This window comes from Lathyrus oleraceus, chromosome 2 (assembly GCF_024323335.1).
Source record: "Lathyrus oleraceus cultivar Zhongwan6 chromosome 2, CAAS_Psat_ZW6_1.0, whole genome shotgun sequence".
Classification (NCBI taxonomy): domain Eukaryota; kingdom Viridiplantae; phylum Streptophyta; class Magnoliopsida; order Fabales; family Fabaceae; genus Lathyrus; species Lathyrus oleraceus.
Genome location: NC_066580.1, coordinates 410109686 through 410181774, shown reverse-complemented (window position 1 = coordinate 410181774; position 72089 = coordinate 410109686). Strand labels below are relative to the sequence as shown.

The 72089-nt window shown below is 37.4% G+C and overlaps 2 protein-coding genes across 3 annotated transcripts; both read right to left on the bottom strand.

The window, feature by feature from the left end:
* Nucleotides 1-23900: 23900 nt before the first annotated feature.
* LOC127123460 (uncharacterized) lies at nucleotides 23901-24678 on the bottom strand. Its single transcript, XM_051053678.1, has 2 exons — nucleotides 24564-24678; nucleotides 23901-24481 (listed from the first exon to the last, which is right to left on the bottom strand). Exons 1-2 carry the CDS (start codon nucleotides 24676-24678, stop codon nucleotides 23901-23903), a joined length of 696 nt encoding a protein of 231 aa, XP_050909635.1.
* A 15919-nt stretch (nucleotides 24679-40597) lies between these two features.
* On the bottom strand, nucleotides 40598-47976 carry LOC127119779 (lysine-specific demethylase JMJ13). Of its 2 annotated transcripts, none has more exons than XM_051050099.1 (11): nucleotides 47450-47976; nucleotides 46060-46405; nucleotides 44753-44909; nucleotides 44435-44654; nucleotides 44235-44288; nucleotides 44076-44155; nucleotides 43689-43966; nucleotides 43183-43578; nucleotides 41947-42365; nucleotides 41557-41829; nucleotides 40598-41428 (listed from the first exon to the last, which is right to left on the bottom strand). In XM_051050099.1, the coding sequence occupies exons 1-11, from the start codon at nucleotides 47450-47452 to the stop codon at nucleotides 41087-41089; spliced, it is 2568 nt and encodes an 855-aa protein (XP_050906056.1). In that variant the 5' UTR covers nucleotides 47453-47976; the 3' UTR covers nucleotides 40598-41086. The 2 variants fall into 2 exon arrangements, with proteins under 2 accessions (XP_050906056.1, XP_050906055.1); XM_051050098.1 differs by lacking the exon at nucleotides 47450-47976 and adding an exon at nucleotides 46732-47104.
* Nucleotides 47977-72089: the final 24113 nt, after the last annotated feature.

The following is a 72089-nucleotide window of genomic DNA, read 5'->3' as shown; positions in this document are numbered from 1 at the left end:
GTTTATGATCGAGAGATGTTTACCAACTCTTTACCTAGGTTTTCATCCAATCTTGTTTGTTAGCTAGAGATAGTAATGAATGATTTTTTTCACCATAAGGTTGAACCAAAAAGTTGTCATTTTGATAGATTGTGTTAGAGATAAACAATGGATCAAAATGGGAAAACTCACAATTTGTGTTAGAGATAAACACATTGGGAGGACTTTGTGAAATAGTTTATCATCTAAAGGAGTTTATAAGTTTTGTTGATCGAACATATACATGCAAAGTGATCGTCGAACCCTAACTTTGGCAATATTTCTCAAATATTAAAACCAAACCTTTTACCACAATTTCTTACACTTTTATGCAAGATACCGTGACTAAAACCAAAAACCCCCTTGTTACTACAAGTTAAGAATTGAAACAATTGTCGAAAGGTGGTGATATCTCACAATCCCTGTGGAGACGATAACAAAAACCCGACACTTAAAAATACAATCAACAAGGATCTCTTTGGAAAGAGTGCTGCGGAACTTTGTTTGGTTCCAAATGTCAAGATTCTGGTGAAGTTCAAAGTGTCTGACTTTGAAAAATACAAGGGGAATACTTGTCCACTCAGTCATTTGGTGATGTACGCCAGAAAGATGTCTACACAAACCGATAATGATTAGCTTTTGATCCATTACTTTCAAGACAGTCTGATCGATGTTGTTCTGAGGTGGTACATGGGATTGGATAGTGTGAGCATCTGCATGTTCAATAATTTGGGCGAAGTATTTGTGAAGTAGTACAAGTATAATGTTGATATGGCTCTAGATAGAGACTAGTTGAGATCATTGTCTCAGAAGGATAAGGAGACATTCAAGAAGTATGCGCAAATATGGAGAGAGTTTGCCGCTCAGATTACCCCCCCCCCCCCCTTGGAAGAAAAGGAGATGACCAAGATATTTCTCCAGACCCTGAGCTCATTTTATTATGAGATGATGATTGCTAGTGCCCCGGTGACTTTACCGAGATGGTAAACATGGGGATGAGGCTCTAAGAAGGTGCCTGAGAGGGACGGTTATCTAGAAAAGAGGTGTCATCCAGCAAGAGGTATGGCAACAATTTCAATAAGAAGAAGGGGAGTGAAGCTAATGCAGTTTCAGTTAGGAGGCAAAGGAGGCCTCAGGTAAGAAGAAGTCAACCACCCCATCAACACCATTATTTTCAGCAAATCAGTCAACACCAATTCAACAACGTCAACAACAACAACAACCACCGCAAGAACAAACACCTACAACAACAACAGTACCAACAATCATCAGCAACCTAATTTTGAGAGGAAGAAGGTCTCTTTTGACCCAATTTCGATGACATACGCAGAGTTATATCCATCTTTGGTTCTCAAGAAACCATTGCAACCAAGAAATCCATCTCAAGTTCCTGAACCACTTCCATGGTGGTACAAGCCCGAACTCCACTATGCTTTTCATCAAGGAGCCCCCGATCACGATATTGAGAATTGCTACCCCCTCAAGTATGAAGTTCAAAAGCTGATTAAGAGTGGAATGGTGTCCTTTGAGGACCGTGCACCGAATGTCAAAGCTAATCCATTGCCTGCCCATGAAAATTCATCTGTTAGTATGGTGGACGGTTGTCCAGGGGAGTTCAAGGTATTCTATGTACACTTCATTAGAAGGTCCTTGGTGACAATGCACAAGGATATTTGCTTGGTTAGTGATTGTGAGCATGACCATGATGGTTGTGTTATCTGGAGTGTCAATCCTAGAGGTTGTATGGTTGTGAAGAGAGACATCCAGAGGTTGATAGATGAAGGTATGATTCAGATTGTTCAATCCCGTCATATAGATGACGATGTCAATGTTATAGTCCATGTTTTCAAAACTCCTGAGAAGGTGGTAATTCAATACGACAGCAACAGCAGTAACAGTGTCAGCAACAGGTCGGTATCCCTGTTGGTTATACGGTTAGCAGGTCCAGTCCCGTATGCACCCGATAAGGTTGTTCCGTATCATTATAATGCTACTATGTTAGAGAAGGGTCAAGAGGTTCCTTTGCCTACGACCAATTCCGTTGTAAGCATTGTTAATGCTACCAAGGTAACCCGTAGTGGTTGTGTGTTTGGGTCGGTGTTCCCAAAGAATGTAGAGGATATATCTGTTAATAAAAATGTGGAAGTGCTTGCGGTAGATCCTACTAGCGCTCCAAAGCGTCAGTCTAGTGAGTCCAGCAGTTTGAAGCCTAGTGATGATGATGAGGTGCTCAGACTAATTAAGAAGAGTGAATTCAACATAGTGGGGAAGTTGCTCTAAACCCCCTCGAAGATCTCAGTACTGTCTTTGTTAATGAACTGAGAAATGCACAGAGAAGCACTGCAGAAGGTTCTTGAACAAGCGTATGTGGAGCATGATGTTACAGTGGATCAGTTTGATCATATTGTGGCTAACATCACTTCTTGCAATAATCTCAGTTTCTGTGATGAAGAACTCCTCGAGGAAGGTAGAAATCATAATTTGGCTCTGCACATCTCGATGAATTGCAAAGATGACGCTTTGTCAAATGTGCTAGTAGACACTGGGTCCTCATTAAATGTACTTCCGAAGTCGACTTTGTCCAAGTTGTCATACCAAGGAGCGCCTATGAGATATAGTGGCGTTATCGTCAAAGATTTTGACGGTTCGCACAAGACTGTGAATGGAGAGGTGGACCTTCCAGTGAAGATAGGTCTGAGTGACTTTCAAATTACTTTCCAAGTAATGGATATCCACCCGGCCTATAGCTGCTTATTGGGAAGGCCATGGATTCATGAGGCGGGAGCCGTTACTTCAACATTGCACTAGAAGCTGAAGTTTCTCAAGAATGGGAAGCTTGTTATTGTTGGCAGGGAGAAGGTGTTGTTGGTCAGCCACCTGTCATCTTTCTCTTATGTTGAAGTTGGGGATGAGGTTGGAACCCCGTTCCAAGCCTTATCTATTGTTGAGGAAAAGAGAGTTGTGGCACCTATGTCCTCATTCAAAGATGCATTGAAGATTGTTGAAGAGGGTCAGTCAGATCGGTGGGGGCAGATGGTAGAGGTCTCCAACAACAAGAGTAAAACTGGATTGGGTTTCCAACGAGGTTCGCCAGTGGTTAGATCTGAAGATGTACAACTCAGTTTCCATAGCGGAGGGTTCATTCATGGTAATGAATAACACTTAGTTGTTGTGCTAGAGGATGATAAAGAGGAAGATTGCACTAATTTTGTGATGCATGGAAAGGCTTGCAACAATTGGACCGCTATTGATATTCTTGTTATTATGCATCGATATAAGTAATTGCTTTTATTTGTTTTTGAAAATCCTTCTCCTATGCCTAAGGGAGAAGTGAACATTGTTAGGCATTTTCAATTCGATCATCAATAAAATATAATTCTATTCATCCACATCTATGATGTTTTGTTTACTTTTTGCTTTATTCTGAAAATGGTAATCACAAAAAACATAAATAAATAAATAATATAATTGTCCATCTGCATAATATTTGGTCACGTATCGCTTCTCTAAAGTCAAAAATCAAATCATTATGCAGGTTGGTTTCTAACCCCATAGAATACAATGATCCTTCTCCTTCTCCAAATTTTGAATTCCTTGTATTTGAGGCTCAGGAGGAAAGTGATGAAGAAGTAAGTGAGGAATTGTCTCGTCTTCTTGAGCATGAAGGAAAAGCCATTCAGTCGTTCGAAGAGCAGATTGAGTTAGTCAACTTGGGTTTCGAGGATGACATAAAGGAAGTCAAGATTGGGTCTCGACTATGTCCAGACGTTAAGAAGGGGTTGGTTGATCTTCTCCGAGAGTATTCAGATATGTTTGCATGGTCCTGTCAAGACATGCCTGGGTTGGATTCTGAGATTGTGGAGCATAAATTGCCGTTGAAGCCAGAATGCCCACCAATCAAGCAGAAGTTGAGGAGGACTCATCCTGATATGGCAATAAAGATCAAAGAAGAAGTGTAAAAGTAGATTGATGCCAGTTTCCTTGTTACCGCTGAATATCCACAATGGGTGGCCAATATTGTACATGTCCCGAAGAAGGATGGAAAAGTCTGTATGTGCGTTGATTATAGAGACTTGAACAAAGCTAGTCCGAAAGATGATTTCCCTTTGACACACATTGATATGTTGGTAGATAATACAACTAAGTTCAAAGTCTTTTCGTTTATGGATGGATTTTCCAGATATAATCATATCAAGATGGCACCTGAAGATATGGAGAAGACCACATTCATTACACCCTAGGGAACATTCTGTTATAGAGTGATTCCTTTCGATTTAAAGAATGCTGGTGTAACCTACCAGAGAGCAATGGCTACTCTTTTTCATGATATGATGCATAAAGAGATTGAAGTCTATGTTGATGATATGATTGCTAAATCTATTGATGAAGAGGAACATGTTGAGCATTTGTTGAAGCTATTCCAGCGTTTGAGGAAGTATAAACTCTGCTTGAATCCCAATAAGTGTACTTTTGGTGTTCGTTCTGGTAAGTTGTTGGGCTTTATTGTCAGCGAGAAAGGTATTGAGGTTGATCTTGCAAAGGTCAAAGCAATACAAGAGATGCATGCGCCCAAAACTGAGAAGCAAGTCTGAGGTTTTCTCGGTCGCTTGAATTATATCTCAAGATTTATTTCATATATGACTGCCACATGTGAGCCTATATTCAAGCTTCTTCGGAAAGATCAGTCTTGTGATTGGACCGAAGACTGCCATAAAGCTTTTGATAGTATCAAAGAGTATCTGCTCGAACCTCCGATTCAGTCTCCACCTGTGGAAGGAAGACCATTGATCATGTATTTGATTGTGCTTGAAGAGAGTATGGGTTGTGTTCTAGGTCAGCAAGATGAGACTGGAAAGAAAGAGTTTGTTATTTACTACCTCAGTAAGAAGTTCACTGATTGTGAGACTCGGTATTCTATGCTTGAAAAGACTTATTGCACATTGGCTTGGGCTGCTAAGCGTTTGCGTCAGTATATGTTGAATACATACCACTTGGTTGATATCCAAAATGGATCCAATCAAGTATATATTCAAGAAGCCTGCTTTAACTGGGAGGATTTCCCGTTGGCAGATGTTATTATCAGAGTATGATATCGAGTACCGATCTCAGAAAGAAATTAAAGGTAGTGTCTTGGCTGACCATTTGGCTCACCAACCGATTGAAGATTACCAATCAGTGCAGTATGATTTTCCTGATGAAGAGATCTTGTACTTAAAGATGAAAGATTGTGATGAACCATTGCTTGAAGAAGGGCCAGAGCCTGGTTCCCGTTAGGGCATGGTATTTGATGGAGCTTTTAATCAGTATGGTAATGGCATTGGGGCAGTGATTATTACTCCTCAAGGCACTCATTTTCCATTTACAGCTAGATTGACTTTCAAGTGTACAAATAACATGGTAGGATATGAAGCTTGCATTATGGGGCTTGAAGAAGCCATTGATCTCAGAATCAAGTATTTGGACGTCTATGGAGATTCAACTTTGGTTGTGAATCAAATCAAAGGTGAATGGGAGATGAATCAACCCGGTTTGATACCATATAGAGATTACGCAAGGAGGATTTCAACTTTCTTTACAAAGGTTGAGTTTCATCATATCCCTCGAGATGAAAACAGGATGGCAGATGCTCTTGCAACTTTAGCTTTGATGATTATGGTGAAATATTGGAATGAGGTTCCCAATTTGACTGTGATGCATCTTGATAGGCCAGCTCATGTGTTCGTTGTTGAAGAGGTCAAAGATGAAAAGTCGTGGTATTATGACATCAAGTGTTTCCTCCAAAGTCAGATTTACCCGTCTGGGGCATCTTTGAAAGATAAGAAGACTTTGAGAAGATTAGCTGGCAATTTCTACCTGAATGGTGATGTACTTTACAAGAGAAACTTAGATATGGTTCTGCTCAGATGCATGGATAGACATGAAGCAGACTTGTTGATGACTGAAGTCCATGAAGGTTCCTTTGGTACTCATTCCAATGGACATGCGATGGCAAAGAAGATGTTGCGAGCAGGTTACTATTGGCTGACAATGGAATCTGTCTGTTGTAAGTTTGTGAAGAAATGCCACAAGTGTCAAATTTATGCAGATAAGATTCATGTTCCTCCTACACTGTTGAACGTCATTTCCTCCCCATGGCCCTTCTTCATGTGGGGAATTGATATGATTGGCATGATTGAGCCTAAAGCGTCGAATGAACATCATTTCATTTTGGTGGCTATTGACTACTTCACAAAGTGGGTTGAAGCGGCATCGTATGCGAATGTAACCAAGCAAGTTATTGTAAAGTTTATCAAGAATCAAATCATACGTCGTTATGGTGTGCCAAGTAAGATCACTACCAATAGTGTATCGAACTTGAACAACAATATGGTGGAAACTCTTTGCAAAGATTACAAGATTGCACATCATAATTCTTCTCCCCACAGACCTAAGATGAAAGGGGTTATTGAAGCTGCGAATAAGAACATCAAGAAGATTATTCAGAAGATGGTTGCAATGTACAAAGATTGGCATGAGATACTCCCATTTGCTTTGCACGGGTATCGTACATCCATCCGCACTTCAACAGGGGCAACCCCTTTCTCTCTTGTATATGGCATGGAAGTTGTGCTCCCGGTAGAGGTTGAGATCCCATCATTGCATGTGCTGATGGAAGCCAAGTTGACTGAGGTTGAATGGTGTCAGACCAGGTATGATCAGTTGAATTTGATTGAAGAGAACAGATTGATTGCCATGTGTCATGGTCAGTTATATCAACAGAGGATGAAGAAATCCCTTGACAAGAAGGTTAAACCTCGCGTGTTCAGAGAAGGTGACCTTGTGCTCAAGAAAATCTTATCTTTTAAACCAGATTCTAGGGGCAAATGGACTCCTAATTATGAAGGCACATATGTTGTTAAGAGAGCCTTTTCAGGCGGTGCTTTGATTCTTACAACTATGGATGGTGAAGAGTTCACTCGTCCTGTGAACGCAGATGCAGTCAAGAAATACTTCGCCTAAAAAGAAAAGAATAACTCGCTAAGTTGAAAACCTGAAAGGGAGGCTTAGGCAAAAATGAGTGTCTCGGTGGATTGAAACCCGAAAGGGAGGTCCAAGCAAAAATTAGAGACATAAAATAGAAAAGATTTATCCCGATAAATTGAGTACCCCACCTTGGGCAATTTAAGAAAAAATTAAGGATTTTGGCAAGTAACTGCATTCTGCTGATCTTCAGATGTGAAGACATTCTTGAGCAATAGTCGGTTGTGATTTATCATCCCCAGTAGCGGCCAAGAGCACAGTGGATATCAAGAGTTGGTAAAAGGATTAGTGATCATTATATTCAATGTAACCCTTTTCCATGTAAATTACCATTTTCAACTTTGTAAAGATCTATGGAGACTTGTCATTTACAGACTACCATTCTATTAAATAAAGTTGAGCTTTTATCCAATTGTTTCTACTCTTGTTTAATTCAGCCAAATAGTTTTAAATTTTATTATGATCATTTTGAAAATTAAAATTTTAATCAAAATCATATTTTCTTAAACACATGAAAGCATTAATTTTAAGCAATCTATTTCAAAAGGGAATATCAACATTGATTCGAAAGTAGTAAGCCCTAAGTGTGAAACATTATTGGTTCTCCCTAAGCAGTAGGCGCGATTTCTCTTTCATCCCCGGTGGCAGTGTTCGGCACCCGATGTTTGTTGACTTCTCCAGGAGGTTAATCCTCCGTTGTACCCAGGTGAGTTGGTATTTACTCCCCGGTCGAGTTTATACTTGTTCTCCAACGGAATGCATCAGTTCACATGGTTCCGGCAGGACTTTGGTTTCCCCACAAGTCGCAATCAGATTCGCTCCCAGTCAGAATTCCCTCCTGGTTTCTGAGCAACTATTTGTGTTTGTTCCACTACATGGTTGTCTCCCATTTGATATGGTGTTGACCTAAAATTCCCCACAGAGTTGGTAGCAGTTTCTTCAGTGGATCTCCTCTTTTCTTCCCCAGCTAGGGTCGAGCCTTTGGGATGTTGATCTCTCTCTTCTCCAGCAGTTGTTTCCCTCTTTTATGGATTGGCCGAGAATTATATCGATGATTTAAGTCTACGACATCTTTGTATCCTTTGAGATCCTTTTGTCATCATAATCACCATATATACATATACATACACATATATGCATTCATATAACTTCATTTTTGCACTTGTTAATTCATTCTTGTAATCCTTATTCTCTGTTATGGTGGTACCTTATCCCCGTACAGATTTGGTGTGTCTGTCCTCCTTCAATTGTAGAGTATCGGCCTCCTAAGCAGAAAGACTTTAACCTTTCTCTCTTCCCCACAAAGTTATTTCCATGTGGATGATTATTATTTCAGTTTCCTCCCTAGTTGAGTATCTGGATGGAACCACTCCCCTTGAGCTACATCCTCATTAGGTTGAGTCTTGATTGACCGTTTCTTTCTAGATCATACCTAGATATATGCTTTTGGTCCCCTAAGAGTTTATTACCCAGTAACTGGTAGTATCCTTCTTAGTTGGCAATTTGTTACTTCTTGCCCAATACCCGGCAAAAGCAACTCCTTTTATCCCCAGAAAATTTGTTTTCATGTTTCCCCAAGAAGTATATCCTTGATATGTTCATCCTAACTAGTGATGGATATTTTCTTCCCTTGCTTTGAGTCTATCATTGATATGTTCATCCTAACCGGTGATGGATATTCTCATCTTTGGTATTCTACCCAGTAAAAAGGTAGTTGTAATCCCTATATTGTCTCCCAGAGAGTTAATCCTTGATATGTTCATCCTAACCGATGACGGGTTTTCTCCTCTTTGCGGTCTTCTGCCTAGTAACTGGTAGTTGTAAATCCTGCTTTTTCTCCCCTCGGAGTCTATCCTTGATATGTTCATCCTAATCGATGATGGATATTCTCTTTGATGGTATTCTATCTAGTATCCAATAGATGTAATTCCTATTCTTGTTGTTCATGTGGTTTATCCTTGATATGTTCATCCTAATCGATGACGGGTATCCTCCTCAACATCCCCAGGCAAGTCTATCCTTGATATGTTCATCTTAAACGATGACTGATTTTCTTCCCTTTGAGTTTATCCTTGATATGTTCACTTTAACCCATGACGGATATTCTCTCCCTTTGGTCTTCTGCCCAGTAACCGGTAGTTGTAAATCCTATTTTCAGCTTTTCCCCAGTAAGTCTATTCTTACCCAGTAACTGGTAATGAATTCACCTCCTAGCGATCATCAGTGAGTCATCCTTGATATGTTTACCCTAACCGATAACGGATGTCCTCTCTGACAGATTTTTATTATCCCTAGCAGGTAATGATAATATATTTTTTCTCCTCCTGTCATGAAGTTTATTCCTTCCCCAGTTGAGTTAAGCGCATATTTCCTTAGTGAAATCATTTTTCCTGCATGGTTCGAGTATTTTCGTTTCATTCTGATTTACTTGTTCCCCTGCAGGTGTTCCTTTTGTTTCCCGGCTGAACCTTTCCATTTTCATGGAATTCCTCTAGTCCCCCAGCAATTTTTAAGCCGTGGCCTAACCTACGCATAACCCTTTATCCCCCCAGAGTCTTTGACTCCTCAGTGAGTTTTTCCTTAAGGAATGCGTAACACTCCTACGGACTTTCGGTCTCTCTGATTTCTTTTACTTTGTGGCAATATTTCCCCACAGAGATTTATTTTTACATTCATATCATATGCATCATGAGGTCTCTTAGAGACCAAAATTAGTTTCTATATGTTGTTATTTAAGCCCATTCTACTGAGTCGATACGAAGATTTTAACCTTCTCCTCCTCAGTTAGAATATCCTTAAATAGGGGCAGCTGTAAGACCCCAATTTTGACCCTAAGATCCCTCGTGTTATTCACATCATATGCATTGGCATTGGGATCACACCTTGGCATCCTCCTTACCCCTTACTCGTTGGGTTTGTTTTGGGAGAGATCACCAAGCACCATGTGATTGTATCAAACTTTGTATTTTATCATTTACTAACCAAAATACCAAAATATGTCCTTGCGTTTGTCTATTTCTGTTGTAGGTAAGGCACCTGATCACCTTTGATCTATCAAGTTCATATTTAGGGTTTAATACCCTCAGTGCAAGAAGTTCAATCAAGAATTGGTTTACTATGGCTCTAGGCATCATATATGGACCTCCATGAGCTTCACATGTTATTTTTGTCAAAAATTCATCAAAAGTTTGGAATTGGTTTGCCTTGGAAACGCTAGTTCATCTGGGTATCTTGTGTAACTTCTTCACCAAGCTTCTTCAACATTTGATCAAATATTTCAAGGTATACTTCAAATTTCATCATATTATGCATATATGATCTCCCATGTGTCCCAAAAGTCAAGAGAATTGCAAGCTAGCAAGTTGGTTGATGGGGGTTGACCAGAGGAATTCATTTGATCATATATGGGATCCCCTAGACCTTATCTTCTACAATCTTTGTGATATGAAAATTATTACAAGATAAACGTTACTCTAAATGACATTCCAAACAACTTTCATGTTGAGTTCTAGAGCTAGTTTTGCTTGGAAAGTCATTTTTTATAGTGAAACATTATAGGTCCTTTTGTCTAAACCCTAATTTGGAGGTCAACTTTCCAAGGTCATAACTTTCTCAATTTTTATGAGATGAAATATTTACAAGTTGCATAATCAAATTCAAGGTGTCTACGTAAACTTTGATGTTTGGAGTAAGAGCTAAATCAACTTTTATGAGCATGTCATATGAGGATACATTATAGGTCATTTTTGACCAATACCATTGAACAAATGATTTTCCTTAACTTCAAAAATGCATAACTCATTCATCCCAAATCCAAATTAGGTAAAATTTGTGATCATTTTTAAGGTTTTTGAAATAGCTACAACTTTGATTAAGACACTTTTCTCATTTGAAGCTCACATAAAAAGTTAGCCAAGGTGGAATAATTGAACATATGGCTTAACACTTAGAAAATATTTTGACATGTTGAAATTTCCAAACTTCCACCTCAAAATTCATCATGATACAAGCTCCAAATAGAAACGTGCTCAACATAAGAGTTGTTCCACTTGATCTAACCTTTCCAAAGAATCCAAATTCATCCATTTTGGATAAGGTTTGAGGGGCCTGCACATGGCCTGAACATGGTTGTATCAGTTGGCAAGAATCATTCTTCAATAATCAATACACTTTTGCCTTGCATCACAATCCACATTAAGACTCAACCTCACTTGCATTTGGACTTAACTGAGTTGCGTCATGGGCCTGTACATGCCCATGCAAGCGTGCACACCACATTGCCAAATTTGGAAGAATTTTCAAAGGTGCAAATATCATTTGCATTTGCTATAAAAAGAGGTCCATTGCATCAGTTTTGAGGACCCTTGTGCGCCAGCTTTGCCTCTCCCATTTGAAACCCTCACAATTGAAAGGAAAACCTGAGAAATATCACTTGAAATTTGAGTTTGAATCTCACTGTTTGGAGATTCAAAAACTCCAGGATCCAAAGCCTTGTACCATTCCTAATCTACTTCTGCAAGCTCCATAAGCAAGATCAAACACGAATTGAAGCAAGAGAGATCAAATTCTGCACAACATTGAAGGTATTTTTCCATATTTTTTTCTCTTCGATTCTCTCTTAATTCTCATCAATTCTCTTGGATCCTTGGTTGTCTGAAGTCCTACCAATGTAGGAAAGGAGATTGAGTTGCTTTGAGGTCAAATCGAAGCAACTTAGTTCATGTACCTCAAATTTCAACTCCATGTATCTCTCAATATACTTGGAGTTAGGTTGAATTGAGGTCATATTCGTGATTTACGCCATTTTTTCTTTAAGATCATGTCCTTTTTTTCATTTATGTGATGGTGATGAGAGAACCAGTCCGGCCAGGATCATCGGAGAAGATGACCGGTGATTTACTCCGGCGATATGCTGGACACGTTCAAAGCCATTTGATCATTTCAAATTGTTTTAATCCTGAGTGTTGTTTGTGATTACGATTGATGTAGCGCGCTGACTCGTATGTTTGGTGGAACACGCGTTTCAGAACACTTGATCTGCCACCTTAATTAATGAGGGAGATCAAGTGGTCCACATTTTTTTTATTAATTGATTTTCATTTTATTTCTTTTATTTACATTAAATTATATTAAATTTAATATTGATCCAAAAAATATGAGAGTTTCACAAAAAAAAATCCTCTTTCATTTTCTGAATTAAAATTATTTTTTGGATCATTATTAATACTTTTCATGATTTAATTAATTTTTTTAATATTTTTAATTGTTTAAAAATACTTATAAGTTTCCAAAAATTCTTTAAAAAAATCTTCAAGGTCCTTTGACCTTGTTTGACCTATGATAAATCTCATGGCCATTTTTTTGATGTTTTGATGAGGTTTTAGGAAATTGACCAACCATAATTTAATTTAATGCATATTTTTATTATTTTTAATTGTTTAAATGCCAAATTAATTGTGTAGAGCCATTTTATTTGACTTTATGAGTTTGACTTGTGTTGTTGGGCCTTGGTCAAGGATGAATTGACTTTGCTAGGTTAAGATCATTGAATTTAGGGGATTGATGGAATGTACATTCCATCTCCCAAAATGAATGAATGATCTTAATTTGGTAAAAGTCCTCCTTTGACCAATTTGTGATTGATCCATTCCCCTCCCTCTTCATCTCATTCCCCCTTATTTATTCATTTATGTCATGGACCTATGATATCTCAAATATCCTAATGTTAGTTGATTGCAAAATCAACATGAGTATGGATGAGATTCGGTCCACCATTTTGCATATTCTTTTTGTATGTGGTATGTTTCATGAGTATAGTCCATTATACTATGTCTCTAACATGCATTAACACCAAAATTCTATTGCCCGACCTCAAATAGTTATGACTTCTATATAAGTCCAATTACGATTGCTTAACATAGCGCTAAATTTTGATACAAAAAAGGCATAGCATTCTAGTTAGTGAGATTGCAAGTCTCCCCTCTTTCATGGTATTGTGGGGAAACTTGGCTTTTTTCCTTCCTTTGGAAGATGTCTTGGTTCAAGGATCCATGCTTGTGATAAGTGGGTTGAGTGTTCTCCAAAGAATGACTTAAACAAAAGAAAAGCAAAAGCAATACTAACTCTTAATTCAATAACAACTAACATTTAATTTCAAGTCATTTACTTTTAATGCACTTTAATTTTTAAGCCTTATTCATTGGCCATTATTCATACCATTCAAGTTGCTTATTTTAATGTCATTTTCACTTTATCCATTTGGACCATATTTTGTGATATTTTGTGATTGTATATATTTGTTTGTTTGTGTGGTCTTTTTGACTTTAATGTACATAATAAGAACAAAAACCCTAAAAAAAACATCTCATGTGGACTGTTGGTTTAATCTGAGACTATTGAACTTAGAACCTAGGCAACACTCCCTATACAAAGGACTTGGCCAATGCCAACTTTTATGAGACCAAGTACTTGTGAAGTGAACTTTCATCTGATACAACATTGAAGATCCATTTGAGTTCATCTGCAACATGATCATTGTGAAGTTGTTATTTTGAACCTGTGACTTATTCCATATTTGGAATTCATAAAACACTTGGGAAATTTTGAAGAAGATCATGGAGTTGCTAAGCTTGGATGTGGCTATCTTTATTTGATGCCTTGCTCTTCAAGTTGCTATATGTGTATTATTTGTTGTTTGATTCTAAAGTCCAAGGTAAATTTGGGTTTCTATATGACATTCTTGTCTATTGGATTGCAGCCCAATGGTTAGATCTTTTCAACTCTCAAACTTTTAAATTTATGCTTAGGATTAGTCTCTTCATCTCCTCCTCACTTCTTTAATTTTAAAATCTCTCCCTCCTTTTAAAATTTTCTTTGCTTATGTTTGTTGATTTCTAAACTTTGACCATTTTGTGAACTAGAAACTTTGGCCTTATGCCATTGCCTTTTTTAAAATCTTTTCTTAATCAAACTTGTAAATAAACTTAACTATACTTGACTTAAAATTTCAAAATCCAAAATAACTAACACTCATTCAAACCATTTTAGGCCCTTGTTCCTTTTTAAACTTAAATTTTTATTAAAAGCAATGCATTCACTTTGAAATTGATACCACGAACTACGAGGTTTTGATCCCTCTTTTTAAGTTGGTACTTGGCCTAGGTCTGAAGGTCTTGTCAAACACAAAAATATAATTAATGAATTCTTTTCTCATCCCCACACTCTTTTTATTTGCAAACATCATTTGTAAAAAAACACATATGCACACAAGAAAGGGCTCCCTGGGAGTACCTAGGACACTTTGGGTGCTAACACCTTCCCTCTGTGTAACCAACCCCTTACCTGTAATCTATGGCATTTTATTAGGTTTGATTTGAAAACTTCTTATTTTGGGTTTTATTCGTACTTTTCCCTTTTCCCTTGGAAATAATAAAAGTGCGGTGGCAACTCTGATTTAATTGACGTCTAGCTTATCTATAGCTTGATGGTCATGAATTTACCGCTACACATACAGACAAGGATCTCTGTTGGGAATATAGTGCCACGAGAGAGAAAGAACTACTAGAGAAACAAGGAGACTAAAATCTGCATGGGAATAACAAATTCCAATAGGGACCTAGCTGGGGACAAACAAAGTTCCACAAGGGAAACGACTCGACACGGCAATATATATTATATTGGAAAGAAACCAATGCGTAGTTAGAAAACAAACGAAACAAAGATACAATGGGGGAAGACTTATCAAAGCAAGATTACATTGGGGAAAATATCAACCAAAAGGGGTGTCCAACTCCACTAGGGGAGAAATATTACCTATTATTAGCCAAGTGATAGCCTAACAAAGGTAATAAACTCAAAAAAGTAAAGATTACCAACTACCATCCAAGTGATAGCTTAACAAAGGTAACCATCTAAAGGTAAGAGGAGTATTACCTAACTATCAACCAAGGGATAGCTTAACAAAGGTAATAAGCTCAAAAAAGGAAAGATTATCGACTACCAGCTGTAAGACCCTAATTTTGACCCTAAGATCCCTCATGGCATCATGATATTGCACAAATGCATTGCCTCAAGGATCATAGCATGTTTGGCTCCTTAACCCTAGGGTGGGGACTTGTTTGAGTGATTTGAGATCACCAAGCATGCTTGTATTGTATGTTATTTCTTTTCTTATTTGATTAATAACCAAAAGCACAAAAATATGTCACTAACTCTTTTTGTTTTGAAGCTCAAGTGATCATGTGTTCCACAATGCTCCTAGGAGGCTCCTAAGCCCAATGCAATGGCTAGATGAAGATGAGAAAAAGCATGACAATGGTCCACAAAGTTCCTAATCATCATATATGTCTCCCAAGTATCTCAATTTGCCAATTTGATCAAGATAACCCAAAGGGCTTGAAGATTGTTTCCCAAGGAAACCCTAATTTCATTGTGCTTTGATTGTGCCTTGCCCATGAAGCAATCTCAACCTCTGATCAAATTTAATCAAGGTAAGTTCTTTCATTTATCATTTTATGCATATATGAGCCTATTTGAGGCCCCTCGATCATTTGTTCATCAAGATTGGAAGTTTGACCTTGAAAACTTGACAAGTCAAGTCATCTAACTAAGCTGAGGTTCAATGAGATATAACTTTTGATGTGTTTGTCAAATGAAGATGACCCCAAACAAATAACTGTTCCTAAGAACCATATGAACAACTTTCATGTTCATCAAAAATCCATTTGAAGCTTGGAAGTTCATCATTCATTTCAAAACATTATAGGTCATTTTGACTGAAACCCTAATTTTTGGTCAATTTGCCAAGGGCATACCTTTCTCAATTTTTATGATTTTTAGGTGTGACCAAAGTAATTGGAAAGCTTGAGATTTATACTTCAATTGTTATGTTGGACAAAATTTCATAATCCTAAAGGAAATACATGTGTCATTGCAAAACATTATAGGTCATCCTTGACCTAATTCATTGAATTTGAAAAAATACCCAACTTCAAATGCCCATAACTTTGTCATAGAAAATACAAATGATGCAAACATTGAGTCTAAATTTACTGTCTTGAAAATATCTACAACTTTGGTTTTGGAGATTTTTTCATTTGAAGCTTGTATCATGAGGACAGAGGGGTTTGATCAAGCTTACTTTTGGTTAACTTTTTCAAAGTGATTTGAACATGTTTTACACTTGAACTTTCCAAGCCAGTTTTGATCAATTTTCACATGTCAAATGGTTTTTTTTCCAACATGACTTTTATTCCTTATTTCAAGAGCTTTCCAACCATTACTCACAATAGTCTTTTGGGTCTACCATTTTTGAGTTTCGAATTTCTTTTCATTTATGTGCATTTTTTATACTTCATGTTATAACTGGAAATGCAAGCTATTTCCATTCTATGTGCACGACCACATGCCTTCCATTTGAACTCAAAAGGTCTCTTCAGCCATTCATGGGCCTCTCACACGTCCACAAAGGCCCATGCATTCAAAAGTTCAAATCCCATGCACATGAGCAAAGTGTGATTATCAGATGCATTCAGCTATAAATAGAGGCTTCTTCTCCTTCATTTAGCAACCTTTTGGAGATCCCATATGCTGCTGCACTGAAACCACACCCTCACCAAAGGAATCATTCACCATTTTTTTTCAGATTTTCGAGCTTGAAATTCAGCAACATTAGTTGAGTTTCAAAGCTAGATTCCTTAGCCAATCATCTTCCATACATCCAGGGATCAAAAAGGAGCAAAAAGCTTGAAGAATTCATGGCCAGAAACTCACCAATTTGAAGGTATAAACTCAAACTATTTGGATCTGAAACTCATAATTCAATGTAGTTTTCTTGTGTTTTTGTGATTCTCTGAAGTCCTCATACTTGAGGCAAGCCTTTGGTGCATTCAATTTGCCATTTCATGAACAATCCGTGTGGACACCATGATTTTCTCCTTCATTTTTCTCTCAATATAGGAAGAATGAGAGGAATTCAATGGTACAGTGATGATCTACATCACACGAGCTTCATTTCCATGCCTTTGTTTTTCATTTTTGATAAGTTTCATTTTCCTGCAAATCTGGCCGGAGTTTGTGTGGTTGATCGGAGATAGATGATGAAAACTAAGTGTAAATGGTGACTGATCACAACCCCAAACTTATCTCATTGCTTGTCCTCAAGTGATGTAAGAGACAACGCAGAGGTCAACCATGGATTCTATTCTCTCCACAACACAGCTGATGTTATTCGCAACTTATCTTTCTCCTTCCCGATTAAACTTCTGGTTTACCCATTCGAACTTCTCCACTGTCTTATCATTTCAGAGTGTTCTTTTACCTGCAAACTTCTTCACACTACTCACCAAATCACTCGGGGTTAAGGTGTTTAGCACTCAAGATATCAAGGTATGCAATATCAACTCTTACTTTTTGAATAGATTCTACGTCAACTACACAAACACAATTCACACACTTTAAGAGGTCTTCAGGGTTGTAACGGGGCTTAGGTACGGTGGGAGAGTAGACAACAAAAATGGATGACAAACGGTTTTATAACTCGGCGTTCATGTTGTTGTTTTTCTTTGTGCCAGAATTATTTTATGGGGTGTCGTCTAATCTTGACTCTTTTTCATTCGAATTTTTCTTTAGAGTATCACATTAATGCATGAGTCTATTTCCAAGGCAAGTTCTTATTCTTCATTTCTCTATTTTTTTCATTTCTTTTTCTCTTTTTTTTTATCGGTAGAAGCGGATGTTTCTACACAGTTTTTCTTTTTCTTGCACTTGCCCTTTTTCCACATTTCCTTTAAGGATTACCACCCCAAAATTATCTTTTTGCACAAATTTTACACTAAAACAGTCATGCCGAGCGCGGGTAGGAAGTGTTTGGCTTATGGTTAACATGACGGTTTACACAAACAATAGGGGGTACACGCTCAACGGGGTTAGCAACGGATGAATACAACATTATGGATGACTAGAAAGGCTAAAGGGTGAAAACAAACAACGTGCCTCAGTGTGCGTTTTTGTATTGTGCTGTATCAGTAGAACTTACACAAAATTAGAGAGATAAAGTCATACCTGAATGCGCTCTTTTTGTGTTTGGTTAAGCTGAAATCTCACCATGTTGGATAAGCTTGCAGGCTCCAAACCACTCTTTATGACAGACAGCTTCTTTTTCAGCTTGGGCTTACCTTCTCCTCTTTCGGTCTAGAGTTTCCAAGATGCGTCCAACCTTTTATTTCTCAGCTGTATCACCTTCCAGGTTGCCTCGGGAGCAAATCTGGGGTTGCGTCTTTCCCTCATTGTCCACTAGTCTATCATTTTTTCAGCATAATCCACTTTCATCTGTAACTTAAAAAAATAAAACAGCCACACAATGACAAACAAAGTAACACAACAGACACAACTAAAAATAAAATATAAAGCAATTAAAAAAAACCCACACTTGAACCAAACATTGTCCCCAATGTTTAATGTCAAGATAAGAGGGGTACTCACAGCGTTAACTGTGGAGGTGGTGGCGGGTACGGATAATGCAACATCATGCGTTGCATCATGGCGTTCATCTCATCAAAAACTGTCCCTTGACGGCGTTGTTCGACTCCGAACTTGGTGAGCTCCTCACCTTGCCTGGATTGCTCCGTGTGAAGGTGGCCGATCTCATCCTGAATCCAACCCCATTGGTCTTGCGGCATGGAGTAGGACCCTGAAGCTTGAGTCGGTTCCTGCGGTTGCTGGTAAAAAGGCTCCTCGGTGCTCGGTACACCTTCCATAGGTTCATCTGCAGGCAAAGAGTCAAAAAAATATTCGTCCCCCTCATCCAGGTCGGGACAGTCATAGAGCCAGTTGGCTCTGTTAGTAATACTGATGAAATCGTAAGCAGGTAAAGCAAGGACATGCACTTTTTGGCAAATAAGAGAATAATAATCTTGTTTTACCACAATCATGCCTTGTTGGATCAAGGCGGCCATGTCCAGTTTGTTTTTACCTGGCACCTGTGGAGAGTCAGCCAGTGCAACACCAAATCCAAAATGATCGGCAATCTGTGTAATCATGCTGCCAACAGAAATGTCACCTGAAGTAGCGCAACCAACTCTTCCTAAGTAGTCAGCTGCAAATGTTGCTACGTTGATTGGAGTCTGGGATGCCATATTGTACAGAAATAACAACTCCCTTTGGGTGGCTACACCGGTACTATCTCTGCGACCAAACATAGTGTATGCCAACGCCTTCTGTGTGTACCTGAAACACAGGTTATGGATACCCGATGCCTTTGCCCCTTTGGAAACATATTTAGTGTTACCTGTTATGGTGGTCCAAAATTCCGCCAGGACAAACGTATCAGGCACCGCTCCAAGGCCTACGATTGGGAGTTTTAAGATCCTCCCTAACTCATCCACAGTCAATTCCATATCAGTATTAAATAATCGAAATTGCAACGTACCATAGTATTCTTTTTCCGTTCCATTCCACCTATTTTTCAGCTTAAATTCAATGGTGCTCGGGAATTCAAGCGTAATGCGTGCGAAAGTAGGCGCTTCCAGCTGCATGAATTCTAGCATCCCTAAGGTGTGGAACATACGATGGACCTCAGCTTGCAATCTCAATTCCTGCAGAGTGCCATTACATATATACCTCGTGGGGGTTAATTTTATTTTAAGATGAACCGCATACCTCTTCTGGTGCTCTAGGTTCTCGAACACAATATCGTGCCCGTTCGGGGTTCTTCTCGCCCTTTGTCGTGGACGGGATGATTCAGCCACATTTTTGCTTTTTTCGACTCGGCGAGACATATTCGTACCTTCACACAAAAAAAAGAAACAAGAATTTGAAAAGAGAGATTAGGCGAAAATATTACCGTAGTAAAGTCGAGGATGGAGAATGGTAGAACTTTTGTGAAGACGGATGGAGAATTGATAGAGATATGAGGTGAAAGTAGAGAGCTTTAAGTGAGAAGAATGGAGGTTTTAGATATTTTTTGAGAGAAAGAAAGATGGAGGTGAAAGAATATGAAGGATATGGGGTAAATGAGGGGAGAATGAGGGATAAAGTGAATTTATAGGGTGAAATTCGGAGGTGGGACCATGCTCCAACGGTCAGATTTTCAAAAAAAAGTTCACCACTACCCTAGCTGACACGGGCGACCGTGTCAGCGCAACACTACCCAACGACACGGGCCGTGTCCGTCCAAAAAGTGTTTTTTTCAGCTTATTCCATGCAGGGGCTGACACGGGTCGTGTCACTTGACACGGGCACCCGTGTCAGGCCCCTGGAAATCCAAATTTTGACCATTCCTTGGCACATCCTGACACGGGCCGTGTCAGCTGACACGAGCGCCCGTGTCAGGCCCCTGATTTCTCATTTTCCCTGGTTTCCGTGTCACACCTGCAAGTAAATAACACACAACCAAATAAAGAGTATAATTAGATACAAAAGCGTGGGTTGCCTCCCACGTAGCGCTTCGTTTAACGTCGCTTGGCTCAACGGTTGCGCATCTTATCAGACAAGATGAACAACATCAATTTGGCCCACTTCTTGCCCCACATTGTAAGGCTTCAATCTTTGGCCATTCACTTTAAAAATGTCCCCATTGGATGGATTTTTTATTTCGACTGCTCCATGGGGATATACCTTGTATACCATAAACGGACCCGACCATTTCGATCTCAGTTTTCCAAAGAACAACTTCACCCTTGAATTAAACAATAGTACCATTTGTCCTTCCCAGAATTCCTTCCTTTGGATTCTTCTATCATGCCATTTCTTAGTTTGATCTTTGTAGATTTTTGCATTTTCATATGCCCGGTTCCTAAATTCTTCTAACTCATGGAGTTGAAGGATTCGGGATTCTCCCGCTTTCACAAGATCCAAGTTAAGGAATTTTGAAGCCCACAGAGCTTTGTGTTCAAGTTCCAAGGGTAGGTGACATGCCTTACCATATACCAATTGATACGGGGACATACCAATCGGTGTTTTGGAAGCAGTACGATATGCCCAAAGCGCATCATCAAGCTTACTCGCCCAATCTTCACGAGAAGCATTAACCGTCTTCTCTAGGATTTGTTTCAGCTGCCTATTTGACACTTCAACTTGACCACTCGTTTGCGGGTGGTACGGAGTGGCTATCCGATGTTTTACATTATACTTCAAGAGTAGCTTCTCCATTAGGTTATTTAAGAAGTGAGTTCCTTCATCACTTATTAGAGCTCTTGGCACTCCAAACCTAACAAATATGTTTTCTTTCATAAACTTGACCACCACTTTTGCATCATTTGTTGGTAGAGCAACTGCTTCTACCCACTTGGATACATAATCCACCGCCACCAAAATGTAATTCTTTCCAAATGACGGAGGAAACGGTCCCATAAAGTCAATACCCCAAACATCGATGAGTTCAACTTCCAGCATGGGGTTTTGCGGCATCTGATTTCTTTTCGAGATGTTTCCCATCCTTTGACACTTATCGTACTCTCTGATTACTTGTTGAGCATCTTTGAAAAGTGTCGACCAGTACAATCCTGACTGGAGGACTTTGGCAGCGGTTCTATCACCACTAAAGTGTCCACCATAGTCAGAATCGTGACAAGCTTTCAGAATATCCCTCTGTTCTTTTTCGGGAACACATCTTTTGACCAACCCATCTACTCCCTTCTTGTACAAGAATGGTTCATCCCACAAATAGAACCTGCAATCATGAACAAACTTTTTCTTACGGTTAGAGTCAAATTCACTCGGGATCACCCCGCCTACTAGATAGTTCGCGTAGTCTGGGAACCAAGGCATTCCAATAACAGCAAGGATGTGTTCGTCAGCAAACTCATCCTTTATTGGACGCTTTTCCTCACTCTCCTCTATGGGTGACATCCGGGAGAGGTGATCTGCCACAGTATTTTCGCATCCTCTTTTGTCCCGGATTTCCACATCAAACTCTTGGAGGAGCAGGATCCATCGCAACAGTCTTGGCTTAGAGTCCTGCTTAGCAAACAAATACTTCAAAGCAGCATGGTCAGTATAAACAATGACTCTAGAACCCAACAGATATTGCCTGAATTTATCAAAGGCATAGACTACAGCTAGCAACTCCTTTTCGGTAGTCGCGTAATTCATCTGTGCAGGGTTCAACACATGACTAGCATAATATATGACATGAAACAGTTTATCTCTACGTTGCCCAAGAACTGCTCCCACTGCAACGTCACTCGCATCACACATGATCTCAAAAGGTAGAGACCAATCAAGAGCAATGACAATAGGTGTCATCACCAATTTATTTTTTATGGTTTCAAAAGCAACGACACACTCTTTATCAAAAATGAAATCCTTGTCCTTAACCAACAGGGTAGTTAAGGGTTTAGCTATCTTGGAAAAATCTCTTATGAACCTGCGGTAGAAACCCGCATGTCCTAAGAAACTTCTTATACCTTTTTCGTTCATAGGAGGTGGTAGCTTTTCTATTACCTCAATCTTGGCTTGGTCCACTTCTATCCCTTTGTGAGAGATTTTGTGACCCAAGACTATTCCTTCTCGCACCATGAAGTGACACTTCTCCCAGTTGAGAATCAGATTGGTCTGTTGGCACCTTTCTAACATAAGGGAAAGGTTAGTTAAACAATTATCAAAAGAAAATCCAAATACCGAGAAGTCATCCATGAAGACCTCCATATGCTTTTCGAGCATGTCCGTAAAAATGGAGGTCATGCATCTTTGAAATGTGGCTGGTGCATTACATAACCCGAATGGCATTCTTCTGTAAGCAAAAATACCATAGGGGCATGTAAAAGTTGTCTTCTCTTGATCTTCTGGTGCAACCGCTATCTGATTGTATCCAGAGTATCCATCAAGGAAACAATAGTACTCATGACCTGCCAACCTTTCCAACATCTGATCAATGAATGGTAACGGAAAATGATCCTTTCTGGTCGCCCAATTCAACCTCTTGTAGTCGATGCACACACGCCACCCCGTGATCGTCCTTGTAGGGAGTAACTCATTTTTCTCATTCCTTATAACTGTAGTCCCTCCTTTCTTTGGGACCACATGAACAGGACTCACCCAAGAGCTATCGGATATGGGATAAATTAACCTAGCATCTAATAGTTTAACAACCTCTTTCCTAACCACTTCCTTCATTACGGGATTTAGTCTTCTTTGTGGTTGCACCACTGGTTTGTGACCATCCTCCATGAGAATTTTATGCATACACACCGTAGGGCTAATTCCATTAAAGTCTTCTATCGCCCAGCCCATTGCACTTTTGTGCTTCTTCAAAACCTTGACAAGCTTGTCTTCTTGAGAAACCTATAGATTAAAGCTTATAATAGTCGGGCATTTCCTTTCGGGATCTAGAAAAACATACTTGAGATTTTCAGGCAATTGTTTCAGCTCAGCCACTTTCTTGGTCTCATCTTTCTTTTCCTCAACTTGGGGTTCCCTTAAGTTTTCCCATCGGAGTGATCGTGATCCCTTAAAGGGCGGTTGTGTTGCCATCATAGTTAACACTTCCCTTTCCTTTTCATCAACTTCTTGAGTGTCTTTAGAGATGGATAGACTTAGAACTCTCTCCAAGGGCAATTTTTGTTCACCTAGAGGATTTTCTTTCAGAACCATTTGATCAATCACCTATATGTGTTGACTGGTGGCCACATCATCTTTGTATTTCATGGTGTTACCCACATCAATTTTTAACTCTTCGTCATAAACTTTTAGAGTCATGGTGCCCTCTTCTATATCTATCAAACATCTCCCGGTCTCCAAAAATGGTCTACCAAGAATGAGCGGTATCTCTTCATCTTCCGGCATTTCTAAGATCACAAAGTCTACCGAAAACACAAACTTATCAATCTTCACAAGAACATCTTCCACCACTCCATAAGGTCTCTTCACAGAGTGGTCAGCAAATTGAGTGTCATTCTGGTATCCTGCACTTTATCAATCCCCAACCTCTTGTAGATGGATAACAGTATGAGACTCACACTTGCCCCCAAGTCTATAAGGGCCTTTTTGAAAGATCTATCCCCGGTAGTGCAAGGGATAGTTACCGAGCTTCGATCTTTTTTCTTTACCGGAATCTTCATACCCTGCAAAATAGAACTACAAGTTTCGGTTAGTACAATAGAGTCAGAGTCAGTGCTCCTCCTTTTTGAAATAATATCCTTCATGAATTTAGCATAAGAGGGCATTTTCTCAAGTGCCTCCAAGAACGGAATGTTAATCTCAAGCTTTTTGAACATCTCCAAGAATTCCTCGAAGTTCTTCTCATGTTGCTCTTTCTTCTTATTTCTTGTGGGGAAAGGGAGTTGGACAACCGGCTTTGATTCACTAACTTTTTCTTTAACCACTAGTTTAGGTACTGTCACCTCTTCACTAACACCCTCATTTTCTTTTATCTCCAAATCAACTTCAAGCAATTGGTCTTCTTGATCATCATCTTTTTTCAGGGACTTCTTTTGCCTTACCACTCCTTATGGTTACCGCACTCACATTATTATGCTCTCGTGGATTTGTAACTGTAGCACTCGGTAATGCACATGGTGTTTGCGAACCTGCGAGTTGTTGAGCAATCTGACTCATTTGCACTTCCATAATTTTTATTGAAGCACCAGTGTTTCTCAGATTACTTCTAGTCTCCTCTTGAAATTGTGAACTTTGAGCTGCCATTTTTTCAATGGCAATTTCCCAATCTGCTTTTCTTGGAACCTATTGTTGAAATTGTTGTTGGGATTGGTGAAACTGCTGTTGTTGGTAAGGTTGTTGTTGTTGTGGTCGATATTGTTGTTGTGGTTGCCTTTGATACTGGGTGGGCGCTTGCTTCTGAGCATTTCCTTGCTGGTCCTTCCAGGAAAAATTTGGATGATTTTTCCATCCAGGATTATACGTATTGGAGTAAGGATTGTTCTGCTTCAGAAAATTAATCTCTTCTACTTGTTGTGCATTTGCCACACAATGCATGGCGAAGTGAGGTCCTCCACAAATTTCACAACTAACAGCTTGAATAGGTTGGACCGATTGCACTTGTGCCACCGTTTGAGTGTCAAGAGTCATTTTCTTAAGTCTTCTCTCTACTTCAGCTGTTATTTGATCTTCCATCTTCACAACTTGATTGGCTAGCTTGAGATCAATGATACCTTCAGGTTGACTTACACTACGGTCATAGAGTTCCAGATGCTCATTTGCTGCAATGGCTTCAATGATTTTCTTTATTCTCGTGGCTGTTGTAAAATTTGTTGAGCCACCGGCAGTTGTGCCTATGAGTTGCTTAGTCTTCATTCTAAGTCCATTCACAAAATTTTCCATCTGTCCAGTTGCATCCATGTTATGAGTAGGGCATGCAACCAACAATCGCTTGAACCTCTTGTAAGCGTCTTCGAGTGACTCTCCTTCCTTCTGTTTGAAATTAACAATATCATATCTCTTGCGGATATACACAGAAGCAGGGAAGTACTCATTCAAAAATGTTGTCTCCATTTGTTGCCAAGCTGTTATGCTTCCCACGGGTAAAGAGTAAAACCACTCTTCGGCATCTTCCGACAATGTAAACGGAAACATCACCAACTTTTTTGCTTCCTCTGAGTGTCCCTCAATTTTTAACGATGTCGTCATGGTCAGAAATCTTTGTAAATGCTTGTTGGCATCTTCATTGATTTTTCCGGAGAACGGTCTCCTTTCGAGATGACGAATCGTTGAAGGGTGTAGCTGAAAGTGATCAACATTTACCGGTTGGTTCACAATTGTTAACCTTCCAGTAGGAGAATTTTCACCTCCATAATCACCCAGAAGTCTTTCCGCAGGAGGTGGTGGAGCTTCAGCCATTGGTTCAGAAACGGCTTCGGAGTCTTCCGAATGAACTGAAACAGCTTCTTCTTTTTCAGACTCAAAAACAATAGGGGTTGCTTTTGAAAGTTCCAGCCTAGCTTTTCGTCGTCTTGCACGCAATAATATTTCTGGTTTTACGTCAAAAAGAAATTCAGCTGAGGCCTTACCTCGCATACACAGATTAGACAATTATTAGAATAAACAATAATACACAAAAAAAAATTAGCTGCAGAGCAACAAAATTCCAATTGAATTATTTTTTAATTTATACTTTTGGCAGTCCCCGGCAATGGCGCCAAAAACTTGATCGGTAAAATAGCAAGTGTTCTATTTGCACCAATGTAGTAATAAAAAGGGAGTTATCCCGAGTATCGATCTCGCGGACTGCGTAGTAAGTACCAATATTTATAATAATTCAATTGAACAAAAGATCATATGGGGTTTGATGATTGTTTTCAAAAATAATAAGAACGAGAAATAAAAATATTAAGCGTATAAAAACTGTTTAACCGATATGAGAAAGAATGCTAGGGCCAGATGTATGAATTGCTTTGTAATAAACTTCTTCCATATTATATAACATATATGTTGTAATAATTTAAAACCGTTTCTCAAGAATTGTTTTCTCTAATTCCTTAGCCGAAAACCATTTAACAATAATTTCAATACTAATTCCTTAGTTATTCAAATTGTTGTTATGAAATGTGTAATTGATCAAGAATTAACGGTGACCACGGTTTGATCCTCATTCCTAAGTGATTAAACATGGGTTTTGTTATACAGAAAGCGATAAGGTGGTTTGTCCGACCTAAACCTTAACCAGAGATCAGAATTTCATTTGTCCGATAAAATAAAGCATTAAGAGCGCTGTATAATAATTTGAATTAAGAAAACATCGATGATTATAAGAACATAGATAAAGTATTCATACAGTAGCAATTCAGGGACACCCCATAGCATTGGGGAGTTTAGCCTCTCGTACTATTCAAAGACAGTAAATTACAAATTAGAGACATTATAATTTGTTGTTGATGAAGGTTGATCTTCAATCTCTTCCGATCTTGAAGATCTCTTATCCTCTTAACACTTTGCAAGCTCGCTTCTTCTTTTCGTCCCTTTTCTTCTACGATCCAAAAGTCATTTTCTCTATGCCAAAATTCAGACTAAATAGCTTTCAAACAACTAAAAAACATTGTGAAATGCCCAAACTGCCCTCCGGACGTACAAAGGGGTTAAAACATGAAAAATCAGCAAATGGGGCGAAATGGCCAACACGGGCCGTGTCAGGTGACACGGCTGCCCGTGTTGGCCTCACTGTAAGTCCATACTGCATCCCTTGCTGACACGGGCCGTGTCAGCTGACACAGGCACCCGTGTCAGCCCCCTGCTTTCTGGGTTTCCACTGGTTCTTTTCTGCACATGCTGACACGGACCGTGTCAACTGACACGGGCACCCGTGTCAGCCCCCTGTTTTAGTCATTTTTTCGCTTCGCATGATGTCTTTGACCTCCATTCTTCCGGTACACACTTTTCGGACTTGTTATTTGACCTGAAAATCAAACAGTACTACACAGAAACGCATAAAATGCGACAAAAAGAGAAGAACTACTAATGCAACATAAAACAAGCGGAAATTTATAAAATGCAATAAACTTAAGAAATCACTAAAATAAAGAGTAAAATGTTACCGATTCTTGAGGATTCAATGTTGGATAGATGATGAAAACTAAGTGTAAATGGTGATCGATCAACGGTGGTTTCCACCACCACCACCACGTGTTCTGATCCCTGACCCTTGGCTCTCCCTTTCATGATCTAATCTCATGCGTCCGTTTTAATTACTTGCTTTAATCCATTATGTTGCGCTGTTGACTTGAGCCTACCGTGCATCATCAGATCCAAGCCGTGCAGTGTGCCACGTCAATTAATGAATTGGATCCGATGGCTCAGCATTTTTGGTTTTATTTCATTTTCTCTTTATTTCCTTTTAATTCATTTCATTTTCAATAATTCATTAAAAATTCATTTGAGGTCAAAAAAATATGAGACCAACTCTAAAAAAATTCTTGAAAAATCTAGTTTCATATTATGATTTTTAATTATTTTTGTGACTTCATTTGATATTTTTTATGAATTACTTGGTTTTTAATGATTTTAATTCATTTCAAAATACTTTCTAACTTTTAAAAAATACAAAAACATTTTCATAGCATATATGGATCATGATAAGTCAACGAAAAATAGTCTCAATAATTTCTTGTTTGTTTTGAGATTATTTGAGATTTTAATTCATATTATGCTATTTTTGGTTGTTTTTAATTGATTGTAATTACTTTCTTACTTTAAAAATTTGTGAGAAAATTAGTCAAAGTTTGTTTGACTATGTTGAACCTATGAGAATTTAATTGGACTCATTGTAGTTGTTTTGAATTGAATTGGAGGTTCAACCTTGTTTGTTTATTTTTTATTTGTATTTTCTTTTAATTTAAAAAATACCAAAAAAATATTATTGACTTCTTGACTTGTTATATTGATTCTTCTTCTGTTTGGTGTTGATCAAGGTTGAATTGATTTAACTTTGATCAAATTCATTGGATCTTGTGATTTGAAAATCCTTAAGGATCATCACCTAGAAAGATGAATGAATTTGATCAAGGATGAGTTATCCCTTGATCAATTGGGATTGGTTGTTGACTTCTTACCCCCTCCCTTTCATCTTCATCCTTTTCTTTCCCTCAATGGCCAATGAGTTAAAGTCTTGAGGTTGGTCTTGACAAATAGGAGTTTAATCTTCTTTGATCCAAACCAAGCTTAACTTGATCCATGATCAAGTGAGTTATTTTGTGTCAAAGATAGGTTACTTCTCGGTCAAGAAAATAACCAAAAGTCAATACAAAGCCCTTCCCCTTTTGTTTGGCATGGCAAGTTTATGGAGCTTGGCTTACTAGTCATGATCTCTAACTTGTGTTCTTTGCCCATATTCTTATTGACCGACCTCAGATAGGTGTGGCTACTATATTAGTCCACTTACAATTGCTTAACATAGCGCTACATTGTCTTATGACAAGCTAACATAACCCTACTAACTACTAAGTTTAATTTGAGCCTTTTAAATTCTTGTCATTTACTTTTAATGTCATTTATTTCTTGCTCATTATTCATTTTTGATTTTTATTTTGCTCACTTGAGAACATATTTTATATTTATGTCATTTTTCTTTTGCTCATTTGAGCCCATTATTGTATATAAATATATTGTTATTTTGTGTTGTTTGTGTTTGTTTTGATGTGAACCAAAATAAAAAAGGAGAAAGGACTTAGAATTAGGATTCACCCATGCTTAAAGGAGTTCAAGAGCAACTAGGCCTCATGCCTTTAGAATGCAAAATGTGTTGAAGAGCAACTAGGTCTCATGCCTTTAGAATGCTAAAACTCAAAGTTGACCTCAAAGGACTTCTCCTCAAACTTATTCTTTGCACATTCCCTTTATTATGTTGTGAGCCTTTTTGATGTGTGCTTTTGTGTGATAGGAACCTCATCTTAAGATTGTGAAAAGAGGACCATTGTCATGAATAGCCAAGTTAAGAGACAAGCCAAATGGATATCCTAGGAGCTTGAATTCAAATTATTGATTACTTCTTTTGTGTGCTAAATCCAAAGGAAAGGAGCATCTTGAGTCATCTCTATGACTCCAAGAAAAGGAACTCCAAGGGTTATCTCTCCCCTCTTATCCTTGTTTGCTTTGGGAATAGCCCTTCTCTCTTTTCCCCACTCTAACCAAGCCAAAAATCATTTTCAAAACTTTGACTTTGTTTCAAATTAGAAACCTAGGCCTTAAGCCTTTGACTTTTCAAAACCATTTTCATAAATACTCATTGTAAATAAACTTTGATCCAACTTTGACCTCATTTTGTAAATAAATTTAACTTGTAAATATAACACATTTCAAGTTGTTTTTGTGGTTCCAATGGCCACTTGTTAAAACCTTTTCAAAAACATTAGTCATAGGTTTGAGTTATCATAGTGGTTGATGTAAATCTCACCTCATCCTTAGTGTTGGATTATAAGCCTTCCATGCTTATTATAGGGTTAACCCCTTACTAGCATGTTGAAGCCTTCCTCACATGGTGGATTGTTGGTTTAGGTTGAGTTTTCTCCCTTTGATAACAAAAGACCTTAAGGCTTTTGATTAAAATCAATTCACCAACCTTTGAAATTTTTACCACGAACTACGAGGTTTTGATCCTCCTTTGTGATGGTACGTAGGCAATGGGTTCATCCATTCAAACAACAAAACTTGTAAGTATAATCTAATCTCTTCTCATCCCTCCAATCTTTTGCACAAATCTTTTCACAAATACCAACCTATAACATATATTTGCAAAAAGGGTTCCCTTAGAGTACTAAGGATGTTTTGGGTGCGTAAAACCTTCCCATTTCATAACCAACCCCTTTACCTAGATCTCTGACATTTTTATTAGTTTTTGACTTGAAAAACTTCTTACTTGGTTTTTGTTCGCTTTTTAGCCTTTCCTTTGGACAAATAAAAGTGCGGTGGCGACTCGAAGTGTATGTTGACTTTTGGTTTGGTCAATAAACCTAAAGGTAACGAAAACCCCGCTACACCAGCCAAATGATAGCTTAAAAAAGTTAACCAATCAAAGGTAAGAAGAATATTAGCTAACTATCGGCCAAGTGATAGCTTAACAAAGGCAATAATCTCCAGGGACCAAAGTTTAACCCAGGAATAAACTGGAGAGAAATGGTCAAAGAAGACCCAATCCAATGAGGAAATAAACTCAATTGGGGATTAATTCCATCCAGATAATGAACTGGAAAGGAAAACTGAAACAAAACCTTCCACGAGGATCAAACTCCATGGGGAATTAGAAAGGATAAGCATTTTCTACTTAAGGTCGACACTCTATTAGAGAGAGGACGCACACACTCTCTTGGGATAAAAACACCAGAGAGTGGGGAAAACACCAAGAAATGCAAGATGCACGAATAAACACCATGATGTTAAGAATATGCGTATGAATATGTGTATCAATATGCTGACAAAACAGGCACAAAGGGTTAGACTGACAACACAATACAATGGATCCTCGACTAATCTCAACAAGGCGGAGATGCTACCGGAGATCTTTCTAGGGGTTCAGTTGAAGAAAAGCCCTGCAATTAATGATTAAAAGCCATCAAAGGAGCTAAATCATGATACAATACTTAAATCCTTATGGAGAGAGAAATGAAAGGCATTAATTGGAGACCCAAAGCTAATCTTCTAAAATCATGAACTCTTTTCCTAGGGAGGGAAAGGTTTGTCGGGGATAAAAAACATCCAAACAAACTCTGCTATGAAGACTTGTTGGCAACTTGCTGGAGATCTGCCATTCCCACAATCTCGTGTTGGGGAAACCGATGAGTCTTGGAAATATTCATAGGGAAAACCCTTAAGAGAACACTGAGCTCCGCTCTTCAAGATCTTACCATCCTTGAGATTGATGTTAACATTCCTCTTTTATATTCATAAATCAAGGAAAATATTTTTGTAAATTTTAAAAACACGATTGTTTATATATCTTTTGTTTCAAAATTTATTATCACAAACAAAATGAAATTTCCTAAACTAAAACAAGATAAGAACAGCAAACAAATAGGCAAAATGCTCAAATTTTATTGATAGAATAGTAGTCCGCAAATGGCGTGACTCCATGGATCATTACAAAGTTGAAAAATGGTAAGTACATGGAAATGGCTAAACTGAAATACAATGGCCAACATTCTCCCTAACAACTTTGAATTCCGTTATGCTCAAACTTCGGTCGAGGATGACTGAATGAGAATCTTTGATATGCATCGTTGCTTCAAATGATCAAGTCTGGCCTGATGTAGTTACTTGCCATAATCCCTAAATTTTGTCTATATTGCCCTTTCGGTTGTTCAATCTACCAGGATGATTATTTTTTGTTGATGTCTCTAACTTTTTCTTGGACCGCCCTTTCGGGTACTCCTGACTTTGGAGAAAACACTTGATATCATGATACCAAGGCTTATCATATGTAACTTCTTCTGCAGCAAACACATGAGCAGGCCTATCAAGGTGCATAATACTGATACTGGGAGCGTCATTCCAACGATTTATTTTATACATAGAATAAAAATTAGCCAAACCATCCTCCATTTGATTCTCTTCACGAGGTATATGATGAAACTCAACTTTGTTAAAGAAAGTTAACAACCTTCTTGCATAGTCTTTGTAAGGAATCAAGCCAATATGACGAGTTTCCCGTTCTCCTTTAATCTAATAAACCACCAAGGTTGAATCTACATATACATCAAGAATCTTAATTCTCAAAACAATGGCTTTTTCAAGACCCATGATACAAGCTTCATATTCTGCCACGTTGTTCGTACAATCAAACATTAATCTTGCAGTGAAAGGGATATGAGAACCCTGAGGAGTAATGATGATTTCCCCAATTCCATTACCATAACCATTAAAAGCTCCATCAAACACTAAACCCCACCGGGATTCAGGCTCTGGTCCTTCTTCAGGCAATGGTTCATTATAATCTTTAGCTTTTAAGTACATAACATCTTCATTAGGGAAGTCAAACCTAATGGATTGATAATCATCAATTGGCTGGTGAGTCAAATGATCTACAAGAATACTTCCTTTAATCGCTTTTTGAGTACGATACTCAATATCATATTCAGACAATAGGATCTGCCAATAAGCAATCCTCCCAGTCAAAGCAGACTTTTCAAAGATGTACTTAATTGGGTCCATTTTGGATATCAACCAAGTGGTATGATTAATCATATATTGGCGTAGACGTTTGGCAGCCCAAGATAAAGCACAACAAGTCTTCTCAAGCATGGAGTACCGGGACTCACAATCTATAAACTTGTTACTCATATAGTATATGGCATGCTCCTTTCTACCAATTTCATCTTGTTTTCCAAGTACACAACCCATGAACTCTTCTAACACAGTTAAGCACATGATCAATGGTCTTCCTTCCACTGTAGGAGACAATATATGAGGTTCAAGAAGATACTCCTTGATGCTATCAAAAGCGTTCTGGAAGTCTTATGTCTAAACACATCCTTGATTTTTACGGAAAAGCTTGAAGATATGCCCAAATATGGCATACATGTGAGATACAAACCTGGAGATGTAATTCAGACGCCCGAGAATGCTCTGACTTGCTTTTTTGTCTCTGGTGTAGGCATCTTCTGAATAGATCTTACTTTATCAGGATCTACCTCAATACCTTTCTAGCTGACAATGAAGCCCAACAGCTTTCCTGAACGGACACCAAAAGTGCATTTATTAGGATTCAAGCAGAGTTTAAACTTTCTCAAACGCTGAAACTGCTTTAACAAATACTCAACATGATCTTCTTCAGTCTTCGACATAGCGATCATATCATCTACATAGACCTATATCTCTTTGTGCATCATGTCATAAAAAAGAGTAGTCATGGCTTTCTAGTACATTGCACCAACATTCTTTAAACCGAAAGGCATCGCTCTATAGCAGAATGTTCCCCAGGGTTTAATAAATGTTGTATTTTCCATGTCCTCGGGTGCCATCTTGATCTGATTATAATCGGAAAAACCATCCATAAATGAGAAGATGTTAAACTTAGTTGTATTATCTACAAACATGTCAATGTGTGGCAGAGGAAAATCATCTTTTGGGCTAGCTTTGTTCAAGTCTCTATAATCAACATGCATCCTAACTTTGCCATCCTTCTTTGGAATAGGTATAATATTGGCCACCCATTGAGGATACTCATAAGTAACAAGGAAACCATAATTAATCTGCTTTTGAACCTCCTCTTTGATCTTAACAGCCATATCAGAATGAGTTCTTCTCAACTTCTGTTTTAGTGGCGGACACTCTGGCTTCAATGGTAATCTATGCTCCACAATATCAGTATCAAGACCTGGCATATCTTGATAAGACCAAGAAAACACATCCACATTGTAAGACCCTAATTTTAATCCCTAAGATCCCTCATGCCATCTCATTAACTTGGCATTTGCATTTTGGCTCTCAAAAGATTTGAAATGAATGCAATATGTTTCTCTATTTATAGGGAATGAATTAGGATCCAAATACGTGTGGAAAGAAGCTCAATTCATACAAAACGAATTTGATTAGAATGTGAGAAAAGTGTGACTTGCAATCTATCAAAACTCAGCCAAAACATGCATTTTAAGAGTCAACTAACTTTTGGAGACTTGGTTAAAGATGTTTAGATCCAAAACGTGTGGTAATTTAGCTTGGAATTGAGATTAGTGAAGTTCGAATTTCGGATCATGGTGATTTCTTCAGTTTCAAGTCACCATGTTCAACTCAATTGGGCATCTTGCTCGTGAGTCTTTTTGATCCCATTCTTCTTGCAATTGGTTGACATCATATCAAAGATTACAATATGCCAAGAAAGGTTGCATTTGGATGCTTGAGCACAAAGTTGTGGCATGTTGAAGTTGGCACGAAAACCTGGTCATGTATCTTAGAAAAGTCTTAGTCCCAAGTGGCTGAAAATGACTTGTAATGTTTCAAAGAATTCCATGGCATTCCAAGCATAATTTAACTTTGATCCTTGAAGCAAACTTGTAGAGAGCATCAAAAATGATATTGTGAAAAAAGAATCAACCTCAAATGTTAAAAATTGAAGAAGTTGTAATCCTTGAAAGTTGAGAAAAAGTCACTTGAAAATAGGTCAAATTTCACTAAGTCTACAAATGACCTATAATGTCTTCAAACGTTTGATGCTCCTACAAGCATAATTGGCTCTTGTCATGTAAATAGACATTGTAGAGGATATTGAGAAGAGTCATATTCAAAAAGAAACATTCAAAAATGTTGAGAATTAAAGGAGTTGTGATCCTTTGAACTTTGACTTCAAATGGTTGACTTTTTGGTCAAACTTCTTGGAATAAACTTGTGTACTTGGAATTTTCTTGCATTTCAAGGTACATGGATGATCATATGAACTCAAAATAATATGTCCTTAAATGTCTCTTGATTAAATTGCTCAAAGTTTAAGGTAACTTGTTAAAGATGGCATGGAAATAAACACATGAACCTTTGACTTTTTTTTAGGAATAAGAAACAAAACTTTGAGATACTCTTGATCAAAATGAGATTGCAAGATGCTTGAGAACCTTAGAGATAACGTTTTGAGAGATAAGCACCTTGAGAATCAATGGTTGAACATACTTTGACTTGAGGAATCAAAGAAACCCTAGCTGAGGAACCATGTTTGATGCTCTTGATGAAAAGCCATGCCTTGCACAATAAACTTAAAGAAAACAAGACATATTTTTTCTATTTTTATTAGTGGTTAGATAAGTAATGAACATGTAAACAAAAAGGTGTTTGGTGATCCCTGCAAAGAGCAAAACCCAAAGATGAGAGGGAGAGGACCAAGATGTGATCTTGTTTGTATACACGGATGAAAATGATAAGTGGGATCTTAGGGTTAACAATTAGGTTATGACATTTATATAGAATCAAAAATTATTGAAAGTATGAGCTTTATGAGGAAGGTTATCACAAATTGTGTTAACCATGCTGAAAGCAATGCACTATAGGATCGATACAGGGCCTGGTCAAATTACTAATTCAAATTCCTCAAGAAGATTTCTTATAAGGTTGTTCTGGAAAATTTTCTCACCCAAATTCTCTGAAATAATGACGTGAATGAATCGAATCAAAGCAAATGCCACGCATGACGGCGTATGTTCAAACACGAATTCGATATGATTTCAATATAACAGAAATAGAAATAGAATAGCACAACCACGCATATAATATTCACACAATAATTACAACAATCCTTACAACTAAAACAGCCAGCAAAGGAAATCACAGAAAAGATAAACTAGCAATCGAAACCGAAATGTAAACAACATAAACAGAATGCGCAAAATGGCGAGGTGATAATCAAATCGCAATTGTTACCGGGCTGCTAAGTTATTGAAATTGTGAATCAAAATGAAATTGACAGTGTGATGTTGAGTTGCTGCGTGACTGGAAAATGGTGCTTTCCGGAGAAACGGTGGTGTTTGGAGGATTTCGGCCGCATGAACAGTAGCAGGGGCCAATTTTGTTGTAAAAGTGTATTGTTGTGGATAGAGGAAGACGGGCCAAGGGTGGTGGGATCTTTTTTTACGGTGGTTTTATGGAGGTTATGGGATGGTGGGTATGTTAGAAGAAGGGGGATATGTGAAGATGGAAGTTATGTTTTTGCAGGTTGTTGAAGGTCGTGTATCATGAGTATGAGGGATGGTTTTGTGTGGTTTGAAAATTAAAATGAGGGCTTAGGCGTGTTACAAGTTGTATGGTGGTGGTGAGCATATGTGTTATTTGAAGGAGGAAAAAGTTAACAGTTCATGGTGGTCGCTGGCCGGAGTTGGCCGTGAGTTGTGGGTTGAGGTTTGTTCACGATTTTGTTTGTGAACTCGCCATGAGTTGTGGGTTTTGGAAGGAGTTATGGTGGATTTTATGTGGGAGAGTTGAAGTTTATGTGCAAGGAAAAAAAGTGGGTGGTTTTGTGTTGGTTTTGTGAAGAAAAAGAAGAATAAGGTAGGCGTGAGGAATAGTATTTTTAGGTTACCAAAAGAGAGAGAGAGGGGGGAGAGAGAAAGAGAGAGAGAGAGAGAGAGAGAGAGAGAGAGAGAGAGAATAATGTTCTTCTCTTTGAACGGTTTTTTCTATTTATTTTCTTTATGGTTTTTCGATGCAATGAGAGAGATCCTCATAAGTTGGTGCGTCGTGTGTGATGTTTTATATGTGTGAGTTTCCTCCTTTTCTTCATCAGCTAACCATTAGTATGTATGTGATGAGTTTAGGGTTTCTAAATTTAACTATTTCCAAAAATGTCCCTTTATATTTTGTTTTAGTATAAAAAAAAGTTCTAAATTGAAAATGAAAAAAAATTCAAATAATTGTTAAAATAAAATAGAATCAAAGTAACTATTTAATAAATTCTAATTATTTTTTCTTGATATTTTGACTAAAAAATAAAAATAAAAGGAATTAAAATCAACAAAAATCAGGTGCGAAAATACGCGAAAAAATAAAATGAACGCATTAAAATGATCTACCGAAATAAAGTTCTAGAAAAAAAACAGATAAAAATAAAATTAGTAAAAAAAGGTTCGGTTGAAAAGGCTCAGGCTGATCAAAATGCGAACACAAACGGAATCGAAAAAACAAATGAGCATGCCAGGTTGAACTACACAAACCGTATATCGTTAAAACTGACAGCTACAAGCCCGATCTCAAAATTTTCTGCCCGTTAATTTTACGCGCAATTGAGAATCATTTCAATCGGTTTGTCTATGAAATGTTATTCTAGTCGACTTTCTAAGCGTTATGCTGGAAGTAATGCATGTCATGATATGCAGATGATGCAAATGTCATGATGAATGTGTATATTTATTGATTGAGTGGTAAAATTGGGGTATGACAGAGAGCTAACATACTTCTTAGGATTGCAAATCAAGCAAGTCGGAGAAGGAACTTTCATAAGTCAAACGAAATATTGTTTGGAGCTTCTAAAGAAGTTCGAGATGAAAGATTCAAAGAGTATCTCAAAACCAGTGGCTTCAAATGTTCTTTTTGACAAAGACGAAAAAGGAGTAGATTTCGACGTAACCATGTATAGAGGTTTAGTCGTATCCTTACTCTATTTAATTGCAACTAGGTCCAATATCATGTTTAGTGTGTGTATGTGTTCTAGATATCAAGCATCACCTAAGGGTTCCCACTTTAAGATCGTAAAATGTATTTTGAGGTATCTTAACGGAACCTCTCATCACAGTCTTTGGTATCCTAAATGTAGTGCTTGTAGCTTAGTAAGATATTCTGATTCCGATTTTGCGGGGTGCAAGTCGGATAGGAAAAGTACTGGTGGTACTTGTCATTTATTTCGAAGTTGTTTAGTTTTTTGGCATAGTAAGAAGCAGCATAACGTTGCTCTTTCTACCGCCGAGGCTAAATATGTAGTCGCTGGTAGTTGTTGTGCATAAGTCTTATGGCTAAAGCAACAATTATTAGACTATGATTTAAAACTTTTTTGTGTTCTGATTAAGTGTGATAATACTAGTGCAATAAGTCTCACTAAGAATCAGGTACTTCATTCACGGACCAAACACGTTGAGATCCAACACCAATTTCTTATAGATCATGTGGAAAAAGAGGATGTTGTTTTTGAATACGTTAACACAAAAAGTCAACTTGCTTACTTTTTTACAAAATTGTTTTCATCGGATTCCTTTCACAAGATTTTTAGGGATTTGGGAGTCTTAGACTCTTCATGTCTTAAATAGAATGAGTATTTTGTTTAGTTTCATTTGCTATATATGTTTTGTTTTCACTAACACTATTTTGTAGTAAATCATAGATTTTACTGAACTACAATGGTATGTCTCTATAACCCTTGTGTTCAGTTTACATTATTCTATGTGTTTGTTCTAGAGTTATGAATTGGTTTGCTTATTTCCTCCTTATCTTACTCATTCATCTCTACCTTATGTCTTTGATTGTTTTTATTTGCATTTAAGTATTTTAAACGTGTGTTGCTAAGTATCTGCATTTGAGCTTTTGTATACTTGTTCATGCATTATTTATGATTGTTAATACATACTTTGACATTCAAGTTTGATCACTTAATTATTAGTTGTTGGATGTTGGTGTTGCATGTCTATTTGCATTGTGTTGCTTGTGACATGTCTATCTTCGTGTTCAGTATGAGATTATTGTTGTTGTATATTCTTCTTAGGTGTTCAGCTCATATGTTTATTGGAATTATTTGTTGGTGGTTGTTTACTTTATTTTAGACGCATTTCGATCTATCTCTTTTTAATGTTGTTAAGGGAGAGAAGTTGTAATGGGTCTAGAATTTGTTTTATGCGTTTTTATATTGTTAATGGTTCGTGTGGAATGTTTCGGGGGGAGCATAAGCATTTTTCACGTTATACTCAAAGTCGACTCAATTCAAAGTGAAAGCTTGCAAAACATCAAAAAGGGGGAGATTGTAGCTGCATGTCCTTAATTCATTCAGGGGACACCTATATCTGTTTATTTTGTTGTTTGTCTTATCTCTTTCATCTTTGATTTAATTTCGATTTATTGAGTCTCTTTCATGATTACATTTCTCGAAATTAAATTTGAAATTGAATATAGATGCAACAGAATCACCGCTTCTGGACAGACGAGTTAACAGCAATTGCAGACACCCAATTATATGCACGGGAATTACTCATTTTCTCTTAACAGCGGATCGTCTTCTTTAAAACAGCGCGCACATTAAATTGTGATTCCAACTGATTACTTATCTTTTAGATAATTCAGCTCTAGTTGGGAATTTATTGAACCTCAATCTCTAACCAAACACCAGTTGTATCTTTAATGGAACATTTATTTTCCATATTTTTCGCAAAGCCCTCAAAGTGACAGACAGTAACATACATAACATGCTTTTACAGAGAATTCATGTTTGTCACGCAGCCACATATAGTATATATTAATAACATGATTAATGTATATGTTAAAATCTATTGGTAGAGTTAATGTTAGAAGAATGGTCTTTTTCAAAAGCTACGAATAAGTACCTGAAAAGACCTTGATGCTGATTGTTTTTATATCTTCCTCCAGACAACCGTCTTAAATATTTTGGAGCTCTTTTTGGAACCAAGAGTAGGTTAGTTATAGTTTAAATACGAGAAAATAAACAGAAATTATATTTAATCACGATGTAACCTTTTTATATATATTTTATGAAATTCTATTTATCTTTAGTTTAAATCTGACATGATAAAAAACTTTATGAGATTTTATTTATCTATAATTTAAATTTTGATAAATTTAATATTAAAATCGGACAAATTTTAGATCCTGTGCGAGAGGTAGCTTGCACGCCATTAATAAGGGTTGGTTCTAATACCAATTATATTTCCAATATCTCTTTTTATTGTATGGCCCAGCTCTGCTTGTCTTTTTTTTTCTTAGCGTATAAAAATATAAACACTTGGAAAATAAAATATATACAACCCAAGAGGGGTGTAGATCCTCTCCCGTGTAAATTGTGTGCAGTGGAATATTAGCCCCACATTTTTTTTTACCTAACACACTTTGATAAAAATGAAGGGTGATGATATTAACTGCACACTCTCCGGTAAAAATTTCACTGGAGAGGATCCCCTCCCACCCAAGAGGTTATATATTTTGGAAAATATTCATATGAAGGCATAACCAAATTTGTAACTTGAAAACATATTACCTAACTATGCCAATAAGACAAACTTAAAAAGAAACCTATGTTCAAGCAAGGTATAACAGTCGCATCATATTAGCTACCGAAAACGTAGGAATATTATTACCCCTACTCCTTACTCCGATGTATAACAAGATTTGTATTGCTTGAATTGTAAGTTATTCTTGAGGTATTGAAAGAAACATTAGTATATTACAGATGTGCTAGGTTGACACTGGAATTCTTACACCATATATACATCGTTTCCATTTCAAACCATATATAAGCAACAACAAAAATTATTAAAAAAAACAAATGCAAGTATAACCGTATTTATTTATATACGGTGTGGTTGTAAACTTCGATGTAATCCTAGCATTTCTCAATATATTATTACCATTATAGCATAACCATAACATCCTTGAATTGCATAAAAACAAGCATATTATTCGAACATAACCTGCGACAATGAAAGCTAGCAAATGATAGAAAGAACTAATTTGAATTTTATTGATGTAGTTTTAGGCACGGGGACCTATTTCTACAAAAAGAATGAATTAACGTCAAAAGGGGAAGCAGCTGACAGCATTTTAATAACAAAACAATGTAGGGACCCATGTTGCTAACAAGAACTAAACAACTGATCAGAAAGTAAACAAATTTACACTGAAATAACGAAACACTAAGCCAATTTCTAACTTTCTAGTTTTGCAGGTCGGTCAGGTTCACCCAGCGAAGTAGGAAAAACACCCCGGCCAGAGAACCCAAAGGATCGCCACCAGTGCAGATGGCCCAAATGTTAGGGCTTGTCTGCACAAAGAATTTAAATTCTTATCCTAATTGGTTAAATACATTGCAGCTGCTTCCAGAATCAATCATTTGGATTTTCTGTATTGTTAGAAAGCCATTTAGCTAAAATGAAGTTAGCAATGTCAGACTCTCGCAATCTATTTCAAAAGGCAACTTGAAACTTCAATTCAACCTGCTCTCTAAGCCCAAAAATGAAGGGCCTCGGACTTTAAGTCGCTTAGACCCAATCTCAATGGATGGCGCTTCTCTATAAGTTTGCTGAAACTTCTCTCTCCGGTGGTGATTTTGTTGCATATGCATACTTACTTCCTCATTGCCTGACTTTTTATATCTAACAGGAAGGGGAGTGTCATTTCCCCTTGCAAATCTGTCCTTGGAGGAAATTCCAATATCAACTTTACGACTAACTGGGTTATATTTATAACTTGATTCACTGGTTCTGACATTCATTTGTTGCCGGTTGCTTTTTCCTTCAGGAAGGACTTTCTTCAAGCGTTTAAGTCCCTGCTCATATGGATCAAAATTAGACAGTCAATTTTCTAAAGATGGAAAATATTGGAAATATGTGACAAGAATATCCGGCAGATTTACATGATGGACTAATTAAATCAACTATGAGACTATTTACACACCTGCTGCTCAGAATGTTTCGCAGTCACAACCTTCAAATTTCTTTTCTCTGCTTTTAGAGAGGCAGGGCGTTTTACCCTAAATATTCCTGAATCAGAATCATCGCTGTCATTATCCACTATAGGCTTCACATCAGGTTTCTGAAGATCATGCACTTTAACCGAGCTTTCATACCGAGCAGGGAATAGTGAAGATCCGCATGCATTGTTGGATATTGTTTCACCAAGTTCTTTGCAATCAATAATGCCCACTTTCAAGTTAGTCTGCACCTCAGCCTAAAGAATGCAGGGCGTTAGTTTATTTAACAATAATAGCAGTTCAAAACCCCAAGCAGTGTGGGACAGTGACAAATTGTCAATATTAAAGCACATTTGTATTTTTTTTTAACTTACATCTTTATTAGCAGAGGAACACTCAAGATGTTCTGAAAGAGAACAAAGAGTGGATGCAGCAGAAAAGGAAACCTCAGACCCTTCTGGTTTATGGTTTTCTGAGTAATGTCCTAATACAAATTGACTTTGTGTGTCACACTCTTGATTATTTGTCGACTGTTCTGGAGTTGTATAAAACTCCATCATATAATCAAATTTAAGCTCACAGTATGGTTCATATCCACTTGCTTCAGCTCTCTGAAACATATCTGACAAAGGATATGAATACATATTTTGTTCACTTTTGGATTGCTTGCCCATCTCATCCAATATCCCATCTTCCTGCTCAAACATCTTGGCTGTAGCTTCCATGTCCCCGATATCATCTCTCAAATATAGAGTGTACTTGTTCCCACAGCTGAAGTCAAGAGATTTAACATCTGAAATTTCAAACTATAGACATTAAATACGAGGAAGTTGTATCACAAAACACATGAAAACTAATGAAGTAAAAAGTTCAATGTTAGGAACAAATTTATCTTATGGTCTAGAATTGAGATAATACAGTATTCATCACTCCCCTCTAGTCCACATATAGTCCAGACACATTGATTCTTAAATGAATCTAATAAGTAAACTTTTTCTTATATTAAGGACCAAGGGTATTATTATGCAGCAAGATAATGACAGTAAATGGCACTAGCATGACAACCAGACATATGGCAAATAGTATTAAGGCATGGGAGCAAACAAGCAGGTGACAACCAAAGATCATTATGGAATAAGGGGACGTAGATTATTATGACTTTGGGAGATATTCCACATTTTACCATTACTTGAGAGGGCTCCTATTATATCTCAGACACACACACACTCGTATATAGTTGGTAAGAATGCTTTTAAATTTTATTTATTTTAAAATTAAAAAATTAAAACACTGTAAAAATATGATAAAATGGGGTAAAAGTGGGAGGTTATAGTTGGTAAGTATAAAAAAATTAGTATTACCAAGGAATTTAAGATCAGGAATCAATATTATCCATAAAGGAAAAAAAATTAAAACATTGAAAAAATAGAGTAGAATGAGGTAAAAGTGGGAAGTTATAGTTGGATTTAAGATCAGGAATCAATAATATCCATGAATGTTTTTTCACATCTTGTATTAAACATGAATATTGAGTTCCCAAGCTCACTTTCCCAAAATGATTTTGCATGCATTGAAGCACACTTGGTAAAATAGCATTGAGCAAAGCTTACCATGACGTAGGCACACAGGATGCATGTGACAGCTGCAGTCAACATAAGCAATGTAACAGTCACGTTTGCACAGGCTACAGAGAATTGTACCATGCGAATGTGAAGAAACACTAGTACACGCCCTTGATTTCATTAGTAACCAACTGGCACAGTGCTGGAAACGCAACAAATTAATGAAAGATATCTTTGTTCTATTAGGAGAAATCAAGTCTGGGGAAGGAAAGTCCGAATCTTCAAATTCCACGCATGAATGAATAAGCATAGCTTCTTTGCAAAGAAGTTCTTCATGGGGCAGTAAAGGAACCCTGTTAAGAAGTGCATATCGCCGGCTCGCAATAGCCCCAAGAGGAAACCAATCATCAAGTGCAAAATTCACTGCTTCTCCACAGTTGAAACCTAGAATTTCATTGAAAATATGTAACATTAATATTTAACATGCATTAAATGGGTGATATCAGGAAAAGATTTCATTCCTGGAATAAAATAATTGAAAAGATTAAACTAACCATGACTGAAGCCTGCATGATACGCTCTAGGGAAGGTTATTACGAACTCTCCTGGCTTTTGAACAGCTTTATAGACAGGGACTTTATGCTCCAACAAAATATTAGGCGGAAATAAAGTTGTTTTCCCCAGGAGAACATCAAAGGCTCCATCTTCCCCATCACTTGACAAAATATCAGTAGTGTACACATGTTCTCTAACCACCCTTTCAAATTCCAAAGCTGCGTGACCAGGGATACCATACCATGTTTTTGATGCCCCGCAATGCTGATAATTAATGCTGCCATTACCATATAATATATCAATATCATTAAATATGCAACTAGAGAAGGAATTATTTGATTGTGATAATGCTTCGCTGTTATAATAACTAGTTAATACAACTATACCTGTACAAGTAATGATCCTCCACGTGCCACGCAAACATACTAAACAGCATTCCAATATAAAGCATGGGTTCTGTTACTCCCTGAAATAAAGCCCAATATAAGACACCCAAAAAATAGTATATAAATGGTACAATTGATAAAGATAAGAAATTGTCATACCGGAATTGAAGTTTCCAAAAGACGCAAAGTTGATTTGGGCAAACGGGAAAGATTCTAAAATAATAGAGAGGAAGTATTTAGTAAGTTAATTGCAAGATCCGTCATTCAGTTAAAATAATGTCCCATTTGTTAAATAATTAAATAAAAGACAGGTTAACAAAGAAAATGACCAAATATAGAAGAGCTAGTAAGTTTAACACCTTTAAATTCCATTTGCTGTTCCCAAGCTGATCAGTAGGAGAAGATGAAAAGGCACTACCATCAACATCACATGCATATTCAACAGTGTCCATTTTCCCACAACCAATTTCATGCCAAAACTCCTTTTCCAAGTAAGTGGCTGGAAGACATCCAGAGCTGCAATATCTTCGTGCAAAAACCTTGTTCGCCATTTTCTCATAATCGCGGAATGTATAATTTCTGATTGAATTACAATTGTATTAATTAGTAATTAGAAATTAGAAATGTTATATAATGTTGAAATTGCAAATATTAACATGGCCCACTAGAGCACCTACCTTCCACTCATAAAAAAGGTGACTTTGTCTTCAGTGTCCCATTCAGCAAGGCGAAGGGGCTGTACTCTAGTTGTAAACTTGAATCCTGCTTTCTCTTTCATTAAAACAACCCCAGCAGGTACAGAAGCACTCAAAGGCGAAACAATCTTGCATATACCTAGAATTTACGAAGATTCAAATAAAAAAGTTAAATTATAAGTCTATCACTAGTGATTTCATCTATCCTTTCCCTAGAGAGAAGACGTGATAAATAACATGCAATGCAAGGCAGAAATTGTCATTTCATTTCATTAAGTTGAATCAATAACCTCTACTATTAAAATTTCAAATTATCAACGGCAATCCCATAATCATCTTATCAATACTGATTTCATCTATCCTTTCCCTAAAGAGAGAAGACGTGATAAATAACATGCAATGCAAGGCAGAAATTGTTATTTCATTAAGTCGAATCGATAACCTCTACTATTAAATTTTCAAATTATCAACGGCAATCCCATAATCATCTTAACAATAACAATAATAGTTGCAGGGAAGATGAGGCAGTGAAAAACTTGGGAAAATATTTGACAAGAGGGAAGGTGCAAGAGAAGATAGTGAAAAAAAAATCATTTTAACATTTAACAACCACCTACAAACCATGTCAGTATGTCTATTGACTTTTAAGTTTCAATATTATTCTCTCGCTAATGTTAACATCGACAAACAACTACAATTTGTTTATAGAGAACACCATCCTAGACCATAAATACCACATTCAAATAAGGAATTTCCAGAAAAAATCAGTTCTATTAATAAAATTATTTGAACTACTACATAAATAAATGTTAAGGAATCTTGCAATAAGTGGGAATCTTGCACTAAGTGTGTTTTTTAAACATCAGCTTCATGAGTAAGTTAAAAAACTTCCATATACCAATTCTTTTCAGAAATTCTCTCTACTTCCATAATCATCTATAAGCTTATGATGATTTTTCTATAAGTAAAAGTTTTGTTAATTGAAGCTCCCCCATGATAGAATCTAATCCAAACTATGCTTGAAAGGCTAAAAGCATAAAAGTATATTGATCACTTTGTAAGTGCACGTGGCTGGATATGGGGGTTTGCAGAGTACTCTCCACATCATTCAATAGTTCCATCCCTTACAAATGATCTACACCAAAAAGCCAGATTAACAAAATGGCAAAAGTATGAGAATGCCAAAACTTGGGCACATGTTAATGCCCAGGTTTACTGATTAACTAATATGAAAACACCAGTGCAAACAGCTAACATTAGTACACAGTAGAACTAACCAAACTCCATACCATATTTAGAAGCTTCTGGAGCTATCTTCTGCAAGTAAATCAAAGGATCTTCAAATTCCTCCTTCGTTGGAGAATAAACAGGACACTCTGGAATGTTTTCAGTCCATTCCAAATCACTTGTATCAAACTTATCCACCTTCCGTTTGAAAAAGACATCCGGAGCACTGTGCAATTTTGTGCCGCATGAAGCTGAAGCTCTCAAAGCATCTCCTCCACTTCTATTCATCATGTTAGCAACACTAGTCTGAGAGGCAGCAGCGGCTTGTGCACGCTGAAGCCTTTTACGTTTCAAAAATTCTAACCCATTTCTAGCTTCCTCGGATAATCGCATTCTTCCTCCTTCTACCTGTTAGATGTTTCACATTTTCACACTCAGATTGGAATGTACTCAAATACAAGGATAACTTTTAAGGCAAACAGGTAAACACAATCATGTCACAGATTTACAGTAATTTGAAATACAATACATACAACCAACAATAAACAGACTGAAGCATTTATATTGTTGGCACCCCCAGAACTTTGAATTACACAGCAAAAAAAACATGTGAAACATTGCCCTGGTGATTCTTGAAGAATGAACCAAGGGAGGTCAAAGCAAGGCATAATTTCTGATGCTTTAGCTTACTACAGTTGGCAAAGGATGCAGTTCAACAAGGGAAAGGAATAAACCTTGAACGCAAACAAACTCAAAACAACCCTAGGGCAAAATGAATGAGATGTGCTTTGAAATATTATCATTGAGGAGTCAATAACTTGATGATCAGGGTACATTTACCAGCTATGTGAAAACTGCTTTCAAAGTCCAAGGGAAAGCACAATCACCTGACCCGGGAAAAGTAACTACTAAGAGAGTCAAAATAATCATCCGAATATAGAGAACAACGTCGCAAAAGAAATAGTCAACAAAAATTATCCTATAGAAATAGAACAGAAACATTCAAATAATGCATGCGCTGAAATTTAAACAGTCTATTACTCCTATCAACATCTTTATTTTCCACCTCATTAAACACCACCACACAAAAAGTAGCATCGGTCATACAAATTTCAAACAAAAAAAAAGTAAAGGGCGCAGAAAACTGTTAATCCTTGATTAAAATAAATTTCTGAATTCCTATTCATAATTTTAGAATTTCGACACGGAAAAAAAATTTACCTCGGTCATTCTGATAAAAAAAATTCTAAACAATTTTAGATAGACAAAATCATTATTCAAGCCAATAAAATGAGAGAAAACGTATCGAAACCGTTAGAAAGTATAACAATGTCCGAGATCTGAACGATAAACAGAAGGAAGATACATTTCATAGAGAATTTCAAGCATTCATGAATCAGAAACGAAACAACAACACGAGACGAAAAATTCATCAAAACGCGATTAACCTACCATTTCATTACGAAGTCGCTCCCTGTAGGTATCCGTCTTCGTTAACTAGAACGAGAAATCACAAGCAAAAAGAATAACCAAACCGAAACGAAATCGCAGAGCCAAACCCTAAATCACGATCCTGAATGTTGCAGATTAAAAGCTAGCCTTATAAGACAACAAGGCTCGCCACATTCTCGAACAACGCCGTATACGAGACTTATACCGCGTGACAGAGAGATCCAGCGCCTGGTAGGAGCAACCACGGGAAATTGAGAGTGAATGCAAGCGTCGCAATCGGAAGACCGTGACGAGCTTCCTACTAAAGCGAGGAAAAACGACGAAAAAATCGAAAGCGGTTTCACGGCGAACGGAAAAGGTTTTCCGACGAGAAAAAAAAACGGAGAGAAACAGTGAGAGGAGAGAGAGGAAACAAAAGGTTAGCAAACCGAAAAAGAGAAAGGAAGTGATAATTTATATAGTTTTATAGTCCAAAATAATTAATCGCTTTATTAGCTCTGAAAACCGAAATATATTAAAAGGCTTTTTATTTTATTTTATTATTTTCTTTACGGGTTTGTTTGGTTAATAAAATAGTTAAATGAAAGAAACTTTGAGGAGAAGTAGTGGTGGTTGTTAGGTGGTTCAACGAAACAAACACGCCGTCCAAATTGCAAAACGCGTTTTGAATGTAAACACGATTTAAGATAACGCCGTTTCGAGAAATGACGGAATCAGTCACCGTTACTGTTACAAGTATTTATTGGCGGGTACAAGAATTAAAGAGTGAGTAATTAATGTGATAGAGTGAAGGGTATTTTAGTAAAAGAAAAAATAAAGACGGTGTTATCGATGAGGTATGGTTCCTGTATCGGTTAGAGAAAAAGAAAGAGGCAGAAAAGAGAAGGAATAATCACGTGCAAATTAGTATATAGACAAGTTTGACATCCAACCGTTGATTTTATATGTCGTTTACTTAGAACCGTCAAAAGTACTTGAACTGAAAAACTCCCTCGAATCAGGAAGTTTCAGAGGGATGTGTACTTTATCTGTTGAACTGGTGAGTTGTACAGGATAACACTCACCTACCTTCCAGTTAGTTAAACCAATGAGATAAAAGTACGAGTTTGTCCTTGATTGGTTAGTTCGATTTGGCGCGGAAATGGAGGGTATTAATGGGTTTTTAATAAGGTTGTGACATGAATAGTGATTTTTTCGGTAACGAAAGCGTGATGAGGGAGGGTAATTCCAAGAAAAAGGGTGGGGTCGACGCGTGGTGATTTGTTGTAAGCAGGAGAGATGACGTGGCAAGCGGGTAAGGGTATGGTTTAGTGTGGAGATGGTGGTTAAGGGGATGGTGGTGAAGAGAACGGTAATAGCTGGCGGTTACAAAAGGGTTCTCAATGTGTCACATCTTTGATTCAGAGGAGACGATAGGGCCCAGCCAGTGGAAGTGCAACTACTTCACGAGAACTTCTCCTGTTCTCTGCCCTGCAGAGAAATTTTCATTTGAAATTTGGAACTTTATATCATGTGTTCTTCAATTCATTCTGTTTTTAAATGAATATCGCCTGAAAAATTTATATGCGACTAAATAATATAATAAAATTGTGAAAAATATAATTTAGTTCATTTATCATGACTTTTTTATATGAAGTACAGTAGTCCTTTAAATTAAATTATTTTCTTATTTTTTTAACAAATTAATACTTTAATATGTACATAATTATAACTATAATTGATTTTGTAAACACATTTAATGTAAAAAAAATATTTTATTTTTGATGGAAATGGATGTTTAGTTCACTCTATAAATAATAAATAAAAAAGAAAAAATTTATTTATTTATTTTAAAATTTAATATATAATTATTTTTAAAAATTATAAACTTATTTATTTAATTGACTTAATAGAAAAAATATGCATTTTTTAAATTAATTGTATAATTATTAACATTATCTATATTTTACCGGAAAAAAAAAACATAATTCATAAATCTTAATTCAACTAGTTAAAGTCAAAATCATTATGGTTAATTATCTATGAAATTTTAATAATTATTACACATTGTATACAAACTCAAAAAATATAATAAAAATCATAAATAATAAAATATTTAAATAAAAGACAAATAAAATTTAAAAACGTAGAAGATAATCCTAATACAATTAGCAAAGCATATTTATTATTTTTTTAAATTAATTCTTTTGGTCATATTTCTTTTATTTTTAAAGATTAGAAAATAAAATTAATTCTTTTATTTTTAAAGATTAGAAAATAAAACTAATTCTTTTATTTTTGTTAAATAAATAAAAAATCATAAATCAAATTAAAATGAAATAAAACAAATAAGGAAAGAAGATAAAAATAAAAGAGAAAATAGAAAGAAAAATCTACCGATTCTCAAATTCCCTCTCTATCCTTACTAGTGTCCTTTCTTCTTACTTGTCTCCTTTACAAAAAATAGAGAAAGACTAATATTTATATTACGATAATAGCTTTTGACAATTAAAGCTACCTAAAAGCCCAACAAATATAAAATTCAAATCAAATATCTTAACCAATCAAATCAAACTAATAAAGAGTCAATCAAATCAAATATATTCTCTTATTTTTGTTATTATAATTTTTTATTTAATGATTTTAGATATTACTTTATTGTCATTATTTTGTTTAATTAATAACATAATTGATTTTGCATAAAATTTGAAAAAACCTCACATATATTAGTATTATCATTTTTTTTCAATTTTCTATTAAAAACACATAAATAAAAACAGATAATTAAGATCAAAAAGTAGATTTAGAGATAAATTTTAATAAAAACATATCTTAATCAGATCAATCAAAATCAAATCAAACAATAGATTTATTTTGTAATTAAAATTAATTTATTAATAAAATAGTTATTTTAAACTTTAATAATGTTATATTATTTTTTAATTATTATATTTTGATTATTTTGATAGAAATAAAAAGCCATGTAAATTCTAGCTTAGAGCTAAAATTTTGTTCATATTAATAAAATAATTATTTTAAACATTATTTTATTTTATGTTATTTTATCTTTTAAACATAATATTTGTTACTTTATTAGAAATCAAAATTAATATTAACTATAGCTTGAAGTTAAAATCATGATATACACATTACTATTTCTAACCATATAATTTTTAAATTTAATTATAATTTTGATTTCATATTTTATCTCAGGTACGAAATTAATCCTCCAATTTTACACACATTTTTATACTTAAAAACTAATGGTTTGTTATTTTTTAATAACGTATAATATATAATTTTATTATATTTAAAGTTTCTCAAAGTTTTTTTTGTTCTGATTTACAAAAGGGGGAGAATGGTTTCGCATGAGATTTAAATTGGCTCACGCAAATGAAGCATAGTTCTATGAGTAACTTAAATGCTCAAATTTTATCAAGTATTAAAAAGCTAATACTAAAATTGCACATGGGCATTATCGATTTATCTTATGTTTTGATGTTTTATTTTTAGTATTTTGTCGAATTTTGAGTTTTCTCATTAATATCCTCACACACAAAGTAAAAATGGTTTTTCATGCATAAAATGCATGTTTGACTTAAGTCCACCTTGAATGAATTTAGTCAAGGTGATCCATGAATTGACTCAAAATATTATGTTTGCATGAATCGATTCAAAGAAGGTTGTGAATCGATTCAAATGAGATTTTTCAAAATTCATGTGAATTTGATTTGTGTGATTTGATTCACAAAGTGGATTGAATCGATTCATCAGTTGGGATTTATCATCATGTTTTTCATTATGTATGTGGGAATTAATTAACACATTTGATTGAATCGATTCATTAGCTGAAAATTCCATCATGTTTTCATTCTAGTTATGAGAATCAATTCATGATTTTTGTTGTTAAAACAAGATTTGGTTCTGCATCTATACCTTGAGTTTTGATGATAACAATGTTGTATTTGTGTAAGAATAATGTTGGTACCCTAATGGTTTGTTGTTGTGTAGCTTTAACAGTCAGTTCTGATTCTGAGTATATGACGTGCAATGTTATCATTTTTTGAACATTGTGTTCCAAGTTCCGCTTATGCGCTAATCATGAGAAGTTCTGAAACATATCAAGTTGTTGTTGCAATGTTCTTTCTGCTTCTATGATGATTCACTCCTGAGAAGTTTCTGAAGAGACGCCATGTTGTTGTTGCAACGTTCTTTCCACTTCTGCTTCTGGACGTGACTCTGATCGCCAAGCTTCTGAATAATGGAAAGCCTATGAAGTTTAATTACTTAGCTAAAGATTCTGAAGATCTCAAGCCAGACGTTGAGGTTATCAAGATTCTGACTGAAGATACTGAAGATCTTAAGCCAGACTGTCGATGTTGTTAAGGTTTTGACCAAAGATTCTGAAGTTTCTGAATCCAATTGTATGTTTCTTCTTTTCATGCTTCATCAACTTTCATTAGAAACCAATGAACTTGAAGTTAAGATCAAATGGATACGTGATCAAATAGTACATAGTACAAATAAAATATTTTTTCCACTACCTGATATCATGGGCAAGGACAATATTATACATCACACTTGTCACTGAATTTGTGGGCAAAAGACAGTATGTAGTATCACTCATTTCACCTATCCAACAACGGACAGCCGCTCTATTTGGTTTCCCCATTTTGCCCTTCAACGGTCTTATGTTATATAAGTGAGACTTGGAGACTTGAACAAAGTTGAAGTGCTGCAACCATTTGACAAGTTTATTTCTTTGTGAAAAGCTATCAATTTTTGTACACAGTTTTTCTTTAAGTGTTTGTATTTCATTTGGGTAAAATCTGTTTGTGTATAAGCAACTTGTAACACATAAAATATTATTTAAAGTGTTTGTTTGCTTTTCTTTAAGGAGACTAGGGTATAGTCGGATCCTTGAGAAGAGAAAGAAAGTTGTTATTTGTGATTCCTTAAGGAGACTAGGGTATAGTCGGGTCCTTGAGAAGACAAAGAATGTTATTCTTTGTGATAATTTTAATTAATTGATTATAGTAGATTAAGACCTTATGTATAAGGTTAAATCACCTTGGCGGGTGGAGTGAAGTAGCTTTGAGTTTCAAGCGAACCAGGATAAAAATACTTGTGTTTTTATCTTTGTTATTAACATTTGAGTGGTGTTTTTGAGTTGGTAAAATCAAGAGTGTGTAATTGAAAAGTGTTTTCTTTTCTTCTTGATTGAAACCGTGAAGTAAAATCAAGAGTGTGTAATTGAAAAGTGTTTTCTTTTCTCAAGGGATTGTTGTTTAAGATCACAGGTGTGATTGTAGGGAAGTGAGTGGGTTCTCATATCTAAGAGTGCTTAGGTAGAAATTGCACGGGTAGAGATTAGGTGAGAAAGACTGTAACTTGTTGAAGTGTACGGAGAGTCTTTGAACTAATTATATTTTAGTGAATTTCCTTCCTGGCTTGGTAGCCCCCAGACGTAGGTGAGTTGCACCGAACTGGGCTAACAATTGCTTGTGTCTTTTGCTTTACCATTCTGTATCTTACGTGTGTTAATAGATATTAGTGTCGTGACATTACCTTCGACATCTTATATCTGATACTAAAATTTCAATTGGTATCAGAGCAGGCATCCTGCTCTGGTTCTGGGTGAGATCTAGGAACAATACTTTCTGGTACAATGGAGAGAGATGGAGGATCTGTTCATAGGCCACCAATTTTGGATGGTTCTAACTATGACTATTGGAAACCTAGAATGATAGCTTTTCTGAAATCTCTTGATAACAAGGCTTGGAAAGATGTGTTAACAGGTTGGGTGCATCCTGTCATTACTAAAGAAGGAGAAGCCACTACTGAGAAGAAGCCTGAAGAAAAATGGTCCAAGGAGGAGGATGATCTTGCTCTTGGAAACTCTAAAGCATTGAATGCAATATTCAATGGGATAGACAAGAATATTTTCAGGCTGGTAAACAACTGTGAAGTGGCCAAAGATGCTTGGGACATTCTCAAGACCACTCATGAAGGCACCTCTAGGGTAAAGATGTCTAGACTTCAGCTGTAACACCCCAATTAAAATAAGATAATTATTTAATTTAAATTAATATTTTTTTTATTAATTTAATTGAATAATTGGAATTTGGGATTATTATTACTATTATTTTGGAATAATAATTATTGGGATAATTATTTATTGGAAAATATATATAAGTTGGAATTAAGGAAAAAGTCCCATTTTGGAGTAAAAAGGTTTTTACGTGAAAAACAGAGAAGCGATCGTGAAAGAGGAAAAGGGCAAAGGCAGAGCAAGAGGAAGAAGGTTGGAGAAGAGAAGAGCTTGAAGCTTGAGATTTGCCGGATTAACTCAGGTAAGGGGGGGTTTATCATCGGTTAAAGGGTATTATATGATAATATGTACTGGATAGTGATAACCATTGTTTTATCTCTGATTAGATTGATGTATGATGAATTTGTGGAATAGTGGATGAATGAAATTGGATGATAATTGAAAGGAATTCGTAGAAATTTAACATCTATGCACATAACAGCCAGTGGATGAATGAAATTGGATGATAATTGAAAGGAATTCGTAGAAATTTAACATCTATGCACATAACAGCCAAATGACGTTCGCCATTATGCCTTCGGCGCTCGCCATTTGGGTTTTTTTTCCAGAATAAGAGCGATTAACGCTAATGGCGTTCGCCATTAGCCTAATGGCGTTCGCCATATCAGTTTGACAGACAGTTTTTCCAGAATGAGAGCGTTTAACGCTAATGGTGTTCGCCATTAGCCTAATGGCGTTCGCCATATCAGTTCGACAGACAGATTTCACGTTTTAAACTCCCAGATGTGATATCGTTGTAATGTTGTTGTTGTTTTGTTGGGTCTTGAGTAGTATAGGTATTAGTAGAGTGTGCTAATACTGTGTTTGATTATGTGGCATGATATGATATGCTGTTGTGATAAAATGTGTTAATGATGTGTGATGCTATGCATGATGCTGTGAATGTATCAGTTATGTATGCATTGTGAATAGACTGCTTTGTGGCTTAGAGTGTGAGCATGTGTCTATTCTTGATTATTGTTGACGTTGCATTGCTAGGTGATTAGCATGCATATTGTGGCCTTCGGGTGGTAGCTAATTCCCATGGTGAGGAATTAGTGAGTAAATCATTTTGATTGTTGTTGATGTTTGCATGCTAGGTGATTAGCGTGCATTTCGTGGCCCATTTGGGGTGGTAGCTAATTCCCATGGTGAGGAATTAGTGAGTGAGTCACTAGGTCTCAAATGAGTGGGACTAGTGGGCTTGGTAGCCGTGCCTGGATTTGGACGGTGAGGTTGAACTATATGTTCACAAATAGTCGGTACCGCATGCATAGAGTCTCATTGCATAATGAATGTATGGCATATAATATGAATGGATGTATTCCAGTATTATATGTGTGTTGTGTGTTGTGTTGTTGATGTTGAGTATGGTTGAGGTTATACATACGTTATATGTTACTGTTGAATATGATGTTTGAATGGATACTGCCGTTGCTGAGCGTGTAGTCTGGTTAGGGTGAATTAATGTGTTAATTACTTAACATTACATGCTGTTGTATAATACTTATTATATTGATTGAGGAACTCACCCTTACAACTATTTTTCAGGTAACGAGCAGTGAGTTGAATAGAAGCTAGTGCTATGGAGTCTAGTGTAGTCTCCTTAGTGGGTCATGCTCTGGTAGATGTAACATCGGGATGGGATGTTTGACTATGTTTTATTTTAGTTGTTGATCCATTTTACATGTAATGTGGTACATGTTTTGAATGTCGATATTTTGTATCCGCTGCGAATTATGCAAATAAATCTTATTTTGATTAAATAAATGAGCATGACAGGATAGAATTGATGAATGCAGTGAAATGATTGTGTGACACCCTTCGGGGCATAATTACTCTGATTAATATGTTGTTATTTTAATTGAAATATTTTGGGGTATTTAGAAGGGTGTTACATTAGTGGTATCAGAGCATAGTCGGTCGTGTCGAGTCGTAATTATTTTGTTCCCCTGTACGGGATAGGTGTTGTGTAACCCTATCAGTACTTATTGTTTAGCTTGTTGGGTTTTCAGAATAGAGATGGCTGGAAGAGGTAGAGATGATGCTGCAATTGCTGAGGCTCTGGGTATGCTAGCTGGAGTACTTGGAGGAAATCCAAATGTTATGGGAATGGGAGCTGCTCGTCAGTTGAGTGAGTTCCAGAAGAACAATCCTCCAATGTTCAAGGGAGCATACGATCCAGATGGTGCTCAGAAGTGGTTGAAGGAGATAGAGAGAATCTTTCGAGTGACTGAGTGTGCCGATAACCAGAAGGTCAGGTTCGGTACGCATATGCTGTCAGAGGAAGCTGATGATTGGTGGGTTGCTACCCGCACTGAGTTGGAATCTGCTGGGAATACTGAGATCTCTTGGGCTGTGTTCAGAGAGAGATTCCTGAGGAAGTATTTTCCAGAGGATGTCAGAGGAAAGAAAGAGATAGAGTTCTTGGAACTGAAGCAGGGTAACAGGTCTGTTACTGAGTATGCTGCTAAGTTCACAGAGCTGTCGAAGTATTACACTCCCTATAATGAGGCTGCTGGAGAATTTTCGAAATGTGTGAAGTTTGAGAACGGGTTGCGTCCCGAGATCAAGCAGGCTATTGGATATCAGAGGATCCGAGTGTTTTCTGATCTGGTTGACTGTTGCAGGATTTTTGAACAGGATTCCAAGGCCAGAGCTGAGAGCTATCAGCAGAGGGTTGATAGGAAAGGCAAGAATCAGATTGATCGTGGAAAACCGTATGCAGCTGGCAAAGGTTTTCAGAGGCAGAGTGGGATGAAAAGGCCTAGTGGGGGAGATCCTAGTGCCCCTGCTAAGTGTTTCAGATGTGGTCAGGCTGGACATCGTGTCCATGAGTGTACCAGTGCTGAGAAGAAGTGTTTCAAATGTGGAAAAGGTGGTCATTTGGCTGCAGATTGCCGGTTGAAGACTGTGACTTGTTTCAACTGTGGAGAGGTGGGTCATATCAGCCCACAGTGTCCTAAGCCGAAGAAAGAGAATCAGTCAGGAGGCAAGGTGTTTGCTCTATCGGGTTCTGAGACTTTTGCAGATGATTGTTTGATCCGAGGTACGTGTTATATTAATGGCTTTCCTCTTGTAGCTATTATTGACACAGGTGCAACTCATTCTTTTATATCTTTGGATTGTGCTGTGAAACTTAAATTAGAGATATCTGAGATGCGTGGAAGTATGGTGATTGATACTCCTGCGAAGGGTTCAGTGACTACTGCTTCAGTTTGTTTAAATTGTCCTTTGAGTATGTTTGGTAGAGACTTTGGGATAGACCTTGTGTGTCTTCCACTAGTGCAAATTGATGTTATCCTGGGTATGAACTGGTTGGTGTCTAACCGAGTTTATATCAACTGTTTTGATAAGACTGTGATCTTTCCTGAGATTGAGGAAGGAAAGAGTTTGTTTCTATCAGCTAGGCAGGTGAACGAGGAAGTAGCAGATGGGTCAGAGTTGTTTATGCTGTTAGCGACTTTGGAGGCTAAAGATAAACTGGTGATTGGCGATCTAGCGCTGGTGTGTGATTTTCCTGATGTGTTTCCGGAAGAAGTGAATGAATTACCGCCAGAGCGTGAAGTTGAGTTCTCGATTGATTTGGTACCTGGTACTAGGCCGATATCGATGGCTCCGTACCGTATGTCTGCTGTTGAGTTAACGGAGTTGAAGAGTCAGTTGGAAGATCTGTTGGATAAGAAATTTATTCGTCCGAGTGTGTCACCGTGGGGTGCACCAGTGTTATTGGTTAAGAAGAAAGAAGGTACTATGAGGTTGTGTGTGGACTACAGACAACTGAATAAAGTGACGATCAAGAATCGGTATCCTTTGCCGAGAATTGATGATTTGATGGATCAGTTGGTTGGTGCAAGTGTGTTCAGCAAGATAGATTTGAGATCTGGGTATCATCAGATACGTGTGAAGACTGAGGATATTCAGAAGACTGCTTTCAGAACAAGGTATGGACATTATGAGTATTCTGTAATGCCTTTTGGTGTGACTAATGCGCCTGGAGTATTTATGGAGTATATGAATAGGATTTTCCATCCGTGCCTAGATAAGTTTGTTGTGGTGTTTATTGATGACATTTTGGTATATTCGAAATCTGAAGAAGAGCATGCTGAGCATTTGAGAGTGGTTTTAGGAGTCCTACGAGAAAAGAAGTTATTTGCTAAACTGTCTAAATGTGAATTTTGGTTAGAAGAGGTTAGTTTTCTTGGTCATGTGATTTCAAGAGGTGGTGTTGCTGTTGATCCTTCTAAGATAGAAGCGGTATCTAAGTGGGAAGCTCCGAAGTCTGTTGCTGAGATTCGAAGTTTTCTTGGTTTGGCTGGTTATTATCGGAAGTTCATTGAGGGATTTTCTAAGTTGGCGTTACCGTTGACGATGTTGACTAGAAAGGGGCAAGCGTTTGTTTGGGACTCAAAATGTGAAGAAGGTTTCCAAGAGTTAAAGAGAAGGTTGACTACTGCTCCTATTCTGATATTACCGAGTTCGTCGGAACCATTTGAGGTTTACTGTGATGCTTCATTGTTGGGTTTGGGTGGTGTGTTGATGCAGAATAAGCAGGTTATAGCTTATGCTTCGAGACAGCTGAGGGTTCATGAAAGGAACTATCCGACACATGATTTAGAGTTGGCAGCTGTGGTATTTGTTCTGAAGTTATGGAGGCATTATTTGTATGGATCAAGATTTGAGGTTTTTAGTGACCATAAAAGTTTAAAGTATTTGTTTGATCAGAAAGAGCTGAATATGAGACAGAGGAGATGGTTAGAATTTCTGAAGGATTATGATTTTGGTTTGAATTACCATCCGGGTAAAGCAAACGTAGTGGCTGATGCACTGAGTCGGAAATCATTGCACATGTCTATGTTAATGGTTAAGGAATTGGATTTAATTGAGCAGTTCAGAGACTTGAGTTTGGTGTGTGAGAGTACCCACAATAGTGTTAAATTGGGAATGTTGAAGTTGACAAGTGGTATTCTGGATGAGATTAGAGAGGGTCAGAAATCCGATATGCTTTTGGTGGATAAGTTGACTCTAGTGAATCAAGGTCAAGGTGGTGAATTCAGGGTTGACGAGAATGGTGTTTTGAGATTTGGTAATCGGGTGTGCGTTCCGGATGTCACAGAACTTAAGAAGAGTATTCTTGAGGAAGGACATCGTAGTGGTTTGAGTATTCATCCTGGAGCTACGAAGATGTATCATGATTTGAAAAAGTTATTTTGGTGGCCGGGAATGAAAAGAGAAATTGCGAGTTTTGTTTATTCTTGTTTGACTTGTCAGAAGTCAAAGATTGAGCATCAGAAGCCGTCTGGGCTAATGCAACCGTTGGCTATTCCAGAGTGGAAGTGGGATAGTATCAGTATGGATTTTGTTTCTGGTTTGCCGAGGACAAATAAGAATTTTGAAGCTATTTGGGTGATTGTTGATAGATTGACGAAATCGGCTCATTTCATTCCGATTAGAATGGATTATCCGTTAGAGAGATTAGCCGAGTTGTATATTGAGAAGATTGTAAGTTTGCATGGTATTCCGTCGAGTATTGTTTCGGACAGAGATCCTAGATTTACATCGAAATTCTGGGAAGGTTTGCAGAGGGCTTTGGGAACTAAGCTGAGATTGAGTTCTGCATATCATCCGCAGACTGATGGTCAGACTGAGAGGACGATTCAGTCGCTAGAGGATCTTTTGAGAGCTTGTGTTTTGGAAAAGGGAGGTGCTTGGGATTGTTATTTACCGTTGATTGAGTTTACCTACAACAATAGTTTTCATTCGAGTATTGGTATGGCACCGTTTGAAGCTTTGTATGGGAGGAGATGTCGGACACCTTTATGTTGGTATGAGTCCGGTGAGAGTGTTGTGGTTGGACCGGAGATTGTTCAACAAACTACAGACAAGATTAAGATGATTCAGGAGAAGATGAGAATTGCTCAGAGTCGACAGAAGAGTTATCATGATAAGAGGAGGAAGGCACTTGAGTTCCAAGAGGGAGATCATGTGTTTCTTCGTGTTACTCCGATAACTGGTGTTGGTCGAGCTTTGAAGTCAAAGAAGTTGACACCTCGATTTATTGGTCCCTATCAGATTTTAGAAAGGATAGGAGAGGTAGCCTATCGTATCGCTTTACCGCCGTCGCTTGCGAATTTGCATGATGTTTTTCATGTGTCTCAGTTGAGGAGATACATTCATGATCCGTCGCATGTAGTCCAAATAGATGATGTACAGGTGAGAGATGACCTGACTGTTGAAACATCACCTATGAGGATCGAGGATCGAGAGTTGAAGCAGTTGCGGGGTAAAGAGATTGCCTTGGTGAAGGTAGCTTGGGGAGGACCAGCAGGTGGCAATGTGACCTGGGAACTTGAGAGTCAGATGAAGGAGTCTTATCCGGAGTTATTTGCTTGAGGTATGTTTTCGAGGACGAAAACTCTTTTAGTGGGGGAGAGTTGTAACACCCCAATTAAAATAAGATAATTATTTAATTTAAATTAATATTTTTTTTATTAATTTAATTGAATAATTGGAATTTGGGATTATTATTACTATTATTTTGGAATAATAATTATTGGGATAATTATTTATTGGAAAATATATATAAGTTGGAATTAAGGAAAAAGTCCCATTTTGGAGTAAAAAGGTTTTTACGTGAAAAACAGAGAAGCGATCGTGAAAGAGGAAAAGGGCAAAGGCAGAGCAAGAGGAAGAAGGTTGGAGAAGAGAAGAGCTTGAAGCTTGAGATTTGCCGGATTAACTCAGGTAAGGGGGGGTTTATCATCGGTTAAAGGGTATTATATGATAATATGTACTGGATAGTGATAACCATTGTTTTATCTCTGATTAGATTGATGTATGATGAATTTGTGGAATAGTGGATGAATGAAATTGGATGATAATTGAAAGGAATTCGTAGAAATTTAACATCTATGCACATAACAGCCAGTGGATGAATGAAATTGGATGATAATTGAAAGGAATTCGTAGAAATTTAACATCTATGCACATAACAGCCAAATGACGTTCGCCATTATGCCTTCGGCGCTCGCCATTTGGGTTTTTTTCCAGAATAAGAGCGTTTAACGCTAATGGCGTTCGCCATTAGCCTAATGGCGTTCGCCATATCAGTTTGACAGACAGTTTTTCCAGAATGAGAGCGTTTAACGCTAATGGTGTTCGCCATTAGCCTAATGGCGTTCGCCATATCAGTTCGACAGACAGATTTCATGTTTTAAACTCCCAGATGTGATATCGTTGTAATGTTGTTGTTGTTTTGTTGGGTCTTGAGTAGTATAGGTATTAGTAGAGTGTGCTAATACTGTGTTTGATTATGTGGCATGATATGATATGCTGTTGTGATAAAATGTGTTAATGATGTGTGATGCTATGCATGATGCTGTGAATGTATCAATTATGTATGCATTGTGAATAGACTGCTTTGTGGCTTAGAGTGTGAGCATGTGTCTATTCTTGATTATTGTTGACGTTGCATTGCTAGGTGATTAGCATGCATATTGTGGCCTTCGGGTGGTAGCTAATTCCCATGGTGAGGAATTAGTGAGTAAATCATTTTGATTGTTGTTGATGTTTGCATGCTAGGTGATTAGCGTGCATTTCGTGGCCCATTTGGGGTGGTAGCTAATTCCCATGGTGAGGAATTAGTGAGTGAGTCACTAGGTCTCAAATGAGTGGGACTAGTGGGCTTGGTAGCCGTGCCTGGATTTGGACGGTGAGGTTGAACTATATGTTCACAAATAGTCGGTACCGCATGCATAGAGTCTCATTGCATAATGAATGTATGGCATATAATATGAATGGATGTATTCCAGTATTATATGTGTGTTGTGTGTTGTGTTGTTGATGTTGAGTATGGTTGAGGTTATACATACGTTATATGTTACTGTTGAATATGATGTTTGAATGGATACTGCCGTTGCTGAGCGTGTAGTCTGGTTAGGGTGAATTAATGTGTTAATTACTTAACATTACATGCTGTTGTATAATACTTATTATATTGATTGAGGAACTCACCCTTACAACTATTTTTCAGGTAACGAGCAGTGAGTTGAATAGAAGCTAGTGCTATGGAGTCTAGTGTAGTCTCCTTAGTGGGTCATGCTCTGGTAGATGTAACATCGGGATGGGATGTTTGACTATGTTTTATTTTAGTTGTTGATCCACTTTACATGTAATGTGGTACATGTTTTGAATGTCGATATTTTGTATCCGCTGCGAATTATGCAAATAAATCTTATTTTGATTAAATAAATGAGCATGACAGGATAGAATTGATGAATGCAGTGAAATGATTGTGTGACACCCTTCGGGGCATAATTACTCTGATTAATATGTTGTTATTTTAATTGAAATATTTTGGGGTATTTAGAAGGGTGTTACATCAGCTGCTCACCTCCAAGTTTGAAAACTTAAGGATGAAAGAAGATGAAAACATTCATGAATTTCACATGAGTATCCTTGAAATTGCTAATGCTTCAGGAGCCTTGGGAGAGAAGATGACAGATGAAAAACTGGTAAGGAAAATACTCAGGTCACTCCCTAAGAGATTTGCAGTGAAGGTGACTGCCATAGAAGAGTCTCAAGACATTTCCAACATGAGGGTAGATGAGCTAATTGGTTCCCTCCAAACCTTTGAGATGGGATTGAATGATGGAACTGAAAAGAAAACCAAAAGCATTGCCTTCATATCAAACACAGAAAAGGAAAATAGTCAAGATGTGGATGAAGAGTGGGCCAATGAAGTTGCAATGCTGGGGAGACAGTTCAACAAATTGTTAAAGAAAATGGATGTAAGATCCAAGGCAAATGTCAAGAACATCTCACCTGACATCAGCAATGGAAGAAGAGTAAGGTCAGATGAGAAGCCCAGAGAAGGAAAAGAAGTAAAGTGCTATGAATGTGATGGGTACGGACACATTAGAACTGAATGTGGAACCTACCTCAAGAAGCAGAAGATGAGTCTTGCTGCCACCTGGTCAGATGAGAGTGATACAGAAGAGGCTGCAAATCTGGTGACTGCATTAACAGGAAAATGGGGTTCTGATGAAGACTCAAGTGATGAAGAAGTGACTTTTGAAGCATTGGCCTCCACCTACAGAAAGCTGTGTCACAAAAGTGTATAGTTGTGTAAACAGGTAGAAAGCCAGAAGAAGGGGATAACTCAACTTGAGAATGAGAAGGGAAAACAATTGGAAACCATCTCCAAATTGAAAACAGAAGTTGTGGCTCTGAAGGTCAAGCTAGATGAAAGTCAACAAGTTGAAAGCCAGAAGATAGTACAGTTGGAGAATGAAAAGGCAGAACATGTGGAAACCATCTCCAAGCTAAAAACTGAAGCTATGCTCTTAAACGCAAAACTAGAAGAGATAACCAAGTATGTAAGGATGCTAAACAATGGATCTGACTCCTTAGACAAGATTCTCCAAACTGGACTAATCACAGGAGCCAAATCTGGAATAGGGTACCATAAATCTAAGGCTGAAAGCAGTTACACTAGTTGCAAACCTCAAGCTAAACCTAAATGCAGCAACAGTAAGAGCAGTCCTAAGATGTCTCATCATATGTCACATCATCAGAAGAGAAAACAGCAGAAAAGCAAACACCAAAGATGGAGATGTCATTACTGTGGGAAATTTGGTCACTCAAGGCCCTTCTGCTATAAGCTGTATGGTTACCCTACCCCTGTTCATCAACAGACTCACTATCAACCCAGACCCAAACAGCACAGGCCTATCAACAAGAAGCAATGAGTTCCTAAGACTAATTACAAGTCTAATAGCTCACATTCCCCTCAAAGAAGAGTGGTATTTTGATAGTGGATTTTCTAGACACATGATTGGAAACTCAGACTTGATAACTGATCTTCACCCTCATGACATAAGCTATGTAACCTTTGGTGATAGAGCAAAGGGTGAAATAAAGGGGATAGGCAAGCTTGAGTGTCCTGGAGCTCCTAAACTTGACAATATTCTACTGGTCAAGGGCTTGACTTCAAATCTAATAAGCAGCAGTCAGCTAGGGGATCAAGGTCTGAATATCATCTTCACTAAAACTGAATGTCTGATTATTAACAAAGACAATGAAGTAATTATGGAAGGAATCAGGACCAAAGACAACTATTACATATGGAGCTCTCAAATGGATGACTCATCTAAGATGAGTACAGCTGCTAGAAGAACCTTCAAGGGTAATGAAAGACAAGTCTGTGGGAAATGTCAGACAAGGATGTTACACCAGAAGCTAAGACCTAACCTCAATGAAGAGAAGGTCATGATGGCCCAAACATCTGAAAAAGGGGAACATGTGACTGGTTATATGCAGTCTGAAATTAGTGAGAGCTTTGTTAGAACTGGGCCACAAGGGACTATGTGTGCAAGGAACAATGTAAAGAAGATTGAGATAGAAAGTGAAAGGACACCTGCTCCTACACATTTGAAATATGAAACTGATGTTTATGATGAAAATATATCAGATGAAAGCAACAATTCTCAACCAGGTTGGATGAAACTACTGATAATTGTATACAATGTCACACTCGATGTCATGACATTGTATTATGACAACCTGTATGGTACAACTATGTCCAAAGATCATATTCAGCACAGCTGGACCAAGTGCATTATTTGCTGTCATCACTCAATTAGAAAATATGTGGAAAACAAACTCATAGTTCTACAGCATGAAATGCAACTAACTAACAAGGCTGCAAGGGATTTGTATGATGTCCAACTGAAATATGAAAGGGGGAAATTAGGGGCTTGGTTTCTTGAGAAATATGGCAATTAATGTGGAGTGGAAAAGGTAACAAAAATATTGTCTGCCCAATGAAAAGAAAAAGCCACATTAATAATGAATCATCATCTAGTATTGGAAATAGTGTCTATTTCATTTGCACGCTCTGCCTGAACATAATTCTTTCCATCTTCATCAAACTACTCAGAGAACCTCTGCTAGGGCAAAGAAATTTTCCTCAAAAGTTCAACAACATGTCTCAACATCCATCATCATCTAGCTTAAAACCCTTTCATACAAGAACTCCCTCCATGGAGTTTCTAGATGAAGATTTGATGGACGTGACTCCTCTGCGTATGATACCAGGTGACGTCCCAGGCTCCTCTTCCATGGCTGGAGCTAAGCAAGGTAACACTCCTGAAAAATCTCTTGATAAAGAGGACATGCACTTTACTGATCGCACCATAAGAAACCTAGTTACTAGGATACTGAATGAAGAACATGGAGTCAAGGATATTTTTACCCCTCTGTCCAGAAGGGACCCCTCTCCTGAGGTGGAAACCCAAGCTGAGAAAGATGATGACTCATCTAAGACAGAAAAGGAAGTAGCTGCTGAGGGACTATGTTCTCTTGGAAAAAATTTACCTAGCATGTCTCCTGATACTGCTCAGGATATTGAGGAAGAAAGGTCTGAGGAAGAAGATGACACTTTGGTCAATCTTGTGAAAACAAGTGTAGCTAATAAACTGAGAAAAAGGAAGAGTATGGCTGAGATAATGACAGCTAGGAAAGAGAAAAAGGTTGCTGGTATAGGTCCCTCCAAGTCTTGGAGTAAAGTAGAGGTCAGGAAGAGGAAAGAAAGTGAGAGATCTGAATCTGATAAGGATGTCGAAGACGATGTCCCAAACATCTCCCCTGTTAAAAGGAAGGTTGTAAAGAAGTCTCCAAACAAAGTGGTTGCTGTTCATCTAGACAATATCTCTTTTCACGTAGAAGATGGTGCTGCCAAATGGAAGTATGTCACTCAAAGAAGGGTAGCGGTTGAAAGAGAATTGGGAAAAGAGGTTGTTGAAGTAAAGGAAGTCATGGAGTTAATTAAGGCAGTTGGTCTTATGAAAACTGTGACTGCTCTGCCTCAGTGCTATGAGGGGTTAGTAAAAGAATTCACTATGAACATCCCTGAGGAGATTTATGAAAAGAGCAGCAGGGAGTTTTGCAAAGTTTTTGTAAGGGGTAAGTGTGTGAAACTTTCACCAACCATCATCAACAAGTTCCTAGGGAGAGGAACTGATGGAGGAGTAGATCTAGAGATCACAGACAATGAGGTCTGTAGGATTATTACAGCTGGCCAAGTTAAGGAATGGCCTAGTAAGAAACACCTATCAACTAGTAAACTAACTGTCAAATATGCCATCTTGCACAAGATTGGTTCAGCTAATTGGGTACCTACTAATCATATCTCTACCATCTCCATTATTCTTGGAAGAATTATTCATGCAATTGGAACCAAGATAAACTATGATTTTGGAAAGTTTTTGTTTGACCAGACCATCAGACATGCCTCCACAAATGTTGTGAAGTTGCCCATTGCCTTCCCATCCATTATTTGTGGCATTATCCTGAGCCAACAACCAGGCATCCTAAGTACAAGTGACATTCCAAGCAGGAGAAAGTCCCCTTTATCAATTCACTATAAGCTTTTTGAGGGAAGTCATGTAAATGATGTTGTCATGACATCTGCCAGAAGAGAGCCTGTATCTCAAGGAAGCTTAATTGATCACCTGAAAGATACCTGCAAGGAATTAGAGAATGGTATAAAGATGGCCAAGGCAAGAAAAGAAACTTTGGAAGTTCTTATTTGTAGCCTAGAAAAAGAGGAAATAAAGAAGGTTGGTAAGGATTCAGATGCAAAAGCACAATCCAGTGACAGCTCTGACAGCTCTAAAGGCTCTGAAGGTGAAGGTGATACTTCTTCCTCTAATTGATGGTTCCCCCTCCTGTGTGTGGAAGACTGAAGACTGTATGAGGTGTGCTATGAAGACTGTGAAGTTGTTGTGTCTGATGTTTTGGGTGATGTTCTGCTGTTGCTATATGGAGTTTTTTGTTTTTTTGGAAATTGTGTAATGTGTGGCAGTCCTCATTGATGCCTGTTTTGTAATTTTTAGGGCTCTTAAAGAGTCCCTTGGATTTGTTCATTATCTCAGCTATCACAGCTGTGTATAATGATGGTTTATACTTCCTAAATATTATGTTTTAACATTCTTAATGTTATAACATCTGATCTAACATTCTCTGCTAGACTAATAGACATTTATTTTGTCTGATTGGTCACATTTGGTCAATTTTGACTAAAAAGGGGAAGAAGTGCTGATGTGGAAGCTGCTGTGGAAGTTATGAAATGTATGTGGCTGGACTGGAGGACAACTATTATTAAAGGAAGTGCACAGGTGTTAAAACAGAATGTTGTTCTGTTTACAGATGTCAAAGAGGAGGTCTGATATGGTGCACAAGTGTTGTTGTTGAAGCAGATGTCAGAATGACATTCTGGCTGGTACAGGTGCTGGAGTTACAGTAGTTGTTATGTTCATGGAGACTGTTTGTTGTGTGCACAGATTTAGAGCGAGAAGAAGTACCCTTGTGCATTTGTGTGTGTAACACCCCAAAATTTGCCCTCCTAATTCATGCATTCATTTAGCATTTCATATTGCATTTCATCATGTCAATCAGAATTAGATCCAAGAAAAAAATAAAAATAATAATAATAATAATAATAATAATAAATAAATAAATAAAAATAATAATAAAAATATAAATAAAATATAATAGAAAAAACTTGGACTTGAACCTCTCTCATTTGAGCCCACAAAGCCATGAAAATCAGGTTATAAAAGAGGGGGATCAGACAGAAAAAAGGAGAGAAGCAAAATACTCGGAGGTTTCCTTGAAACAAAACCCTTGACAAAACCTGGAGAGAAACCTGACAGAGAACTCAGAGCAACCCCCAGACAGCTCTGAAAAATTCAATCTGACTCACACACTTTCATCTCACGCAAACCCTAACATTTTCAACCGGTCTCTCCCATCAGGTTTGCCTCATTCCCATAATTTTATGCTCTTAATTTGGATCATCTGAATGTATGAGGTATGATGGATGAATTTCATTATGTTTTTGCCCACGAGTTTAATTATGCATGAATGGGTGAAACCCATGCCTTGAATGTTTAATCACATGATTTCTGAAATGTATGCCACAGGGTTTGAGGTTTCTGAAACCATACTGTTATCCATGAAAAAAATGCTTATTGTGTTTCACTAACCCTTTTGTTGAGTTTTTGTGAGGGTTCACAGACTCTTGCAGAGATGGTTTGCGTGGTTTTCCCACTTTATTTGTGGGGTACCCCCTGGAGGTTCATTCCGATTATCTGTACTGACTCCCCTTTCTTTGATGGCATTAGCTTGGGAGATCCTTGGGTTTCTTACTCCTTTAATTGGTGTTACTTCGGATCTTCATCCGTGTGGTACTTTTACCTCTTTTCCGCATTTTATCGCTTTCTTAGGTGGAAGACCTCGATAGGAGGCATTTGTTTTCTTTTGTTTATTTACTTCTGAGCCCCTTGTTGGCACGTTTACTTTATACATGTTTGTTTTGTATGTGTTCGTATCCCTGCAGGTAGCGCGGTTCCTTCGTCAAGGACTGCCTTTTTGCCCTTGAGCATCCTAAACCCTAAAACCCAAAGCAACACGTTAACTCCTTCTACTACAGGCGAGTAAGTCTCCAAAGGTCGAGCATCCGGTAGATTGCGTAGTGACGTCGTTCGTCCAAAACCCAATCCATAACCCCGTAGTTAGCCGAACTACGTTTTGCTCTGATTCTCAGGCCAGATGAGATACGTAGGCATAAGACGCGATGTCTTAGCGAGCACAATTACCCAACCCATAGGTCAGCCGAGCTACGAAGACTCTGATTCTCATATTCAGATGAGATACGTATGCAGTGGATGCGACATCCGCGCGAGTCATTTTCATTTAACCCTTTTTTTTTGGTAAACAGCACAAGATAAACTCACACCCTTTAGACAAGAACTACAAAAGTGGATCCCGTAGAGTACTACGGATGCGTAGGGGTGCTAATACCTTCTCTTCGCATAACCGACTCCCGAACCCAAGATTTGGTTGCGAGACCCCGTCTTGTCCTTTCCTTTTTCAGGTTTACTTCGAGCGTTTCCTTTCCCTCCTTTGAGATGAATAACGCACGGTGGCGACTCTTCTGTCATTTTCTTTCGCCGGTTGTTTTTTCGCGCACTATATTTTTCAGGTTGCTACAGTGTGTCTTACTAGTTGCATCCATAACTAGTAATTCTGTTTGTGTTGCACAAATTTAGGGGGAGGAGAAGTACCCTCGTGCATGTGTGTATTACTAGTAGCTATATCTAGTAATTGTATTTGCTTCTGCTGCTGTTTAAACTACTTTTATGTTGTTTAACTGCTGATAGTTTACCTTGTGAACAAAAAGGACAGATATACGTTTTAGCCAAAATTTACCAAAGGGGGAGTTTGTTGATTCTAAGTGTTGGCAGTAATTTTGGTAAAACAAAGAGTGTTCACAAGATGTTATGTGTGATGTCTTAACATGAGATATCCTATGTACCTGCTGGAGTTCAAGAATATGTTCAGGCAGGATTGTTTCAGAATGCCACATACAATGCCATGGCTTCTGATATTAGATGTACCTGCTGGAGCTTAAATGAAAGACATGTTCATGCAGGATTATTTCAGATGACATACACAAGGTCATGACATCTGATATGGTTGTACCTGCTAGAAGTTATAAAAGGAATTATTGGATTATGCAGGATTTTTCCAGGATGTCAGACCCGATGTCATGACATCCTGTACACATAACATTCACTATGAATGTCTGGTGTGTTGTGATTGCACAATTAATGGCAATCTTTGTATGATTGAAGATCTGATTAGCTGGCGCATTCAATCATGGATTACAACCAGATTTACTTATTTTCCAAGGAGATCTAACCAGTTGTTATGAAAAGATTTGATTGGAAAATAGATTTAGGGTTTTCAAGATGTCCAAGCCCAGCTGGATGCTTCTATAAAAAGGGACTTAGAAAACCTGTTTGAATACACAACCAATACTGAGCGAAATATAGAGAGAGAGCTAGGGTTTGTGTCTGTTTAGTCGTGAGACTTGTAAGTCATTCAAGTCATCCATTGATGATTGAATTGGACTGATTTGTGGTTGTAATTTGTCACTCTAAAGCTGTTAAGCAAGAGTGTGTGTCTTCTTGATCAAAGCTGTGAAGCAAGATCAAGAGTGTGTCTTCTTGATTGAAACTGTGAAGTAAAATCAAGAGTGTGTAATTGAAAAGTGTTTTCTTTTCTCAAGGGATTGTTATTTAAGATCACAGGTGTGATTGTAGGGAAGTGAGTGGGTTCTCATATCTAAGAGTGCTTAGGTAGAAATTAGGTGAGAAAGACTTTAACTTGTTGAAGTGTACAGAGAGTCTTTGAACTAATTCTATTTTAGTGAATTTCCTTCCTGGCTTGGTAGCCCCCAGACGTAGGTGAGTTGCACCGAACTGGGTTAACAATTGCTTGTGTCTTTTGCTTTACCATTCTGTATCTTACGTGTGTTAACAAATATTAGTGTCGTGACATTACCTTCAACATCTTATATCTGATACTAGAATTTCAATTGTATACACAGACCATGTGACTATCAGGTACTTATTAAATAAGAAAGATGCAAATTCGAGACTGATTCAATGGGTTTGATTGCAGCAAGAATTTAACATGGAGATCCGAGATAAAAAAGGTATTAGAAATGTGGTAGCGGATCACTTATCAAGGATCAATGATGGTAAGTTTGAAGAATTACTCATTAATTATTATTCCCCAATGATAGGCTGATAGAATTTGTTAGAGGCGAATCACCTCGCTACGCTCATCTCGCTGATTTTTTCAAGGAAGGTAGCTCCGGAATAAAAAAGGAACCAGATGAGGCAACAACTGTAGCTGAACCTGCAACTTTGTGGTACGTTGATTATATCAACTACCTTATTGTTGGTGTCTTGTTTCCTGACTTGACCTATTAAAAAAAGAAAAAGTTCTTTCACGACCTGAAACAATATTATTGGGATGGCCCTCTCCTATTCAAAAGAGGTGTCACCAATATTTTTCACCGATGCATTCCTAATGAGGAAATCGATAGTGTTATCACCCATTGTCACTCTTATCCTTATGGAGGGGAAATGAGAATATCAAAGACCTCTGCTGAGATTCTCCAAGATGGCCTGTATTCGCCCACCATTTTTAAAGATGTCCATATTTTCACCACAACGTGCGATCGATGTCAGCGCACTAGAAACATTTTGAGGTGAGATAAAATGAAACTGAAGAACATCATAGAAGTGGAGGTCTTTGACATCTGAAAGGTCAATTTTATGAGTCATTTTCCGTCTTCAAATGGGAAAAAATTTATACTTGTCGTTGTTAACTACGTGCCAAAATGGATTGAGTTCATTGCCTCTCGCACAAATGATACACAAATAGTAATTAAGATGTTTAAGAACATCATCTTCCCGAGATCCGGTACCCCTGGACTAGTTATCAGTGATGGTTGCTCCCACTTCATCTCGAAATGTTTCAAGAATTTTTTGACAAAATATGGAGTGAAGCACAAAGTTACAACCACTTATCATCCGTAAACCAACAAACAGGTGGAAATATCTAATAGAAAGATTAGGCAAATACTTGAGAAAACTATTTCCACCTCAAGAAACATTGGTCTACAAATGAGGCCATATATGTATGACCTTTACTAAAGGATCCTTGTCTCATGTGATGGAATATACATTAGACTTTCACTTAAGGATCCTTGACGCCTTACAAGGAAATATACAATGAACCTTAATTGAATGATCATTTTCACTCTATGAGGAAATATATGATGGAATTTTACTGAAGGTTCCTTTCCACCCTATGAGGCAATATGTGTTGGACCTTCACTAAAGGATATGTGCCTTCTTATAAGGAAATATACATCGAACCTTCACTAAAGGATCCCTGTTTCCATATAAGGCAATACACGTGGGACCTTCATTGAAGGATCAACTCCCAAGAAACTTTTTGCTTGATGTATTCGCCTCAAGCCAAAACTTTGCGCAAACAAGGCAACACAAAACTTCAAGATTATTAGGAAAACTACAATAAATTCAAGCAACATGAAATTAATTGGGGATAAGCTTCTGAAATCCCAAAAAGTGCAATTTCCAATGAGTTTTACCGATTTGGAATACAAAAGGGAGAGCTAGGTCTGCATCCCAAAGCATGCCTGAGGGACCTTCCCTCTAGAGTATCTCTTGAGGTACTCACACTTAGCTTAGACTAGAGGATTCACCCCTAATTTTTCTTGAGGGACCAATCATGTAGAGTATCGCTTAAGGGGCTTTCCCTCTATAGTATCTCATAAATGACTCATCCTTTGCTTTGTTTGGAGGACTTACCTCTAACTTTGCTTGAGGGACTGGTCGTCTAGATTATCTCTTGAAGGATTCACCTGAATGTCCCTCTGGGAACCTGGAGTATCTTTAAGGTGACAATATACTCGATTTAAATCACCTTCCCAAGGCCTCGATCTTGAGAGAGTATGGATGGATAATTTACTGGGTCTAAAGTTCTTAATCTTAGAATCGAGAATAGCAGAAAAAGTTTCACCTGAAATGTACATAAAAGGTCTCTCGCAATTCCTATGTGAGTAGACTCTCCATAATTTCACCTTAACCCAAAACATATCAAAATCCTTCCAGAATATAGTCACCA

Bases quoted from the DNA above. Each gene is read 5' to 3' on its own strand.
- LOC127119779 (XM_051050098.1), bottom strand. From the start codon at position 46,833: ATGTACCCTGATCATCAAGTTATTGACTCCTCAATGATAATATTTCAA. The intron at 44,289-44,434 runs GTGTTAAACTTA...CTATTATTTTAG, and splicing joins ACAGCAAATGGAATTTAAAG to AATCTTTCCCGTTTGCCCAA. The intron at 41,830-41,946 runs GTAAGTTAAAAA...TGCATTCTTTAG, and splicing joins GTTCCTCTGCTAATAAAGAT to GCTGAGGTGCAGACTAACTT.
- LOC127123460 (XM_051053678.1), bottom strand. From the start codon at position 24,678: ATGGCAGCTCAAAGTTCACAATTTCAAGAGGAGACTAGAAGTAATCTG. The intron at 24,482-24,563 runs GTTCGCAAACAC...GGTAACCATAAG, and splicing joins GATTGCTCAACAACTCGCAG to GAGTGGTAAGGCAAAAGAAG.